The 71,597-nt window shown below is 34.0% G+C and overlaps 7 protein-coding genes and 2 non-coding genes across 11 annotated transcripts; 3 read left to right on the forward strand and 6 right to left on the reverse strand.

The window, feature by feature from the left end:
- Positions 1-12,928: 12,928 nt before the first annotated feature.
- Positions 12,929-13,842, reverse strand: LOC120207386 (histone H1-like). Its single transcript, XM_039206852.1, has 2 exons — positions 13,670-13,842; positions 12,929-13,589 (listed from the first exon to the last, which is right to left on the reverse strand). The coding sequence occupies exons 1-2, from the start codon at positions 13,769-13,771 to the stop codon at positions 13,062-13,064; spliced, it is 630 nt and encodes a 209-aa protein (XP_039062783.1). The 5' UTR covers positions 13,772-13,842; the 3' UTR covers positions 12,929-13,061.
- A 14,788-nt stretch (positions 13,843-28,630) lies between these two features.
- Positions 28,631-29,968, reverse strand: LOC120207387 (probable WRKY transcription factor 39). Its single transcript, XM_039206853.1, has 3 exons — positions 29,130-29,968; positions 28,911-29,036; positions 28,631-28,792 (listed from the first exon to the last, which is right to left on the reverse strand). Exons 1-3 carry the CDS (start codon positions 29,840-29,842, stop codon positions 28,654-28,656), a joined length of 978 nt encoding a protein of 325 aa, XP_039062784.1. The 5' UTR covers positions 29,843-29,968; the 3' UTR covers positions 28,631-28,653.
- A 3,964-nt stretch (positions 29,969-33,932) lies between these two features.
- TRNAD-GUC lies at positions 33,933-34,003 on the reverse strand. The gene has a single exon. It is a non-coding gene; the product is annotated as a tRNA-Asp (tRNA).
- Positions 34,004-39,411: 5,408 nt separating this feature from the next.
- Positions 39,412-39,499, reverse strand: LOC120207408. Its single transcript, XR_005524205.1, has one exon. It is a non-coding gene; the product is annotated as a small nucleolar RNA snoR114 (small nucleolar RNA).
- A 383-nt stretch (positions 39,500-39,882) lies between these two features.
- Positions 39,883-42,429, reverse strand: LOC120207400 (receptor-like protein kinase ANXUR1). Its single transcript, XM_039206861.1, has one exon. The coding sequence runs from the start codon at positions 42,427-42,429 to the stop codon at positions 39,883-39,885; it is 2,547 nt and encodes an 848-aa protein (XP_039062792.1).
- A 752-nt stretch (positions 42,430-43,181) lies between these two features.
- LOC120207385 lies at positions 43,182-44,362 on the forward strand. The gene is made up of 2 exons (XM_039206851.1): positions 43,182-43,689; positions 44,283-44,362. The coding sequence occupies exons 1-2, from the start codon at positions 43,182-43,184 to the stop codon at positions 44,360-44,362; spliced, it is 588 nt and encodes a 195-aa protein (XP_039062782.1).
- Positions 44,363-45,305: 943 nt separating this feature from the next.
- On the forward strand, positions 45,306-49,966 carry LOC120207401 (ankyrin-2-like). The gene is made up of 13 exons (XM_039206862.1): positions 45,306-45,477; positions 45,789-45,851; positions 45,958-46,128; positions 46,237-46,368; positions 46,595-46,734; positions 47,324-47,410; positions 47,560-47,685; positions 48,023-48,175; positions 48,575-48,646; positions 48,896-48,997; positions 49,291-49,461; positions 49,553-49,632; positions 49,803-49,966. The coding sequence occupies exons 1-13, from the start codon at positions 45,447-45,449 to the stop codon at positions 49,867-49,869; spliced, it is 1,395 nt and encodes a 464-aa protein (XP_039062793.1). The 5' UTR covers positions 45,306-45,446; the 3' UTR covers positions 49,870-49,966.
- Positions 49,967-60,737: 10,771 nt separating this feature from the next.
- LOC120207402 (PRA1 family protein E-like) lies at positions 60,738-61,624 on the forward strand. The gene has a single exon (XM_039206863.1). It carries the CDS (start codon positions 60,841-60,843, stop codon positions 61,402-61,404), a length of 564 nt encoding a protein of 187 aa, XP_039062794.1. The 5' UTR covers positions 60,738-60,840; the 3' UTR covers positions 61,405-61,624.
- A 5,039-nt stretch (positions 61,625-66,663) lies between these two features.
- Positions 66,664-70,655, reverse strand: LOC120207403 (E3 ubiquitin protein ligase DRIP2-like). Of its 3 annotated transcripts, XM_039206865.1 has the most exons (8): positions 70,243-70,653; positions 69,299-69,398; positions 68,414-68,747; positions 68,065-68,318; positions 67,837-68,001; positions 67,628-67,678; positions 67,427-67,499; positions 66,664-66,938 (listed from the first exon to the last, which is right to left on the reverse strand). In XM_039206865.1, the coding sequence occupies exons 1-8, from the start codon at positions 70,367-70,369 to the stop codon at positions 66,765-66,767; spliced, it is 1,278 nt and encodes a 425-aa protein (XP_039062796.1). In that variant the 5' UTR covers positions 70,370-70,653; the 3' UTR covers positions 66,664-66,764. The 3 variants fall into 3 exon arrangements, with proteins under 3 accessions (XP_039062796.1, XP_039062795.1, XP_039062797.1); XM_039206864.1 differs by having other exon boundaries at positions 66,665-66,938; positions 67,837-68,318; positions 70,243-70,652; XM_039206866.1 differs by having other exon boundaries at positions 66,804-66,938; positions 67,408-67,499; positions 67,837-68,318; positions 70,243-70,655.
- Positions 70,656-71,597: the final 942 nt, after the last annotated feature.

A 71,597-nucleotide genomic window follows, 5' to 3' on the forward strand; every position in this document is an offset into this window, starting at 1 on the left:
CTAAAAAAGAGGTGCTCGGGAAAATGGAAATACCGTTGTTAATTGGACCAGTCGTGTACAATATTGACTTTGTGGTGATGGACATCCACCCTACATATAATTGTTTATTAGGGAGGCCATGGATTCATTCAACAGGAGTCGTTCCTTCTTCATTACATCAAAAATTGAAATTTGTTGTTGATGGACAACTAATATGCGTCGGAGCTGAAGAAGAAATCATTGCGTCTGTAACAAGTGATGTTCCATATATCGAAACCAATGATGATGCTCTTGAATGCTCTTTCCGAGCTCTTGAATTTGTCAATGCAACCTTTATTGCAGAAGGAAGCAAAATTCCATATCCCAGATTATCTGATTGCACCAAGATGACGCTACGACAAACTTTAGGCATCGGAGCTAAAGCTGGGAAAGGTTTAGGAAAGAATCTTCAAGGGATTTCGGTTCCTGTAAATATATAGATGAAGAAAGATCGTTTTGGGCTTGGATTTAAGCCCAATTTTCAGCAAAAGAATAAAGAGATGAAAAGAAGATGTGAAGACAGAAAGGCAAGGTTGGAAGGGAAAGAAATCCTTTGGGAACACATGTTTTTCCCACAGTTGAAGACCACATTCAGATCAGAGGGAACAATTAATGTAGAGCAGCAGCTTGTTGAAGCCTTTAAAGAAGAAAAGTTGATGAAAGATCAAAACATAGTTGAAGAAGCTATGAATGGATTATTTATCAACATGATCATGAATGACAACAAGACTGGCAAATACTTGGATAGGATTCGCCCATGTTTTCCTGGAGAAATACTCAACAATTGGACCACTGAAGATCTTCCTATAGTTTTTAATATTAACGCAGAGTAATATTCAGAACTAATCTTTATGTTTAGCTCAAAAATATGAAAACTTTTTATTATCTTGTAAAGGAAATTATGTTAAATATAAGAAATTTTCTTTAAAAGTTTCAGATGGCAATCATTCTTTACATTTTCTTACATTTTTACATTTATTTATTTCATAAATTTACTATATTCTTTCGGAAATATGTCCGACTTAAATTTGCAGGTGTCACCATGTTAATAGCATGTTTATTCCTAAATTTAATCAAGAGATAAATTTAGAGCAACCCATATGTCTGGAAGAAATCAATGGGTGTGAGGATGAACTGGAATGTGATGTTCCTACTGAACTATTAAGATTGGTAGAAAAAGAAGACAAACAAATTCTACCCCACAAAGAAGAGATTGAGACTGTGAATTTGGGAACAGATGAAGAAATGAAAGAGGTGAAAATTGGTACTACTCTGACAGTCCAGATAAAACAAGAATTGATAAATCTCCTTCAAGAGTTCAAAGATATCTTTGCCTGGTCTTATCAAGATATGCCTGGTTTAAGCACAGATATAGTGATACACAAGCTTCCAATTAATCCAGAATATAAACCGGTCCAACAAAAGCTCAGACGAATAAGGCCAGAAATGTTGTTGCAAATCAAAGAGGAAGTGATGAAACAGATCAATGCAGGTTTCCTACAGGCAGCTAAATACCCAGAATGGGTAGCCAACATTGTTCCCGTACCGAAGAAAAATGGAAAAGTTCGAATGTGTGTGGATTACAGAGATCTCAACAAAGCTAGTCCGAAAGATAGCTTTCCATTACCCCACATAGACACATTAGTGGACAATACTGCAGGACACGCATGGTTTTCATTTATGGATGGCTTTTCAGGATATAATCAGATAAAAATGAATCCTGAAGACATGGAAAAAACAACATTTGTAACCATGTGGGGCATATTCTGTTATAAAGTGATGCCATTTGGATTGAAAAATGCAGGGGCAACGTATCAAAGAGCCATGGTAACTTTGTTTCATGACATGATGCACAAAGAGATTGAAGTATATGTAGATGACATGATTGCCAAATCCCGAATTGAAGAAGAACATATTCAAAATCTGAGAAAGCTTTTCCAGAGATTGAGGAAAAATCAATTAAAGCTCAACCCCGCAAAATGCACTTTCGGGGTAACCTCTGAAAACTTTTGGGATTTGTGGTCAGCAAAAAAGGAATCGAGATTGATCCAGATAAAGTAAAAGCAATTCAAGATCTTCCACCACCCAATACAAAAAAAGAAGTTCGAGGCTTTTTGGGAAGATTAAATTATATATCTCGGTTCATTTCTCAATTAACTGACAAATGTGATCCAGTGTTCAAATTACTTCGAAAGAATAATCCTGAAGTCTGGAATGAAGAATGTCAGGAAACTTTGGATATTATTAAGAAATATTTATCCAATGCCCCAATTTTAGTATCACCAATGCCTGATAGACCGTTAATTCTCTACTTGACGGTCTTCGAAAATTCGATGGGATGTGTACTAGGACAGCATGATGAATCTGGAAGGAAAGAAAAAGCTATTTATTATCTGAGTAAAAAAAATTTACTGATTGTGAAATTCGATATCCACCAATACAAAAATTATGTTGTGCCTTGGTGTGGACTACTCGAAGACTCAGACAATATATGTTATACCATACTACTTGGTTAATATCAAAACTTGATCCTTTAAAATTCTTAATGGAATCCCCAGCTTTGACAGGCAGAATGGCTAGATGACAGATGTTATTATCTGAGTTTGATATTGTATATGTCAACCAAAAAGCGATAAAAGGAAGTGTCATAGCTGATTTTCTGGCCAGTCGTGTATCAAATGATTATCAACCTTTGAGTTTCAATTTTCCCGATGAAGATTTGTTGTGCATATCCATGAATGAAGAAGTCAGAACAAATGATGAATTTGCAACTTGGAAGCTTTATTTTGACGGAGCATCTAATGCTTTGGGACGAGGAATCGGGGCAGTGTTAATTTCTCCAGAAAATATTTATTATCCCTTTACAAGTAGACTGGAGTTCTTTTGCACCAATAACATGGCGGAATATGAAGCTTGTGTCATGGGATTGAAAGCAGCTATAAAAAAGAAAAATCAAATGTCTCAAAATATATGGAGATTCATCGTTAGTGGTGTATCAATTGAGAGGAGAATGGGAAACAAAAGATCCCAAATTATTGGAATATCGAAATTTTACCCTCGAATTAGTGAAAGAATTTGAGAGAGTCACTTTCAATTATCTCCCTCGAGAAGAAAATCAAATGGCAGATGCTTTGGCTACATTAGCTGCTATGTTTCAAGCAACTAAGAAAGTTGATATGATGCCAATCAAAATGCAAGTATATGAAATTCCTGCACATTGTTATAGTGTGGAAGAAGAGGTAGATGGTAAACCATGGTATCATGATATTCTGCAATATATCAAAAATCAAAGTTATCCACCAAATGCATCAGAAATTGATAAAAGAACCTTGAGAAGAATGGCTGCTGGATATTTTCTTGATGGAGAGATTATGTATAGAAGAAGCAATGATCAAATGCTGTTGAGATGTTTAAATACCAGTGAAGCTAGAAGCATCATTGAAGAAGTACAGAGTGGAATATGTGGAACACATGCAAATGGTCTTTCCATGGCCAGAAAAATAATGAGATATGGATACTATTGGGCTACCATGCACACTGATTGCATTGATTATGCAAGGAAATGTCATAAATGCCAGATATATGCAGACAAGATTCATGTACCCCCATCTCCTTTACATGTAATGACAGCACCCTGGCCATTTTCTATGTGGGGAATAGATGTCATTGGTGCAATCACACCAAAAGCATCGAATGGACATTGTTTCATCCTTGTGGCAATTGATTATTTTACCAAATGGGTTGAAGCTGCTTCATATACCAATATTAAGAGATCCACAGTCTACAAATTCATAAAGAAAGAGATAGTTTGCCGGTATGGCCTACCAGAAAGGATCATTACAGATAATGCTCTGAACCTGAACAATAAAATGATGACCGAACTTTGTGCACAGTTTAAGATCAAACATGCAAACTCAGTGGCATATCGTCCAAAGATGAATGAGGCAGTTGAAGCAGCAAATAAGAACATCAAGAGAATCATTACAAAGACCACTGAAACTTACAAAGATTGGCACGAGAAGTTACCTTTTGGTCTATACGCATACCGAACTACTGTTCGAACATCTACTGGGGCAACACCTTTTTCTTTAGTCTATGGGATGGAAGCAGTCTTACCAATTGAAGTTGAGATTCCATCGCTTCGAATATTGAGAGAAATAAAATTGGATGAATCTGAATAGATCCAAGCTAGATTTGATCAATTGAACCTTATTGAGGAGAAAAGATTGAAAGCTATTTGCCATGGACAGATGTATCAGAAACGGATGATTAAATCTCATGACAAAAAAGTACATCCAAGAGAATTCCAAGAGGGTGATCTAGTACTAAAAAAGATTTTGCCTATACATAAAGATTTCCGTGGGAAATGGATGCCTAATTGGTAAGGGCCATACGTTGTGAAAAAGGCCTTTTCTGGAGGAGCATTGATCTTGGCAGAAATGGATGGAAAAATTCTGATAAATCCAATAAACTCAGATTCTATCAAGAAATATTATGCTTGAAGAGAAAAAGAAAAGAAAAAAAAGAGAGAAAAAGAAAAAAGAGAAAAAAGAAGAAAAAAGGGGGGTCAAGGTGAAAACCCGCAAAGGGCATCTTGTAACCAAAGGAAGTATTTGAGTTGAAAACCTGAAAAGGCGGCTCAAATGCAGGTTGATATTAGGCATCTGGCAAATGAACTCTCTTAAGATTTTGACAGTTTGGGAGAAACTTCACATCTACAAGCATTTTGACAACGTTTGAGATCTTCCAGACAAAAGCTTGTATCATTTCTCTAAATTGTGTCAATTTGATTAATTTAGAAATACTTATGCTAATAATTTGTTGAGACATTTGAATTTTTATCATTCTTATGCTTGCCATAACTTTGAATACAATTCTATCTATTTCAAGTTCAATTTATTTGAGATTCAATTTATTTTCGAAAATTCAATTTATTCTTCTATGAATTAACATAATTTTGAAATAAGTTAAAGATTTCTGAATATCACTTTATGTTAATACTTTTAAATACATGGAATACAAAGTAAGCAAATCATCGCCATCTTAAAGCCATGAACAATAAGGTTGTTATGCGAGATACAACCGACAACAAGGTTGAATTCGACAAATCTACTCATCAATTGCTCCAATCGATCATCATTCAGTTCTTGCACATCTGCTTTCAAAAGTATGCCAAGACAGTAAAAGGCAACTTCTGCATCATTGATCCCAGAGAAAAGAGACAGGACATTGATACCACCATGGAACATGTCTCTATAAAGATTATTGTGCATGGTTTTTAGAGAAACCTAGAAGCATTTCCACCTCATCAGATCCAAGTGGAGCAACTTTATTCCTTCCAACCCATACTAGATTCCATTTTCAGCACTCATCAAGAACATACTTCTGGACACTCGAATGTGGCTCTTTGTCATAAGCTTCAAGAGCCTTACAGATCCTTTTTGTCAATTTGGCACTCCCTATACATGTTTATAAACAGTTAAACTTTGTTCTTGGATCCCAGGAAGGCCATTATTTCTTTGTCAATGGAAAAACATCAGCACATGGAAGAAGCAGAATAAAGAGAAAATATGTTCTTAATTGGCAGAATTATGAATATAGCCCTTTTCAGTGTAGTAGCATGAAAATGCTTCGAATCTATAAATTCTGGCTTTACATCTAATAAGTCATGTGATATCCCAGTCTAAACATTAACTGGAACAAATGAATGTGCTCATAGCATCTTCTGGAAGTGTTCTTTGAGTTATCTGATCTGGTTTGGTAAAACCAATCATTAAATTTGAAAGATAAATGTGATCATAGCATCTTCTGGAAGTGTTCTTTGAGTTATCTGATCTGGTTTGGTAAAAACAGTCATTGAATTTGAAAGATGAATATGCTCATAGCATCTTCTGGAAGTGTTCTTTGAGTTATCTGATCTGGTTTGGTAAAACCAGTTATTGAATTTGAAAGATGAATGTGCTCATAGCATCTTCTGGAAGTGTTCTTTGAGTTATCTGATCTGGTTTGGTAAAACCAGTTATTGAATTTGGAAGAGGAATGTGCCAATAGCATCTTCTGGAAGTATTCTTTGAGTTATCTGATCTGGTTTGATATGAAACCACAGAACCAATCATTAAATTTGAAAGATGAATTTGCTCATAATAGAAATAAGGAGACCCAATAGCATCTTCTGGAAGTATTCTTTGAGTTATCTGATCTGGTTGGGTATGAACCACAGAACCAGTTATTGAATTTGGAAGAGGAATGTGCTAATAGCATCTTCTGAAAGTGTTCTTTGAGTTCTCTGATTTGATCTGGTATAAAACCCAGAAACAATCATTGGAATTAAAAGATGAATTGCATGATCGTCTTCATTAAGAAGTTTCTTTTCCAGTTTCTTTTGCTTATTTCTTTCCCAAAAATCATAGCACAAGTTTCGCCTTTTCTTGTAATTGGGATCATCGCATAATGGCTTCCCATCTTTTACTGGAAGAAGTGCGTCAGAAGCCTTAGTCATTTGAGCAGCATATATAAAATTTGTCAATTCTGTAATTGATGAATCTGAACCACATCTCTCAATGGCTATTGAAGTTTCAACCTCTGAGAATCCCATTTTTGTCAAGTATAACAGTTTATTCTCCTCATCAGAATCAGAATTCAAGATTTCTCGATATTAAAAGAACTATCGATATCTGTGAAATCATCTGAAAAGGTCACTTCATAATCAGATGAGTTGTTATCACAATCAACATGTTGTATGAATGCAAGCTTTTCAAGAGCCTATACTATTGAGTTTTATTCTCAAGAGGTTTTGTGACATTATATCTACATCTACATTTTTCAAAGATGATAGATTCTCTGATTTGAAGAAGAAAGATCTATTAGGTTTACAATTGAAGAAATACTCAATTCACCAATCTGAAATCAAATAACTTAACATTCATGTATCATATTTTAGGTGTTTGCAAAAATAGGTGCATTTTCATTCATTTTCATCCATGTTAAATTTTTAACAGGAATTTCAAAGATTTTAACAAAGATTTAAATCCATCATTCAATGGATCAACAATGTTAGTTAAGTTCATAATGAGAAGAACTCATCTGAAGAATGAAGAAGAAATTCATAATGAGAAGAATTTGTTCAACCTTTTGCTCAAATCCATCACTTGATGGATTAGCTTTGCCAGAGAAGTTCATAATTAGAAGAACTCATCTGAAGAAGGAAGAAAAAGTTCATAATGAGAAGAGCTTGTTCAACCTTTTGCTCAAATCCATCATTCGATGGATCAGCTTTTCCAGAGAAAGTTCATAATGAGAAGAACTCATCTGAAGAAGGAAGAAGAAGTTCATAATGAGAAGAACTTGTTCAACCTTTTGTTTAAATTCATCAATTGATGGATTAACATGGCCAGATAGAGTTCATAATCAGAAGAACTCGTCATCTGAAGAAGAAGAGTTCATAATGAGTAGAATTCGTCATCTGAAGAATGATGAAGAAGTTCATAATGAGAAGAATTTGTTCAACCTTTTGCTCAAATTTATCACTTGATGGATTATCTTTTCCAGTTCTAGTTCATAATGAGAAGAACTCATCTGAAGAAGGATGAAGAAGTTCATAATGAGAAGAATTTGTTCAACATTTTGCTCAAATCTATCACTTGATGGATTATCTTTTCCAGTTCGAGTTCATAATGAGAAGAACTCATCTGAAGAATGAGAAGAAGAAGTTCATAATGAGAAGAATTTGTTCAACCTTTTGCTCAAATCTATCACTTGATGGATTATCTTTTCCAGTTCGAGTTCATAATGAGAAGAACTCATCTGAAGAAGGAAGAAGAAGTTCATAATGAGAAGAATTTGTTCAACCTTTTGCTCAAATCCATCACTTGATGGATTAGCTTTTCCAGAAGAAGTTCATAATGAGAAGAACTCATTTAAAGAAGGAAGAAGAAGTTCATAATGAGAAGAATTTGTTCAGCTTTTTGCTCAAATCCATCACTTGATGGGTCAGTTTTTCCAGAGAAAGTTCATAATGAGAAGAACTCATCTGAAGAATGAAGAAGAAGTTCATAATGAGAAGAATTTGTTCAACCTTTTGTTTAAATTCATCAATTGATGGATTAACATTGCCAGGAAGAGTTCATAATGAGAAGAACTCGTCATCTGAAGAAGAATTTGTTCAACCTTTTGCTCAAATCCATCATTCGATGGATCAACTTTTACAGAGAAAGTTCATAATGAGAAGAACTCATCTGAAGAAGAGGAAGTTCATAAATAGAAGAGCTTATTCAACCTTTTGAATGACTCTGTCACAGAAGGAAATAGGTCAACATCATCCCCAGCGGAAAGTTCATAATGAGAAGAACTCATCTGAAGAAAGAAAAGAATTTATTCAACATCTCCATCATAATCAAGTGAAGCCAAATGGATAAAAAAAAATTTATTATCTTTTCGTCTTTGCCCTATTCTTGTTAACACACGAATGAGCAAAGAGGGGCAGCTGAAGATACTAATTTTTTTTACCCATTTTGATTTATTTATTATTATTATTACTATAATGATTATTATTATTATTATTACTATAATTATTATTATTATTATAATTATTATTATTATAAATATTATTATTATTATTATTATTAAATATATATATATATATACATAAATAATAAAAAAAATACAAGCCCAGTCAACCGGCCCAAACCAAACTAAAACCCTAAACATTTAGGGTTTCAGTTAGGGTTTTCTAACCCTAGCCCCATGCGCCGTCGCCTCAATGGTTTCCAGCCACCTCAGAAGTCCTCAACCACCGCCGTTGGTTCCAGAAGGCCACACGTCCGCTGCCTACGCTCCACCAATGCCACGAAGCCACCCCGAAGAAGCCTCCAGAAGCTCTGCTGCCACAACCACGACCGTCCACGTCGCCTCTATGGTGAGTCACCAGCATAGCTTTGGTGACTCACCGAACGTTTCACCCTTCAGACCGGTCCGATGGCCACACCGGTGATGGCTATAAAGCCCTCACCCCATCTGCGAACAAAAAAGGGAAGACAGAGACAGAGAGAGATAGAAAACAGAGAGCAACGTCCCACAACCAGCAAAAAACCAAAACAGAAAGGAAAGGAAAAGAAAGGAGCTTACCAAGGAAGCCACCGGACCCCTTCAAACGTCACCAAAACCTTCGGAAACCGAAGGTATTTCTTTAGATTCGCTCCGATCAGGAGCCATTTAGGAGAAAAGAGCACCGGAACCGTCCTTAGGACGGTCCGATCTATCTAATGGTGTAAAAAAAAAATTTCCGGCCACCGGATGCAGTGGCCGGCGGTGAGGGTCACGGCGGCAGACGGTTGACGTCCGGTGACCGGCTTCCCTCCGGTGAGGGAAGCTAGAGAGAAGGGAGAGCTTTTGTTCATTCTCTCTCAGTTAGAGAGAGAATGAAAACTGGAAAATGAAAGAGATGGCCCGAAGGGCCGGCCGTTTTGGGCATTAAATAGCCCTTCCCAAACGACGTCATTTTGGGGAGGGCTATTTGAGTAATTATTAATAGTTAAATCCTGTCTGCTATCCCTTTAATTTGTAAACTTTACATTTTAGTCACTAAATCGAATCTATAAACCTTTTAATTTGATCTCTAAATTTTAATTTTATTTATTTTAGTCCTTTGTATTAAAATAATATATTTAGGATAAATAACAGATTTAGTCCTATATTTTTAATAATTAATATTTTAATCTGAATAGTATGTTTTAATTTATTTTATTCTAATATCCGAATTTTATATAGTTTTATTTTAGTCACTAAATTAATAAAATAAGAAAATAGCATGTTTAATCCCTATAATTTTGATTAATTATGAATTAGGCTTTTAATTTTAATTTTACTATAATTTAGTCACTAATTTTAAATGTTTTCATTTATTTTACTGCTTTTAAATATATCGTTCTAATTGTATTTTTATTGTTTTATTTAAATATTTTTATTATTATTATATAGTCATAAATATATATAATAAATAATAATTTATATTTTTTTTCAATAAATTATTTTAATATTTTTCAATATTAAAGAAAAGTGCAGTCTTAATACAACTGGATGTCCTATTCTGGTATTTTAAAATTAAATATTATTAAAAATTATTATTTAATTTTATTTAAATTTAATTTTATTAATATCAAATAAAAGAGCTGTCTTAAGGCACCTAGAAGTCCTTTTCTGATATTTTTAAATAAATAAATATATTCTATATAATTTTGAAATAATAGGATTATAAATTAAATATATTTTGAATTTTTAAATTTCTAATAATAGAGACAATTTATAATTAAAAAGTACCAATTTTGGGCGTTGTAGGGGTGTTAATCCTTCCCTAAACGTAACCGACCACGAATCCTTTTTTATTATTAAAAAGAACGAATTTTTGGTTATAGACGTAGATCAGTTCATTTTTTAATTGATGTTTTCTTAAAACTCTTTTAAAAAAATAATTTTTAGGTATTCGACCTACCTGACCCAAAAGGCCGATGGCGACTCCCAAATTATTTTCAAAAACCATTTATTCACATCAATTTTCCCGCCAAATAAATATTTCGTGCCCGGACGAAAACCGGTTACGAGAGGTATACATCCACGATAATCGCATTCATTGCTTCTCTGTAGAGGCCTCTCCCTAATGTGGTGGTGATAATGTTTGATGGTGGTGTTAGTTTTTTGATCGAGTCACTATTTTGGTTGTAGTTGTATTAAGCGCTAATCGAGGTTAGGCGAAGAGAGCATGTTCTGGAAGCAAGGCTCTGATCGGCGGCATCTATTTGATTTTGTGCTCGTTAGAAGGGTGATTTGGTCAAATAGATTACGTCGGGTCATTTTTTTTATGGATGCTCGCTTGTATGTGCAAGCTTTGCAGCTCGAATCTGAAGATATCGTTCGGGTATAACTGAATTCGTTTGAATTTTTTTGACAATTTAACGTGTAAGAGCGCATTTCGACCGATAGTTTTCTAATAGGAGATGATCTAAACTCACCGTACTATTTTTAGGGTAAAGTATATAAATAATCACTGAACTTTTTAGATATTTCTATTTAGGTCCCTTAACTTTTAAAACTTACAATACAATCACCAAACACTTAGTTCGTTTGCATTATGGTCCACGATGTAACGGCCGTTTCACTACCGTTAGGGTAAATTATATAAATTGTCACTGAACTTTTTAGGTACTTGCATTTAGGTCCCCCAACTTTTAAAACTTGCAACAAAGCATCAATTATATTCTAAACCTTAAATTCCAAAATGCTTTAGTTACATTCTAAACCTCAAATTCCAAAAATACTTAAATTACATTACCAACTTCAAATTCATAATACATTCTCAAAATCTACCATAACAAACTGAACTTGAAACAGCAACCCTAAACCCTCAAAACATAACCCTAAATGCTAAATTTCTCCACCAATTTACCCAGCATAATCAACAACATTTAGTTAATTTTGGGTCCATAACAATAATTGGGTTTAGGATTTAAAAGTTAGATTTAACCAACTATAAGTTAACAATACTAGATTTAACCAACTATAAGTTAACAATACTCAATTTGATTCAAAAAAAGTATTTTTCGACTTGAATTGATTAAAAAAAATTGATATAAATTGACTTTTAGTTGTAATTTCATAAACTCAACTTAAAAAAATTCAAATTAAAATCGAATTGTAAAATACAACTCTAATATCTCAAAATTTTTAGTAATTAGTGGATTAATTTTTAAGTTTGAGTCAAGTCCTTGACTTTGTATGATATATGTATATCACATATGGAAAAAATATGAAGAAATATATGTATTGTATATGGTTAAAAAACTATTTAAATTAAAATCAAATAATATTATAGTATTATAAATATTTATAATTAAATTTAAACAGAAACTCAAAAATTCAATTCAATTCGACTTGATTTAAATTTTATAAACTCAAATAAAAAAATTCGAGTTAACTATTTTATAAACATAACTGAATTAGAATCAAATAATATTATAATATGATAAATATTTATAATTAAATTTAAAAAGAAACTCGAAAATTCAATTCAATTCGACTTTATTTAAATTTTATAAATTCAAATTGAAAAATTTCGAGCCAACTATTTTATAAATTAAATTGAGTATTTAGGTCCAACATGACCCTAATCCCAACATAATCACTTATTATTCACTTATAGTTGTTTAAAATTTTAAAACTGTTATGTTTTGAGGGTTTAGGATTGCTGTTTCAAGTTCAGTTTGTTATGATAAATTTTGAGAATGGATTGTGAATTTAGGGTTGGACATGTAATTGAAATATTTTGGAATTTGAAGTTTAAAATATAATTGAATCATTTTGGATTTTAGGGTTTAGAATGTACTTGGTGACTGTATTGTAAGTTTTAAAAATTAGGAGAGCTATGCAATTATCTAAAAAGTTCAGTGACCATTTATATATTTTATCCTTTTTTTTATTAGAGTCACCGAAATATTAATTGGTATCAATATATTATCTCCCTGAGGAGGTAAAGAAATAAGCGAGGATGAAGTGATTCTTTTTTAAAAATCATGTCCCGTCCCTCGATCCTCCGGTAACCGTGATGTGCAAAAAACCTTTAACTGGGCATATAACACTAATAGAATTAACTCAAAAAAACTTTTCGATTTGGTAATGTTACGACGTGTGAAGACCATAAAACTCATCCATATACGCCACGTTTAATAATATTTGCAAAATAAGCCATCAATTGAATTATGATAAAATGTTAAAATTCGTTTCTATTCTTTGAGTCATTAATATTGTCCACACCTCAAAACAAACCATCATTTCTCTGATCAACACATAGTTTTCATTTAACTACCAAATCAAAAGTTCACATTACAACCTAATATATGTAATCAATAGTAAAGGAAAAGTGGGAGGAAAACTCATAACCCTGTTTTATCTATAATAGAAACATAATATTGACATATATTAGCCTGCGATTCCAGAACTACCCCTACTTCACCATCAAAATTACGACTACTCTGCTAACTTCTTAAACATCCTACTCATTTCTTCGCCTTTTTCGCCGCTTTCTTAGCCGCCGATTTCGCACTCTTCGGCTTCTTTGTCACCACGATCTTCTTCTTGGCCGGAGATTTTACTTTATTCGCTGCTGTACTTGTTTTGGCCGTCTTCGCTGCCATAGTTGGCTTCACAACAGCTTCACTCTTAGCTTTAGCCTTAGGTTTCGCCGCAACTTTAGCCTTCGGTTTAACAGGCGCAGCAACTTTTCTTTTCGGTTTCGGTTTTGCCGCGGCTTTGACTGCCTTCGGTTTCGATTTCAAGACGGCAGAGGAAGCATCTTTCGGCTTCGCGGCGGCAGGCTTCTTCACAACGGCGGATGCAGGAGGAAGCTTGTAGGAGGCTTTGACCTTGACGAGCTTTCCCGAAGCAACAAACTTCTTTAACTGAACAAGCAAAACCTTTCGGAAATTCGGAGGCAACGGCTTATACTTTTCTTCGATGAACTTTGCAACCGCATATTGGCTCGATCCAGTTCTTTCTTTTAACGAAAGGATTGCTTCCGATATCATCTGCAAAATTCAATAAACAAATTGAATTAAAAACCGATCAAGAAACATAATTACTTATGGTTTCTGGAGCGAGACAATACAATAAGAAACGGAGGATGAGACGCAGCGGGTTTCGGCTTCTTAGCGCCAGCAGTTTTCTTCTTCGCGGCGGGAGACACGGCGGAGGCAGTAGCGACGGCCATGATTCTTCTAAAAGATCTTACGAGCCGTATGAAATCTGGATTTCTTTTTGTTTTTTTTTCCAAACTATGTTGGTTTTGTTAACGTGTTGTTAGGAGTGTGAAATTTATAGGGAAATTGGAGAAAGCTGATTGGTGGAAAGGGAAATGATGGAGATTGATAACGCAATTGACAATTTTAAATTTTGAGCGTTGGATTAGGATATTATCAACGGCTGATATCAGGAATTTGGATAAAAGGTGCGGATCGTGAAGGGTGAAAGGAAAGTGGTCTCTGAGGCTGATGTTTTAAAGGTAAAATGAGAGTTTGGGATTGTGTTTTTAAGATGATTTTAAATTAATGTAAATTGAGTTTTGCATAATGTATTTTTATGGTGATTTGTTCAATTTGTACATTAGGATGCAATGTTTCCAATGAAAGTCTAATTGGGAAGTTTAATTAACAAAATCGAGAGAATTTCCACTTTGAATTCGGAGTAATTTAATTTAAGGTTTTTTTTAATTGTGAGATGAAATCTTAACATATTTGAGGATATTTAGATCATAGGTGATTTTAGGATTGTATTATGTTATTTGGTCCAACAATTTCACAAATCTGATCATAAATAAATTTAAAATTACGATTAAATTATAACTTAAGTATAACGATTTTTTTTAAATGAAACAAAAGCTAAAGAAATACAATATCAATTGTGTTTTAAGAAAAGAGGACCATGAATATCCAATCCTTATGAAGAATTGGATGAAGATCATTCGACGGTGTACGAAAGAGGACTAACGAGCCATCTTTCCTGGAAGAAACAAATTGAAATAAATTTTAATTACTCATCAAATTGAAATAAATCCATTGGAAAAACATTTTGTTTGAATGCGTTCATTTTTTTTTTGGAGAAATTTAAAAATCATTGAATCTCAAGTGAAAATTTTAGTTAAGATAGCTATATTGTTACAAAACATGCTTGTAAAAAATCATAAAATAAAAAGAAACAAAATTATGTATTGTGTTACGATAGAATTGTTATATAAGAAATGATTTCATCCCGACCAATATAATAGTGAAATAAAATATATTTCACAAAGTTTAACACGATGTCTCTAAATTTATACACCTGATAAAGGAAGATATAACTCGATGATAAAATCATCCAAAAAGTGAGACGACAGTTTCACAATATCCTTAATCACTCCCTCCATATCAACATCGAACCAATTCAAAACTTATTTGTTAAAAAAAGGGGTAAACTACACAAATTAGAATTCACGAACCCCTAATTACTCTCATGTTATGAAGCTGAAGCTGCACATGCATCTTTACCAAGCTTAGAATCTCCTGTTCATTTCTTTTGAAAATTCTGCGATTGCTCTCCTCTCAAATGAAACAGACAAAAGCACTCTATGCTAACTTTAGAACCAGAGTGGGAAGCGACTGCCCTTTGAGGAAACTAACTGCCCTTTGAGGAAACCTACAGCCCATGAGCACTCAACATCCCACGGACCAACCGGTCTCCTACAGTTACAAAGCCTGAGAATCTCCTCTCAAATCCCTGCCGAGAATCGACATTCAAAGAAGAGATGCGACCTCGAATTGATCTGTACACCACAAAAACTACACCTATCCTCCGTAATGAAACCTATCTTCACAAAGCGGTCTTTAGTTGGCAGCCTGTTCAGAATCGTTAGCCAAGCAATTACAAAATATCTAGGATTATGTAATGGAAACCAAATGAGTTTATGCCACGAGACTTTATCCTTGTTACCCCAAAATTTCATTCAAAAATCTCCTTAGTTTTCATAGGCCCCTGAGCCAACATATCATATAAAAGGAACGACCTTGCCTCTTAAAGAGAACAACTTCCTAAGGCTCCAACTAATGTTTCCATTTACCTTCATGGACCAAATGGTCACTAATGTTTGCGTGAATTTTGTTTTTCGCACTAAAGTTTTAAAAGTAACAAATTGATCACTAACATTGTCGATTTATAACAAATCGATCACTCATTATTAACAATCGTTACTACAGTAATAGTGTCGTAACAGGTTTTCGCCCGGGTACGAAATTTTCTTGGCGGAAAAGTAATGTGAATGAAATAAATGGTTTTTATGAAATGTTTTGGGAGTCGCCATCGCCATTTTGGGTTAGGTAGGTCGAATACCTAAAAAAATATATTTTAAAAGAGTTTTTAATAAAAAACTATTTAAAAGATAAATTGGTCTGCGTATAACCAAAAATTCGTTCTTTTTTAGTAATAAAAATGGATTCGTGGTCGGTTACATTTGGGGAAGGATTAGCACCCATCAACGCCCAAAATTGGTCTCTGTCGATTATAAATTGTCTCTAATAATAGAATTTAAGAATTCAAATATAAATTTAATTTATGATCCTGTTATTTCTAATTCAATCGGATAATTCTAAAAAAATATTAAAATAATTTTTATAAAACTAAAGTAAATAAGTATATATATATATATATATATATATACTTAGAGTTTTATAAATAGGATATTTATTTATTTAAAAATATCATAAAAGGATATCTAGTTACTTTAAGACAACTCCTTTCTTTAATATTAAAAAATAAATAAATACTAATAATAATATGATAATATTTCCTAAAATAATGTAAATAAAACTAAAGTAAAAATATATATATTTTTATAAGAATGATATTTATTTATTTAAAAATATCAGAAAATGACATCTAGTTGTTTTAAGACAACCCCTTTCTGAATATTAAAAAATAAATAAATATTGTTATTTAATATATATATTTATGACTAATAAAAAAATAAAATAATTATTAAATTAATTATATTGAACATAAAAAGGTAATAATAAAAATAAATTACAATTGAATAACGATCAAAACAAATAAAATTAAAACTATAGCATCATATTCATAAATAAAATAATAACAAAATTAATTAATGACTAAAATAAAATAAAATGGAAATTAACATGCCAAAATCGAAATAAAATAAAGAAAGAATATCGGTGACAAAAATAAAAAAAATGCATAAACTAGAATGGCTTATGGCTGATTAACCCACTAATTAGTGATTTAAATATAAAAACACGCTAAAAGTATAGAGACTTTAGCGTGATTTATCCCAAAAATAAACTAAATCCTTCAGCGACCAAAACGCGAAACACAACAAACATATGAGGATTTAAACGTGATTTAACCATAAAAACAGTGGCTGAAATGTAAAAATGCGGATAAAACAAGAGGTCCTATAGATAATTTACCCAAAACCAAAAAAAAATAAAAATATAACTAAAAAACCCTAAAATTAAAATCTAAATAATCTAAACCTTCCTTCCCTTCCCTTCCCCGTTCATCTCTTCTCCACTCTACACAATGGTGGTCGAAACTCACAAAGGCTTAAAGCCTTTTCAACGTCGGCCACCTCCATGGTGGCCGCTCCTACTCCAACCGACGACTCCTTCAACCGAGGAAGCCTGAAACACTTCTTAAACGAGCCTAAACCCAAGGTTTATCTCCCTTTTCATCTCTTACTCTCTTCCTTTTATGTGATCGATGCCCTTAAAAAGCTCGGCCACTATGGAAGCTCACCTCCCGACGCTATACCTGACTTCTAAGGTGACGTGATACCCGAAGCCCCAAGGTAAAAATCCTTTATTTTTCCCTTATATTTGCTGTTTGATTTCGAATATATATATAAAGCTGAAAAATAAACGAAAAACCAAATAGAAAATAACCTTTGCTGTGTTTTTATTTCCAATCCTCTGTTTTGTATCTGCTGTTTTTTTTATTTGAAAGGCTCTGGTCTATTACAATGAGTTTTATGGGTTATATATTAACTCATTTACATGATTAAAACAAAAATGATTATTGTTGTTTGTTTTGCTTGTGAAATGTAATCGAGACGTGGAGGGACAGCTAGGGGAGCTGGGATGTTGGCAGCTATTGTGTGGAGCAGAGAACCAGAAGGGACAGTTGGTGAAGTTGTCGTTGTTGGAAGCTGCTGAAGCTGAAACGTGGAGCTACCGATATGAATGTAAAAATTGTGATGACATATGCCCCTCTTTGCTCGTTGTTGTGGAACAAGAATGGAGCAAAGACATAAAACACTATTTTTAGCTTGAAATGTTCAAACTTCTAAGCTATAAGTTCTTCTCATTATGAATTTTTTGCTCACTTCGGACGAGTTCTTCTTATTATGAACTTTTCCGCTAGGAATGATGATCTATCTCATTCTGTGATGGATTTGGCAAAAGGTTGAACAATGTTGATGTTGATCTATTTCCCTCTGTGATGAGTCGAGCTAAGGTTGAACAAGTTCTTCAGATTATGAATTTTTTCTTCCTCTTCAGATGAGTTCTTCAGATTATGAACTCATGTTTGGAAATGTTGATGATGTTTTATCTCTTTCTGCGATAAAGTCAAGCAAAAGGTTGAATAAGTTCTTCAGACTATGAACTTCTTCTTCTTCTTCAGATGAGTTCTTCAGATTATGAACTCATTCTTCCTCTTCATATGAGTTCTTCAGACTATGAACTCATTCTTCCTCTTTAGACTATGAACTCCTTCTTCATCTTCAGACGAGTTCTTCAGACTATGAACTCCTTCTTTCTCTTCAGACGAGTTCTTATGAACTCCTTCTCGCTCTTTGTGAACTTTGTCACATGACTCACTTTAAGAACTTGGTATTTTAACCAGATGCGTACAAAATGACGCAACTTGTATAACCAATTACTAGATACTTCTATTTCAATTCTCTGAAATTTTTTATTTGTGTAAGCTTTGTAAACTCTAGCAAAAGTAGTGCGAAAATATCGGTCTAAAAATGAAATTTCTGAGTGCTCGTGTGAGGTTAACTATAACAGGTGTTCCTTAACCCCCTTTGTCCATCTTTATGTAGTAACCTTTTGCCATTTTGGCTAGCTGAATTTAAATTTATTGTATATAATAATATAATCACCTTTATCAGGCTAGTTGAAACTTATCCATAAAGCCGGGGCAATTAACCAATTGCTCTAGAGGGACAGTTTTATTGCATATAATAGTATAACAAGTTAGCTGAATATTATCTATAAAGCCGGGGCGACTAACCAATTGCTTTAGAGGGACAAATCTAACTTAACAGGCTAGCTGGATATTATCCATAAAGCCAGGGTGATTAACCAATTGCTTTAGGAGGATAACTCAAGCTTTATTGTATATACAATATAATATGAGTATAAGACATCAGCTTGTTAAGGAGAACCTGTTATAGTATAAGTGTTTTGGTGGAAATCAGAAAAAAATCTCTTCGTTAGAGTTCAATTCTCAAGCAACTGACTTAAACTAGACATACCTTTGTGAAGATTATGTTCATCATCGAACGTCATCAATAGAAAAGTACTTTAGTCGGTTTTGCAATGTAATACACAACGATGCCCCATGTTGTACACTCCTATATATAAATACCAAGCTTTTTTTTAATTCCTTTCAACAGGAGAAGGTTATCTCATATTTGTAATAAGATAGTGTTTGGGTATATTTCTTCTGAGGTAAGGTCAAGGGTCCTTGTTTTTCTGGTTTTCGATCATGATATTTTGTCAAAGATTATAAATCTAATCATTTAAAGAGTTTTTTAATCCAGTTGATATTCAAAGAACTGCAAGATTGAAAAATTGATTCAATGTTCATAACCTTAAAAAGCAACACAAATTTATTTATTGCACAAAAGGCGGATAAAGGAACAAAAAACATGTTCAAACAAGATGTTGAAAATAAAAAGTACTACAGTGGTAGATAACAACTTCCACTTGTTTATTTTAACTTGCCACACCATTCCTCGAATGTCCATGCCCTGATTCAATTAAATTTTGAACCTTGCGCTTTAATGCCCCACAATTCTCAATAGTATGCCCCGAGCTTCCTATGTGGTAGCTACATATTGTATTAATATCATACCCTTCAGGAAATAGGGGTTTTTTCGGTTTATACTGAACTGGAGTCACGAGATTCTGCTGAACTAGTAATGGGAGCAGTTCATCGTATATCATTGGAATTTCACCAATAGGAGTCTTCTCTCGGGTCATTCTATAAGGTTTGGTCTCATGATTAGCTGAATAAGACCTCAATGTATTAATCTCAGCTTATTTCTCGACGTCAATACTGTCATAGCCTCTTATCATGTCATTCTTGATAGTTGTTTCAATCATTTATTCACATATGACGATGTCAGAAAAATTATTAGTGGCAGCCCCTATCATATGATTATGATAGGGAAATTTCAATGTACTAATGAATAGAGTAGTAAAATCTCTTTCAGTTAATGGTGGATGCACTTGAGAAGCAACGTTCCTCCATCCTTGTGAATATTGTTGAAAGCTTTCATTGCACTTCATATTCATGTTTTGCAACATTGTTCGATCAGGGGCCATATAAGCCATGTGCTTGTATTGACCCAAACAGGCTTGAGCTAAGTCTTTCCAAGAATGTATTTGAGTACATTTTAGCTGATTATACCATTTGGAAGCATGTCCAAATAAACTATCTTGAAAATGGTGGATCAACAACTCCTCATTCTTTACATAGCCAGTCATGTGACGACAATACATGGTGATATGAGATGAAGGGCATGTGGTCCCATTATACTTCTCGAAATCTGGAACCTTGAACTTTGGTGGGATAACCAGGTCGGGGACCAAACTTAGCTCTTTGGCGTCAAACCCATAAAATGACTCAACAATCTCTATAGATTTTATCACCTCTTCTATATTTTTCAATCGTTGGATGAGTTTTTTCTTCTCAACTAATTCATTTCAGTAAGGGACCTCATTATCAGTACAAAAAATCATCTTGCTTCAACCCAGAAGTAGTAGAACAGTCAGTGGGAAACGAATCTCCAGTCTGATATTGTGGGTTTTTTACAGTTAAGTGGAATGTTGGTTAGATTTCCTGATGCGCAGAAGTGTGCCCTGGAATGTGAACAGGTGTAACACCAAGAGGATATGTTCAACAAGACTTTCCCCAGTGGTCAAATTCTTCCCAATCATTTCTTCATTCTTGTTCAGTATATCGATATGAGAGTTTGCAATATTAGCTTCAATTTGTACCAACTTGCTCCTCAATTCTTCTTGAGTCTTTTTCTGCTCTATCTCAAATTTGGCTAGCCTATCCTTAGTTTCTTTAGACATTTTTCTTGTTTCATGTGGATGCTAAGCGTTCTTGCTACAAGTAAGAACCAAGATCACTTCGGTCGAAATCCTTATTTTAATGAATGAATGTTTTAATGCATGATTTGGAAATGTATTGAGCAATACAAATGTAATGCAAACAAAAGAGATTGATATAAACAAGTTAGAGCAAAATAAATGTAAAAATAAATAAATAAATAAAATAGTTAGTACCAATTAATGAAAAGAAAAGATTCTATCTATCATGGTATCCTAACCTCATGCTTTCTAGTTCCATGTTTTCTTGGGAAAAAATAACCTAACCGCATGATTACTAGTTCGCAGGCATTTATTTAGAAGAAAAAAATAAAATTAAATAAATGAAAAGCTAGAGCTTATTTCTTCTTTGTGTACACCTACGGACAGGGTTTCAACATTATCTTATATCGTGTGAATTTCAAGGGTTCATTATATGCAGGGTTTCAGTTCTATGAGTAAATGTACTCGAACTGTCCTTGTTGGTGCCCCCTTGGGCTGCCAAACCCTCAATCCTAGTCCATTACAGACTTAAGCGGATTTAGTTCAATTCGAGGGGATACATTTATCTATGTCTGACACGGAGAATAAATTCACACGAAGACATAGAGCATATGAACCCCAAAAGTTACTTATTAGGTCTGACACAGAGAATAAATTCACACGAAGACGTCGCTTTCACTCCCACTTAAAAGGGAAAGAGCTCAATTATAGAGTTTATGTTTATGCAATACAAGTATTGTGTGTGAGGATAAATGTTTCACACAAAAATTAATATAAAAAATAATTAAATATTAATATACAAGAATATAAAATAAATTGAAAGAAATCAAAATAATCATAAATTAAATAAAATTGAATTCTCAATTTTTAATTATAGAGACAATATATAATCGACTTAGGTTGACCAGGGTCCCCAGCGGAGTCGCCAAGCTGTCGTAACCAATTTTCGCCCGGGTACGAAATTTTCTTGGCGGAAAAGTAATGTGAATGAAATAAATGGTTTTTATGAAATGTTTTGGGAGTCGCCATCGACCTTTTGGGTTAGGTAAATTGAATACCTAAAATATCATCTTTTAAAAGAGTTTTTAAGAAAAAATTATTTAAAAGATAAATTGGTCTGCGTATAACCAAAAATTCGTTCTTTTTTAGTAATAAAAAAGGATTCGTGGTCAGTTACATTTGGGGAAGGATTAACACCCCACAACGCCCAAAATTGGTCCCTGTCGATTATAAATTGTCTCTAATAATAGAATTTAAGAATTCAAATATAAATTTAATTTATAATTCTGTTATTTCTAATTCAATCGGATAATTCTAAAAAAAGTATATTAAAATAATTTTATAAAACTAAAGTAAATAAGTATATATATACTTAGAGTTTTATAAATAGGGTATTTATTTATTTAAAAATATCAGAAAATGATATCTAGTTATTTTAAGACAACCCCTTTCTTTAATATTAAAAATAAATAAATACTAATAATAATATTATAATATTTCCTAAAATAATGTAAATAAAACTAAAGTAAAAATATATATTTTTTTATAATCATGATATTTATTTATTTAAAAATATTATAAAAGGGCATCTAGTTGCTTTAAGACAACCCCTTTCTTAATATTAAAAAATAAATAAATATTATTATTTAATATATATATATATTTATGAGTAATAAAAAATAAAATAAAATAATAATTTAATTATTAATTTAATTATATTGAACATAAAAAGGTAATAATAAAAATAAATTACAATTGAATAATGATCAAAACAAATAGAATTAAAACTATAGCATCATATTCATAAATAAAATAATAACAAAATTAATTAATGACTAAAATAAAATAGAAATTAACATACCAAAATCGAAATAAAATAAAGAAAGAATATCGGTGACTAAAATAAAAAAAATGCATAAACTAGAATGTCTTATGGCTGATTAACTCACTAATTAGTGATTTAAATAAAAACACGCTAAAAGTATATAGACTTTAGCGTGATTTACCCCAAAATTAAACTAGATCCTTCAGCGACCAAAACGCGAAACACATCAAACATATGAGGATTTAAACGTGATTTAACCATAAAAATAATGGCTGAAATGTAAAAATGCGGATAAAACAAGAGGTCCTATAGATAATTTACCCAAAACTAAAAAAATATATCTAAAAAAACCATAAAATTAAAACCTAAAAAATCTAAACCTTCCTTCCCTTCCCCGCTCATCTCTTCACCACTCTACACAACGGCGGCCGAAACTCACAAAGGCTTAAAGCCTTTTCAACGTCGGCCACCTCCATGGTGGCCGCTCCTACTCCAACCGATGACTCCTTCAACTGAGGAAGCCTGAAACAATTCTTAAACGAGCCTAAACCCAAGGCTTATCTCCCTTTTCATCTCTTACTCTCTTCCTTTTATGCGACTGATGCCCCTAAAAAGCTCAGACACCGCAGAAGCTCACCTCCCGACGCTATACCTGACTTCTACGGTGACGTGATACCCAAAACCCCAAGGTAAAAATCCTTTATTTTCACCTTATATTTGCTGTTTGATTTCGAATATATATATATAAAGCTGAAAAATAAACGAAAAACCAAATAGAAGAGAACATTTGCTGTGTTTTTATTTCCAATCCTCTGTTTTGTATCTGCTGTTTTTTTTTATTTGAAAGGCTCTGGTCTATTACAATGAGTTTTATGGGTTATATATTAACCCATTTACATGATTAAAACAAAAATGATGATTGTTGTTTGTTTTGCTTGTGAGCTGTAACCGGGACGTGGAGGGACAGCTGGGATGTTGGCAGCTATTGTGTGGAGCAGAGAACCAGGAGGGACAGCTGGTGAGGTTGTCGTTGTTGGAGTTGTTGGCAACTGCTGGAATGGGGCTGTTGGCAGCTGCTGGAATGGGGCTGTTGGCAGCTGCTGGAATGGGGAGCTACAGATATGGAGGTAAAAATGGTTATGACAAATAGAATGTTGATATGGCATGTTAAACCAATTAACTCAACACATTTGATTGACCGTTTGATTTTTTTTCTCGCAACAACTATTTGATCCCACCCCGAAAATGACCTCTAACTCCCTTTTCAGAGCATTTACCAAGGATAGGTTTGATACATGTTTTTCAAGAGACCAGATTTGGTTGAGTACCTTGAGCAACTCCGCTGATGTCTTAAAGCTATAACTTTATCTTACATCGGTAATGTCGAACTGTGCTTCCTTAAGCTATAGACACTTGTTTTCATCTGGTTTTTAATTTGAACTTTTATTCAAATTTTCTAGATTATCTGATTTCATCATTTAATTATTTTCTTTAATTGGTTTCTTTAATCAATTTGCATTACTTTTAAATGTATCTTAATATTAATATATATTAAATAAATAAATTAGATTATATTATTAATTATATTAAATTATTAAATACATATTAAAATATTAAAATAAATATTAATTTTCATTTTGTTAGATGGCAGGTCCAAAAATAACATATTACAGCCCATATTACAAGACCCAGCAACCAAGGCCGACATGAAGATCCAACTCAACTAGGGTTTCCTCATGTTGCTCCAGCCACCGCCGCCGTTTTGTGATAATATAGGCTGGGTATTGCTTCTTCTTCTTCTTCTTCTTTTGTCAATGGGCTAATTGCATGGGGGCCTTTGTTTTGAGCCTTTTATTTTCCTCGTATTATATTGTAGTCCTTTATGCATGCTTGCCTTTGTTTTATGTTTCTTGTACATGTAGCATCCCATTTTTATATCATTCATTTTAGTACTAAAAATCAATATACTCTTAATTACTAGGTATTTAGATTCGAGCCTGTTAGTTTTTAAATATTTTATTTTAGTTCCGAACTATTAAGAAAGCCTATTTTCATGTTCTTTATATTAGGCCTATTAAATTCTAATTATTTTATTTTAGTCTCTAGCTAAGTTTCAATTTTGTTAGCATAGTGTTCTTTTTTTTCAATTTGGTCACTGTTTATTATTATTATTATTATTATTATTATTATTATTATTATTATTATATATATATATATATATATATTATTTTGTATGTGTTATGTGTATATGTGTATAGGTAAATATTTCTTTTATACCTTGTATTTATTTCTAACTTATATATATATGTCATATTGTTCGTATATATTATTTATATTTCTTTTATATTAAATGTTGATTTATAAATATTATGTATACATTTATATTAGATACGTTTTAATTATTATATATCAATTATATATTACATGTTTCATTCGAATATTTTTTATTATAAATAATAATATTGTTTTAATAAATGACGATAGCTTTTGTGAGGAAAATCTATGAAAACATCTTCCAATTATAAGGAAAGTGTGTTTTTAGGGTTTTCACACAAAAGTTCACATTTTTCTCGATTTATTTTTATAATATTATATTTCCATATTTTTAATATTAAGAAAAAAATCAAGGCAATATTCTTTTGTGAGGGAATTCATGGAAAAGCCTCCCAATTAAGGGAAGTGTGTTTTCGAAGAATTGTTCGTACAAAGTTGTCACCATTTAATCGATTAACTTTATTTGATAATATAATATTACATTATTTTGAATAAAATTGAGACAATATTCTTTTGTGCGAGGAATCCATGAAAAAGTCTCCCGATTATATGGGAAATATATTTTCGAGGATTGTTCGTACGAAATGACACCCCTTTTAAATAATATTCCTTTAAAAGTAAATAAATAAGTAAATATTTTAATCTTGAATTTATTATTTAATTCCTTAAATTCATTCATAATTCTAACTGTTGCATCCATCGCATTTATTATTTGTCATCATGTTTTAATTCTAACAAATTTTCAGGCAATTTTGTTTTAATTTGGAAAATCAATGAGATAGTGTCCCAACTAATAAGGATTGTGATCTTCGTGATTTTTTTAAATTAAAAGGATATCCTTTTCAAAATGAAATTGAGTGAATCGTGTCATTTTTTAAGTCAAAACCCTTTTAATTAATCTCCCTCCTTTCAAAATAAATTCGAATGAACATAAGAATCATAATTTAAATATATGCGAGTCTACAATTCCTAATATTTAGACAACGTGTAATCGCTTAGGTACTAAATTTGGGCGTTGTGAGGGTGCTCACACTTCCCACGCGTAATCGACTCCCGAACTCTTAAAAGTGAATTTTTTGTAAAACACATACCGGTTTTTACCTTTCAAATGATTTTTAAAAAAAATCATTAAAAATGGTATTTTTGGGTATTCGACCTACCTAACTCAAAGGTCGATGAGGACTCCAAATCAAATTGCTTCAAATTCCAAAATTTACCCATTTTCTCAAATTAAAATTTTATGTCTAATCGATACCTCCTTACATAAGCTGCTTGTACTTGCTGGCTGACATTATAGTCAAGGCAAATATCAATTCAAGGTTGTGCATCCATTTTTACCAAACAAAGGGAAACATGGTAGACATGAATAACCAGTTTTCCCTTATGTGGACAAGACAAATTTCAGAGAAGAGAAACCGATAATCGGTCTTCAACTAAATGGCAATGTATGTAAATCAGACAATAAAATAAGCAAAAGAATCACATAAAATACAAAATCTAAGCAAATGAAGTCACTAATCAAGCTAGTACATAACTTGGAAGACAATACAAAGACATGGATTTTCAGTTCAAACTAGCCATAAATGAGCAGCAATGATGACTAAGGTAACTGGAAGTGAAACTTAAAAGAGAACAAATACAAATCCACACCCACACCCACACAAGCAACAGGAAAATCCAGACATGAGACAACTAAGAATCACGACAATTAGTGTAGGCAAAATTTCCACATTCACAACAAAGAACAAGCAAAAGAAAGAAAAAAAGAAAAAAATTAAGACAAAAGAAAAAGAAGAAAAAGAAAAAGAGTCAAATGTGCTGAGTCAGTTGATTTAACATATCACGTCAGGATTATGTTACTGCAGTAACGACTGTTAACGGCGAGTGGGCGATTTGTTATAAATCAATAACGTTAGTGACTATTGTTACTTATGAAATTTAGTGGAAAAAACGAAAACTTACTCGAACATTAGTGATCATTTGTGTAGTTTATCCTAGAAATAAAACAAAGAATACCAAAAAGATATAGAATGACTAGCATGTATAGTATAGGTAATGTATTTAAGTATCAGGAAGAAAAAAATTGAATTTGAAGATGGGTATTGATCCATACTCGCGCCTTAATGGATCCGCTATTATATATATGTATACTTGTTACATTGTTGGGCAATCTGGTCTTATGTTGGTTTAAACAACCTCTTGTTAAGAATTTTAACTTAGAGTCTAGTATCGATCCACATTAAAAATGTACATAAAAATTATAAGGTTATAAATAAAAAAAGATTACAAAATATAAATAAACAATGCCAAATGTAAGATGCTGAGGTTTCAAGAATCTATTATTGGTATCAATTTTTGATTCATTTTATTACTCGATTCAAGTCCATGAATCAAAATCCAAAGTTCATCGAACAATATTTAAAGTGCATTGTCCACAATCAAGTCCAAAGTTTACTAAACAATGTTCATAATCCAAAGTTCAACAAACAATGTTTAACACGAAATTTGTAAAGATATTTAAATGTTTATTATTAAATAATTATAAGTCTTTCAAATGTATATTATTTTGTAATTACTTAAAATAATAAAAAACCGAAAAATATAAAATATACTATTATATGAATTTAAACATATTTTAATTTTAAGTTGATAATTTCAAACTAACTTTAATTTGTATAAAGAGCTTCGTTTTGCTTCGATGATATGAACTTATAAGGACATAATAAACATAAAGACAAAAAATTAAAATTACAAATCGTAAAAAAAAATAAGGGTGTTTTATTGAGTCTCATGACTATTAAAAGTTATAAAATGATCCTTCGATTATAAGACATTATTGTTTTGAGTCTCCGACTATTAAAAGTTACAAAATGATCACTTGACTATTCATATGTTCTAAAATCATCATTTTCCTTTAAACAATTGGCACTCGTTTGAACTAAACGTTAACCTGTTGACTAAGGTATGATATAATCATATTTTAATGATGTCTATTGGTACCGTCGTTGCTTTCAAGCACTGACTCACCAGCATAATGTTTTAAGCACTGACTCAATGACATAATGTAAACAGAAATTCGATCCACAAAATACAACTAAAATGATTATGAGATTAAATTTTATTATATCTTAGTCAAAAGGTTAACGTCTATCTCAGACGACCATCAACTTTTTAACGAAAAAGAACGAGTTTGGAACATATCAATAGTTGGTTTACCATTTTGTAACTTTAAATAGTCAGATGACTCAACAAAACAGAGCCCTACAATTGGGGATCATTTTGTAACTTTTAATAGTCAAGGGACTTAACAAAGTAATACCCAATAGTCAAGGGACCATTTGTAAACCAAAAAATAAAGAACACAGAGAATAAAAGAAAATTACAAAGCAAATAGGAAATCAGTTCATAGCAGCATAGCTTTTTGGCACTGCTCGAGTTCTTGTTACATGACTTGGTTAACCTTTGTAGTTCTCCTTCTACAGGTTACCATTCATTCATACATGACCATTGCAGTTCCAAAACAGCAATCTATTCCACATTTAGACGACAACCGGCTATCGATTTTCGGATTTTAACAATCGGAGGCCAGTTTTCGAAGATCAAAAAGTGCATTTTTCTTCATGTGTGTGTTGAGGGTAACCTTGAATGGTTATGCTCGCCTTCGTACGTGACGATCAACATCGAAGAGTTTTCGAGGCATCTCTCAACATGCTTCCTTGCCGGGCAGCCTCTCACACTGCTGCACTTATAGTATCCCCTGCATTATAAAAGCTTGTTCGTTAACGGAGTTATTTCGACGGCAGATTAAGAGACGACATAGCCGAAACTCGAAACTAGTTGCCATGACATCAAGTTGAAGGATTGAGGAGGGTTACCTAGGGTGTGGAGAACCCTTAATTGGCTTTTGGCCATATTTCCTCCATGAATATTCATCAGGAGGAATATCAGCAACTTTGTTACTAATAGCAGGGACTCTAACAGATCTCTTAATCCTCAGTTTCCTACAAACAAGAAGCAGAAATAATAAGCAATTAGAGTTAACAAACAGCACTTAGTTAATCTCAAACACATGGGATTAGAGATCAAAATCTGACCTCATCTTTGAACAATGACATTTACCACTGGTACCACATTTCATAATCCCATCTTGTCCCTTACCTGAACACTTCCTCCTAGATTGTTGAGAGATTCGATCGAAACGGTGCGGCATACCGACTAAACGGAACGAATTCGCAACACTACCATCCAAACTCAAAGATGACACAAATGATCTGGTTGATGACATGGTTGGTGTGCAATTAGATCCATCAAATTCAAGGTTTATGCCACTGTAACTCTTGTCAAACACCATATGATCTGCATGATATTTAATTTGCTGTTGTTGCTGAAATTGCAGGCTTTGCATCTGCTGCTGCTGCTGATGATGATGGTGGTGGACAAAGCTGAAATCTTGTGAAGGGTTCTGATCAAAGAACACCTTGTTGGTCATCTGCAAGTGCTTTCTGGGATCAAACAAGTTTGAAGGGTATACTTGAAGGGGTTTCGGTGATAAAATTGTCCTGCAAATGGGACTTTCCAGGAAAATTTTATGGGGAAAACTTGATCCAAACATCTTAGACTTTCTTACTCTTGAATGACTTAAATCATTGTTGAGAAGGGACACTACCTTTTTGAACTTAAACACAGCTTCACCAGTTTCCACCATTAAGTTGCTGTACTGAACTTGATCCTTTGGCAAAGAGAACAGATTAAGAACTCTATTACAGCTCTCGATGGCTTCCTTGTTTGCTTCTTCAACCTTCTCCATGCTCAAACCAAGATTTCTAAAGTAACTTAAAACCCAGATGAACAAAACATTTCAAACGACAACAAAACTAGAGCTTTACACAAAGGCCATTGATACCCAAAGCTAAAGATCAAAGCTTTATCAAAGGATGGAGATTTGTTAAAATCACTATAAAGAAAACAAAGCTTGTCTTTTTTGATTCAGCTAAGAAAAATGAAAAACTCAAAGCCCAAAAACACTCACTGTTTTTCCTGTGGATTTTCAGAGGGAAAACATTAAAGAAGGTAACAGAACTGAAGTCTCTGTCCAAAAGCTGAAGCAATATTAAAAGGCCACGTGTACAGAGAATGTTGACTAGGCAGGGAATTATTGTCTGTTAGTGCGTAATGTGGGATCCATTATGAAGACCTAGTTGACTGACAGAGATTCTCTTTGTCTTTCTTTTTGTTGGATTTGTTACTAAAACTATATTATTTTCAGATTATCTTATTTGATTTTTATTATCGATTTTAATTCGTTAAGTTGTTTCAATGGTAAAAAGATATTAAGTTTTAGAGGTTTTAAATTTAAATATTTTTATTTGTAAGATATATACATTATTAAATTAAAAATTTATAAACATATATTACATTTTAATCGTATCATAAATATGCATTAAATAATAGTTCGACGAAACAAAAATAATATTGTCTTGCAATCATCTTTGCTAATTTTTTTTATATTTTTGTCGCGATGAATTATAGATATAAAATTTAAAATTATCTTTTGTTTTATAATATGTAATATTAGAATTATGTTTATCTCTTTATTAGTAAGAGTTTTGAGATCCATCCATCGTGACTCATTTTATATAATATATTTATAAGCAGATATGTCTCAAAAGATAAATAAGTATGTTACTTTTTAAAATGAGGCTCCTAAAGTATTTTATAATAAAAATTAATTTGTCAGTTTTTAAATTATGAGGAATCTTCGAGGTCCTTTTACAAAAATTTATTATGGAAAACGATTAAAGATAATGTCAAAGCTTTCATTTGTAATTTTCTCTGTCACTTTCTCAAGAATCAAGTCAAAAATTTATTTTCTCTTCTAATAAAAGTGTCATTAGGACACAAATATTATAAATGAACGGCCCTGAATAACATTCATGTGTGGGGCTCTAAATTTTAAGACCATGTGACGTCACATGTCACACATATAAATGGACATGTGTGTTTACAAGTAACAATTAAATCAAGGTAGACAACATTTATAGCCTTTTTCTATTTTCAGATCATTGATTTAAAAAAAGTTATATTTTGATCATTTTCCTTTTTATCTGTCTTTTTTTAGTCACTGACTCCTATTAGTTTCTTGACATGTCATGTTAGTAAATTTGTAAAACTTTAATATAACCCTAAGATTTTAGACAAAATATTAATTTTATCTTAAACTTTAGATAAAATACTAATTTAACAGCTAGATTTTAGATAAAAAAATCAATTGACTCATGAATCCAGTCAAAGTTTTGTCGCCACTCATCATCATCGGTTGTCGTCACCGATCAACTCTAACAACTATTTAACACCAAAATTTTCAATCCAAACCTTTTTAATATCCTAAATACAAATATAATGTCTATTTCACTGAAAAATATCTCGAACTCCACAAACATAATCTAGAACCTTTCAAATTCATTTAAAAATAAATAATAATAATAAACTACTTATCATTATATTCCTTTTAAAAACAAAAACAATAAAAATCTAAATCTATATCATAATACATTCATATTACAACGGTAATAATTTAATAAATTATATATTTACGTGTAATTTTTGTCTTTATTTTTTAGTATGTCATGTACCATATAAAATACTTTCAGATATTGTATTATTAAATGAACTTTTTAAATATGGTAAAATAATTTAAAATAAGATTTAGTTCATTATTTTGTAAATAGTTAAATAAATTTTACCAATATTGAAGCAAAAAAATAACAAACGACAAATGGATCATTGTTTGGTTAAGTAAAATTTAAATTTAAATTAAAATCTTCCTTATCATTCCATCATGGATGTAATTGGATATATTAATAAAAATATTTTGTGGATTGACATTATATTTTTATCCAATTAAATTTCATTTAGTTGGAAACCTATACAGCCTCTAATAATATCCCACTAAGGAAAGACAAAAAGAGAGGATAATAAGTCCACTTTCTTTTAGTTAAAGCCTTCATAAAGCAATATAACACAAATATCCTATGGAATTCTAATGTATCTTGTAACTTATATTATAATATTTTTTTTTTTTGGTATCCCAAAGGTATCCCCGGCTTTCGCCAGAGACTAATCCCCCGAGGTACTGTCGGGTACAATTGTGGGGACCTCTCCCAAGAAAGTTTGCTGCATCCACAAGGGTTCGAACTCGAGACCTCTTGTTTAAGCGACCAGAGCCCCTTCCACTCAGGCCAACCATCGTTGGTACTTATATTATAATATATATATATATATATATTGTTAAAAAACATATTATGGAAATGAAAATATATAATGAGGAAAATTACTTATTTTATAATATATATATTTGATTTAACTACTAGTATTGATTATTCTGGATCAAATTTTACCGAGCCTTATTGTGGGGATAACCCTCCTAACCTAATTTTTTTCGTTCATAAATATCATGATTCAAACTTCTAACTTTACTTACTAGACCAACTTGTTATTGATTGTAACTTATATTATATTTAATATATGGAGTTTCTTGACATGCATATTGGTAATTTAATACAAGTTGTGGATGACTAGGGCGCCAAATTAAAATTAGATTTTTTTTAAATATAGGATAAGTATAAGATAACATCTGTTCAAAGATAATTCTCAACATTCTGACATTAAACGCTCGTACCCTGACCTTTATGGTACTTGAACCTGAGAACTCAAGTAATAACAACAATTTCTTTACCACTGAATTCACTGGAGTTCGTACATCAATTTTGTAATTTTAATGATTATATTCGATCTTATAAGATTAAAATATAATTTATAATCATTTATTTACCTTCTTAAAAAGCATCTAAGGAGTATTAATCATTGTTATGACAACAAATACTCTCTATTTTCTTTTAGAAAAAAGACATTCTATTTTTTTCAATTCCTTTATAGAATATATTATATTATATATATATATATATATATATATTTTTTTAAAAAGAAACCAATTTAACGAGTAATCTAGGCATGCACGCAACATTGACTTTGGTGGTTGTCTTGGTTATTGATTTTCAAAAGAGAATCTGCAACCAAAAACATCATTTTCTTTTGATTAATATACAGAATTGAACTGGGTTAGACTTAAACCAATAAGATTAATGATGAAATTATAAAGAGATATATAAGAAGAAAACTCACCAATATCCTCTATAGTGATATTATAATTCTAGTTTTTATCAAATTTATCTCAAAGTTATATATGACAGAAAAAAAATGGAGATTAGATGCAAGGGTATTCCTCCTTGCTCCACTTGATGCACCAGTCAGGAATCAAACCCAGACTTATACCGTGACAGGATATTATTCTATCACTACACCACTGGTGCTTCGTTGATTATGGAATTTAACAAATTTTATTGGTCCGTTTGAGCTAAAATTTAACAAATAATTCCAGAAGAAGAAAAAAAGTACTAAAACTTTAAGTCAGTTGATAGCTAGGAAGCAAAGTTGATTCAATATCCAGAACCAAAACCTGCCAATTCCTCATCAGACATAACGCGGCCGCAGGCGGATACTCATCGTTTCTTCATGTTTATCGGTTTTCTGGCCTCCTCGGCGGCGATAGACAACAACCGGAGGTTCTCAGTTTTGTAGTGATAAGTTTATGGTATTTTGTATTACTTGTTTCATCATTATTAAAAAATCTGTTGTTTTTGGACTCTCTTAAGAAAATTGAAATAAGAGAAAGAATGGTTTTTGCTTTCTTTTCCAATTTCCTTTTGATTTTCCCCTTCTACTTTTCTTGGTTTTTTCTTTCCCGGAAAATCGATTATGGCTTGGCCTATGCCCAGGGCTCGCCAACTTAACATTCTTCAAGTTCAAATTCAATAGTGCAAAAACGACAAAAGAAAAAATGCACCAGCCGGGAATCGAACCCGGGTCTGTACCGTGACAGGGTACTATTCTTCCACTAGACCACTGGTGCTTTGTTGAAAACTCGGCTTCAAAAAAGGGAAACGTAGTTTACCCATTCAATAGTTCAATCTTCTTTTAATCGTGGGAGTAAATTGTAACCCTGACTTGCTCAATGCATACAATATAATTGTTAAAAGAAATCAATTAAATTCTTAAAATGGATGAACTAACATAAATGTAAGTTGGTTTTAGGAAGAAAAAAATATTATGTTTGAAAAATTAGTTTGAACAAAAAAATCAAACTCGTTTAAAATGAATTAGATTTAAATTTTAATATTTGAGGTTAAAGTTTGTTTCAACATGTTTTCAAGTTTATATAATAAAATTATATTATAAAGATGTTTTTAAGTTTGTTTCAAGATGTTAAGTTATTATGGTACTGTCGCGGCCTTCTTTCGGGTGGGCCCGGAATTGGGCTTCGACTTGAAATAATTGGTTAGAGTCGCCACTGATCATTTAAAAAAATATTTAGGCTGATCGGACATCATCTTATCTGATTTGCGTTTTACCATAAATGTGTCGGGTTCGGGAGTCGGTTACAGTCAAAGAAGGATTAGCACCCTTGTACTGTCCTTTCGGTACCAATTAATTTGTCGGTTGTCTTAATTGCGAAAAATTGAAATTAAAAAAAAACTCGATTCAAATTACTTACCTTTGATTGGTTGAAATTCCTCTAAAAAAGGTCAAAAAGAATGTTAGATTGCAAAAATAAAAATAAATAAATATGAAAAAAAGTTTTTTTTCAATTAAATATAAAATCAAGTTTAAAGAAAAAAATAATGAAGAAATAATGAAGAAAATAAATTTTTAAGGAAATAAATAAAATAAAAAATAAATAATAAAAAGAGTAAAAATGTTAAATTTCAAAGAAAAAAAAGAAAAAAATAAAAAGGAAAGAAAAACATTTAGGGGAAAAATAATAATAATTTTTTATTCCAAAAAGGGAAAAAAGTCAAAAAAATTGAAAAAAAAAAGTTGAAAAAGTAAAAGGTTGAGCCATGGCCCATGAAAATATATTTACTACTACATATATATATATAATAATAATAATAAAAACAGAAAAAATAATAAAATATATATAAATATATTAGATTAAATAAAATAAATAAAAGGAAAAAAAGGAAATTAATTGCAAGATTACAAGTTTCAAATAACATGAAGTTAACCTAAAATAGGACCAAAATAAAATCATTCAAAACTAGAATGGCTTAATGTAGAAATGATCCATGCGTTAAGAAATGCACTACATATTTAAAATCCAAACAAAAATTAAAAGGGAGCCCACCCTTTTTCTTTTACCAGATTAACACGAGAAGGAGAGAAAGCTTTGCCACTTTATTGGCGGGAAGGGATAATTGCTTGTCGCCGGTCTCCGGTGGTCGTTCAACACCAAACTTCAAGGGAAGGTTCGTCTCGACGCTAGGGGTTTGGATCCGACCTTGGTTTTGTCAAGAAAACGATTATATCTTCACGAATCGAACGAAAACCGTTCGGTCTTGTCACTCTCCGATCTTCTCATCCGACCGTTTGATCGGCTCCGTTTTGTAGTATGTTGGTCTCTTCACCGTTCGAATCTCTTCACCACTTGGATCTCTTGTCTAATCACCGGAGCTACTGCCGTTGAGGACCCAACGATAAGCTTCTCTTTTTTCTTTTTCTTTGTTTTTATTTCGAATCTGTTGCTCCCCGTTTTCGTTCCCCGGATCCCTGAATATATAGTTGCATGCATGTGTGTTTAGTAACTTGAATCCCAGATTTTCCGGGATTAATGAGTTTAGTGGGTTCGATGTATTAAAGGCGTTGAGATTTTCGTGGGATCATGGTGAGTGTCATCTGAGTTGAGGACGAAAATCAGTGTCAAACAGGTACAAATAGTTAAAAATGAATTTGTTTAAAAAAATATATGAAATTATTTAATATTATTTAAAAAAATAAAAATTGATATGGATGGATAAAAATATATCTTGATTAATTATTTATAAATAGAAATAAACTTAAATAAAATATAAGACAAATTTCAAACTGAATCAAACATAAACTAGTAGCGGAAATTGGTGATAGAGTTTGAGGGGCCAACTTAAAACTTTAAATTTTTTAGAGGTTTGAATAAAAATTTTCAAAAATTTTGAAGAGTTCATTTTACATTTTTTTAGGGTAAAGTATAGTAATGGTCACTGAACTTTTCTAAAACTTTCATTTAGGTTCCAAACTTTTAAAACTTACAATACAGTCCCCCAACATTTAGTCCGTTTGCAATATGGTCCCTCAACATTTAGTCCGTTTGCAATATGGTCCCCGATGTAACTGTTGGGGATCATATTGCAAATGGATTAAATGTTGGGGGACTGTATTGTAAGTTTTAAAAGTTTGGGACCTAAATGAAAGCTTTAGAAAAATTCAGTGATCATTACTATACTTTACCCTTAAACTAAAGACCAGTGTTGGTGGTATAGTGTAAAATTCCGGACGTACTAAGTCCACGGGAGGAAGACTGGGCAGTGATATAATATTGACCAACGTTTTGGTTGGCACTGAGCAAAATGTCGAGCGTCTGCCCCGGGACTAATGTAAGGGAACTCAAGAATGAGCGTCGGGTATATGCCGCGTTTCGTCCGACGACGGTGAAGCTGTGTTGCGCGATGGCGAACACCATTGTTTCATTGGCGACAACATTTATTATACGGAGGAGGTAGAGACCCTGGTAGTCCACTTGTAGCTGATATGGTGTATCTGTGCAACAAATAAAAAAAAATTATGAATAGCTTAACGACGAAATTATGTTAGTCGGATTCGAATGCGAGGGTCGGATACATACCGTTACATCCATATTCTTATGAAAAATGACCATTGATTGTGTACCCAACTGCTTGGCCGGGAACGCTGCCTTCTGTCAACTCTTGTCTAAACCATTCTCCTGAAAGGAGTTTACCAAATAATTGTTAAGATTCATAATCTTCAAATGTGTATATATTTATACATAACAAAAATAAACAGCATAATCACAACATGATGTAACAGTTGTTGTTTTAGAGCATATATATTACCAAGTATAATTGTTTGATCTGAAGTGGGTGCAGGAAAAGGATATCGTTCACCGGTGGCCGGCAAAATGACAAAGGCGCCATAGACGGTAGCTTTAGCCCAAGCACTGCAAGCGTGCCACCATAAAGTTCCGATTTCGTCGTCTAATTCAATCTCGTAAGTGAAGTTTCTACCAGGCCGAATCAACTCATTTGCTCCATTAATTGAATCCTCAATGCCCTCCCTATTAATTTTCCCAGAAAAAAAAAAACAATAACCCATGAACAAGATTTCAAATAAATATTAGCTCAAGGATCGAAATGGAAAAAATGATATTTGTACCAGTCAATGGAAACAGAAAATCTTGCTTGATTGTGGACATTGACATAAACGATATCGTCTCTTCGGACTCGAATCTCAGGCCCTGGAAAGCTGCAATTGACGGTCAAGATAGTTTTTGTCGCGCAAAGCTTGGTAAACTCTGCTTCTCGCAACTGCAAATTATAACCATATCGATCAGATAAAGAAAACAAAATAAAGAAAGAAAATTATTAAAGAAAAACTTACTATGAATTCGTAATAAACGTCATCAGCAGTGGAGAAGATGAGGAAATTGAAAAACAAAAGCACTGCCAACAAAATAAAGGCCTATTTTTGGGAAGCCATTTGAATTACGTTTGATTTTTCTTCCCTTCCTACTCTCTTGCTTTTGCCTTTTCTTATTTGTATAAATGTAGCCAACTTGATTCTTGAAAATTCAAAGCCATATTATATCATGTTCAAATCGTTAATCCTGCTCAAACTTCAAGATGTTTCAATAATAACAACAATTTAATAAAACTTTAATCTCACGAAATTCGTCATTGAAATTAAAGTTTGATTAAGAAAATAAGACCAGTTAGGTGCGAGAAGACTTTGTTTTCGCAAAAGTACCAAATTCTTCCTTCAAACTCAATATATGAATTTTGATTTTGTCAAAACTTCTTTTAATATATTAGATATATTCATTTAAAAAAATGGCAGCCAAGATTGTAGCAGCCTTCTCTTTTTGTTTATGGAACTCCAAGCTTATCATTTGTCAAGGTGGATGAAGTTCCATAATTTATATTGACATTATAGTATAAAATATTAAAATTAGGGTAAAGTATAGTAATGGTCACTGAACTTTTCTAAAGCTTTCATTTAGGTCCCCCAACTTTTAAAACTTGCAATATAATCCCCCAACATTTATTCCATTTGCAATATGGTCCCTCAACATTTAGTCCGTTCGCAATATGGTCCCCGACGTAACTGTTAGGGGACCATATTGCAAACGGACTAAATGTTGGGGGACTGTATTGCAATTTTAAAAGTTTGGGGACCTAAATGAAAGCTTTAGAAAAGTTCAGTGACCATTACTATACTTTACCCTTTTTTAAAAAATGGGGCCTGACTAAAATTTTTAAAAATTCGAGAGACTTAATGAGAATTTTTGAAAATTATGGGAGGGGCTTAATTAAAAACATTCAAAAATTTTTAAGCTTAATATGAATTTTTAAAAATTCTACGGGGGGTCAATTTATTTTTTATTTAAAGGTTTAAAACTGAAATTTTAAAATTTTTGGGGGCCATGGCCCTCACATATCCCCTTAGTTCCGCCTCTAACATAAACAAATATAATATTTGATTCCTTAGTTGAGATTTAGGGGTTTGAATTTTGTCGATTGTGAATAAAATAAATTGGATTGGGAGGATCGCTCTCGTAATAGATCTTTATAAAACTTGATCTGAATTAATCAATCGATAGATTAGATAAAAGTCGTTAATTCAAATAAAAAGAGCAACACACGTATGGTACCTTTTAACTTTACTAAGGTTTTCAAAATGACCCTAAGCTTCTAAAAATTACAATATTCATCCAAGATTTCTACAAAATTCTAATTTTGACCATTAAAATTTTCAAGAAATACCAAAATGACCCCAAACTTTTAAAATTTATATTTTCATCCTGAATTTCTAAAAACTTATGATTTAGTCCAAATTCAAATTAAATTTCCGTATATAAGGTATTGTTTCTATCCAAGATTTTATTACCGTTGATGTAATTAGGAATATAAATTTTACATGTTTCTAATCTTATTGCACTGAATTTTATTATAAACGTTAGAAATACAATATTTTTGATACAATTTAAGTATTTAAATTTTAGTCCATATCAAATATTACATCTAAATCGATTAAATCCGACGTGAAAAAGGAATGGTAGATATAAATTTATTACAGATAAGAAGATTGAATTAGAAAAAAAAGAAACGTTAATGATTAGCCTAAATTAATTTTTAAAAAAATAGATGATCAAATATATTGTGATCCTTTTCAAAATTTCAGTAAAATAGTTTTATTTAACAAAATAGAAAGGAGCTCAGGTGCGCTCATAATCTAATCAAATTTGTCAGACACCGTGATGGACCCACCATCACCGAGAGCTGCGTTTTCCTCATAGCTCCGCCGGAAATGCACCAGCAGGGAATCGAACCTGGGTCTGTATCGTGGCAGGGTACTAGTCAACCACTAGACCACTGGTGCTTCGTTGTAAATTTTGCTTTAAATAAAAACACAATAGTTAGATAAATGGGCAGTTCAATTAAATTATAAAAACTATAGAATTGCTCAACACATTCAATATACATGTTGCATATTACAAGGAATCAATGATTAAATTTAAGATAGTTTAGGTCAAAATATTAGGTGAGATTCTTACAGTAAAGCACAACTTTTAACCAAAGTATCACTATAGCTTAGAAATTGTACAATACCAACACTGCTTTGTGCTTCCTATAATGCTTCAGTTCCATCCATGGCAGCCTTTTTTTAATCCTTCTGTTTCCTTTATCTGCCTTGTGGATGGACAAGTTGAGAGAATATGTCATCCTGATTGTTAAGCTCTTCATTCAATTCAATGTCACTGCCTTGGCTTCTGTTTCCTTGTCTTTGGCTTGTTACATCGGAATCTCTCGATGCGGGAGTGTCTCCGTCGGTCGAACTGCCGGCGGTATCCGAGTTTTCTTGCAGCTGAAGAGCAAACTCGAGGTTCCACAGGACGTCTCCCATGTTAGGCCGCTCGATTCCTTGATCAGATAAGCATTTCACTGCTGTGTATGTAAACTTCTGTAGACATTCTGTATCTATTTTCCCTTTCAAATGAGGGTCGATGATCTCTTCTAGTGTTCCGTTCTTGTGACAAAGGAGTGCCCAATCTGCAAGACTAACTTGTTCCTTTGGAAGGCTGGGATTCAGGACCGGTCGAGCGCATAAAGCCTCGAATAGGACGACACCAAAGGAGTACACGTCGGATTTTTCGGTAAGTTGTTGTCTTCGGAAGTATTCGGGGTCCAGGTAACCGAAGCTACCCTTCACCACTGTACTTACATGGCCTTGATTCATTTCGGAACCGGTTTTTGACAGCCCGAAATCCGAAACTTTAGCAGCCCATTTTTCATCCAAGAGAATGTTTGTTGTTTTGACATCTCTGTGAATGATGGTGTACTTTGCTCCTGTGTGAAGATAGTGAAGTCCCCTGGCTGCTCCAATGCAGATTTTCAATCTTTGTTTCCAAGAAAGAAAAGGTTTCTTGTTGTTGTAAAGGTGTTCCCTAAATGTCCCAAGAGCCATGTAGTCATAAACCAAGCACATTTCACCACCATCCTCACAGAAACCAATCAATGAGACCAAATGCTTGTGTCTCAACTTCGAGAGCATCTCGACTTCGGTTTCGAACTCGTTAATCCCTTGTTCGGATGACGGATTGGATCGCTTGACAGCCACTTTGGTGCCTCTGTCGATAACTCCTTTGTACACCTTACCGAAGCCTCGGACTCCTATGACATAAGAGTCATCGAAATTCTTTGTGGCTTGTCTGATTTCTGATATAGAGAAACGGCGAGAAAGGCCTTGAGCCAACGCCGAAGCTTGGTTAATACTGCTCTTGCTTTTGCTTCCGGTTGTATTGGAGTTCCCGAGCGGAAGCCAGCTCGACGTATGCGAGTCAAACCCGGATCGTTTCCTCTTTCTGTAGGCGAGAAACGCCAGTGCAACTACAACAAAAGCTGCTGCAGCACCTCCTGCAGCCCCTGCAATAACAAAACTATGGCTGGACTTGGATTCGAAAGACTTCTTGGGCTCATTCCCCGATTGAAGAAGCATGGAAGATGGTTGCGGATTGCTGCCAGCCAAATTCTTGTTCACATCATTCAACTTAAATATTTCAACTCCATTGAGCAGAGAATCGTAGTACTGCGGTTTCGATTTGGTGGCCGGACTCATTTGTATCCGAATCATTTCATCATTTGGACCATCATTAACACTGATTGCATAATCTTTGCAAGTTGGAACACCTTTTCCTCCTGTCATTGCAATTACATCTGTCGGATCAGCTTGTGCAGATTGATTGTTGATGTAAACATTGAAAACTCTCTGGTTCACCATGTCATATTTGAAATCACAAAAATGTAATCTCACAAGGTATGTGAAATTGGCATCAACCTGAAACAACCATGTCAGGTTGAACTTCATGTTCAAATCATAATCTAGTCCCATTTCTCTAGCTGTCCTATAAACATCTTCGGGAGCCGAAGAACGAGACAAGTTTTTGTAATTGACCCGAACATGTTTGTTTGCCTGAGTATCGATACCATTTGCAGAACCAAAAATGTAAGGATCATCATTATACCAACTCCTCAAAAGGCCTCCGGAATCGTTGCTAGGAGGAATAAACTGTCCACCAACATTCAACCGGAACATCGTCTGAAAATTCTCGGACGAAACATTGAGGTCTGATGAATCATATCCCACCACAGTTGTCTCGCCGAATAGATTCGGCATGGCGATCAATTCGATCCCGTTTACAAAAGCGAAGGATTTGGTGTACTTAGTACTAGGTGTGAAGGTGATGTTTAAAAACTCGGAATCCGAATGTGCCAACAAATACTCTCGTACGAGATAAGCCTGCGTGAGGGCTTTACATGTGATTTCAGCACTGAAATTGTTCATCAGAGTGACTCCCCCAGCAGTCACCGAGAAAAATGAATTGCTGATGTTGAAGTTGGGGTAAGCTGAAGGATAAAAATGAAACCTGACCAGGTACCGTTCCTTCGGCCTTATCGGAAACCGATACGTAGCTGGCGACGTGAAGATCCGAGCATTCATGTATGGGATTACCGAAAGAAGTGAAGGGTCTTGATCCGCAGCTTGAAGCTGAGTTGAACTACCGGATGTTTTAAGGAACTTCGCATCTGGTTCCCAGTTCCTTCCATCTTCATCTTTACCACCATTGGAACCACAGGCAACAGACAAAGGCTTGCTCGAAACAAGAACAAAGACATGGAGATTGAGAGAAAACCAGACAATAGAAAGCAATAAACGTTGTCTGTTTTTCATGGTGTTAGAAAATGGAAACAAAACACTAAGGAGCATATTCAATGGCGTACAGGAAAAACAAAGCAATAAAACAAAAACAATTCTTTGTTTGGGTTTTGAAGTTTATGAGATTAGTCTAAATAATCATCCTCTTTCTTCCATGGTTTGCACCAACTTCCCTTTATTAAGGGGATCAAACCAGAAAGATCAACAAAGAGGATAATGTTGAGAAAAAAAAAAGGTTGTTGGAAACTGAGAGAGAAAATTTGCTAAATTTAGCATTGTTCATGTTGAGACTGTTACTTTCTCAATTCTCACAAAAACTAGAACTCTCAGAGTTGTTTCCAACTCTTCAACAGACAAAAACAACTCCTTGTTTTGCTTACAGATTACCAGAATGTATTAAGTTAGTAAGTTTTCTTAATACTGTTCTTGATATTAACAGACAAAAACTTGTACCAAAATACAATGCAACTTGCAACTAACAGTTACAAAGGGATGGTTGAATAACAACCAGAATCTTCCTTAATGAATTCCATTCCTTTTCTTTCTCCATTAAAGACTTATTAAATCTTCTCTGGGGTTAAACTGGTAGGGCTTGTCTTGTTTCATATATCTTGTATTGAAAATTTTAAAAGAAACAGATACATAGAACTTGCAATATATAGCTTATTTCCATCATAGTCCTCCTCCCTCACCACTTCACTTCTTTGTTTACCGCTGCTCAGCCGCCGGCAGCATTAGCTCGCGTTCTGTTGATTACGAATAAGGAAATGGTGAGGGACAGAGAGCCAAGAAGAGAGGCCATCGCACCTTCGTCGTCTTCATTGTCGACGTCATTGTGCGACTCGGAAATGGAAGATTTGGAACGCATGTCCTTGGTGCCGTTGCCATTGATGAAGAACAACAAGAGATATTTATCGAAGCAGTTATCGATGGTCGAGACGTACCGGGACATGGCTTGGGAAAGAAGGCGTCGCCAGATTCTTCGTCAAGGGAGAGGAAAGATTGGGATTAGTGGGAATGAATTGACTGATGAAGACCTGCATGAACTTAAAGGGTGCATAGAGCTCGGATTCGGATTCAACGAAGAAGAAGGCCAAAAACTAACAAGCACATTGCCTGCATTAGACCTTTATTTCGCCGTAAACCGCCAGCTTTCTCCGAGTCCGGTCTCGACCCCTCAAAGCCAATGCTCATCGTCGACATTATCGATCAGTGATCGGTCATCTTCTTTAGGAAGTCCTACAAGTGAGTCAGATTGGAAGATTTGTATCGCAGGTAAGTTTCAATGCCAAAGATGCATAATCACAAAATTAGCCCCTAACATTTGCACAAATGGTCAAGTTGCCCCTTATTCCTTTTCTTTTTTTGAGTTTTTAACCCTAAACTTTTCAATTTTGATCAAAATAGCCCATATTGGATTAGAACCGTTAGTTGACTAATGATCAACACATGTTGGTGACATGATATTATCACATGTATTTAAATAATGGTGTGCCATTTGTCACATCATCACGTTGATGATGTGACACATGTCATGTAATCACTTTAGCTAACATGGTACATGACACATAATCACCTTGGGCGACGTGATAGATTTCACGACATCACTTTGACGACATGGTACATGTCACATCAATTACATGTGTTGACCATTGGTTATCTAACTGTTTTTATTTATCAGAGATTATTTTAACTAAAAATTAAAATGTTAGGAGCTAAAATGCTCTAAAAAAGAATAAAAGGTAAATCAACAATTTATACAAACATTAGGTACTAATTTCATCATTATATCATGCCAAAACACACACATAAACTAACTATACATACATACATAAATGTGGTGCCATTTGGCGATTTGTGTTTAGCAGGGGAAGATCCAGAGCTAGTGAAGACAAGGCTAAGGCATTGGGCGCAGGCTGTGGCATGTTCTGTGATGCAATCATTTTAAGAAGAATAAAGAAAATATGTACCAGAAAGGAAGATTGTGAAGCATTTCGAGGTGTTGCTGTCGTTTAAAAAGAAAAAGACCAGTGGCCTTTGAAAGTTTTAATGAATTTTAGAGATGTTTTACTTTTCAGACATGGAAATCATTCCATTTCTTTTGAGCAAAACACCAAGATTTGTCGCCAAAATTTGGTGTTACAATCTAAAACAACATCCGACCAAATCTTTCTCGATATGGTATGAATAATATCAATATTACAATCTAAGAAACTCAAAAATTAAGTTTAAACTTATTTAAACTCTCTTTAAAAGATTTTTTTATTATCTTTCCCGATATGGTATGAATAATATCAATATTATAATCTAAGAAACTCAAAAATTAAGTTTAAACTTATTTAAATTCTATTCAAAAGATTTTTTTATTATCTTTTAAGTTTTAAGGTTTCGTCTCGACTAAACTTATAAAATACATAAAATATATAAAATATTTTTTGAGCATAAATTGTATTATCTTAGTGCAAATCGCAAATGGTATTTCTTTTACTTACTTTCCTCGATTTTTCTCATTCAACCTTGTATTAAAGATTCATCAATTTCTTTCATTAGTCATTCAAACATAAAATGAATTACTAACGTAAATAAAAATCCAAAGAGAACGAAAAACGAACTATATCAGATATGATATACAACAAACTTAAATAAATTTCATAAATTGAATGTTCATGATTTTTTTGTTACACAATTTAATGTTCATGATTAATCAGATATAATATACTAATAAAATTGTATTACATCTTGAGAAATAAATTTAAATAAGGAATGATAGTATGGTAATAAATAATTTGAAATTTAATTTGAATACTAACTATTTAAATAAATTATAAAATAGGCAAATTACATTCCATCTCTAGAACTCTTGTAAATGAAAATCGTTTACCCTAAAAGACCCAGAAACCTCTTTTGAGTAAATAACAGCCCACTATTTCATGTCAAGTTCGCATCTTTTTCTACTTTAAGAGCAAACCCTCCAAAAAGCAATAAAAAAGTGAAAGAATTCTGCTTAGGGTTTTACTTGGGAAACAGTAACCATGGCTCCCGATGCTTCAGCTGCCCTTGCAGGTTCCCACTTTCTTCAGATATCTGTGTTTTATGCTTATAGTTTTGCATTGTTTTTTATTGGGTTCTTTGTTTTTGAAGTTTGAATTCATTCAGGATAGAACTTTGATTCCTTTGGAGCAAGAAAAGTTGAATATTTTAGTGGTATTCTTTACTTCTTGTTGTGTGTATTATAGTTATAGGCGGAAGTTTATGATTTTTGGGTTTATATGTATTTTAGCTGAAGATTTTTTTTCTTTTTTGCTGTTCTCTGAATGCAAATATTCGGTGGTGTTGAATTTGAATTTGGGAACTTGTTTGTATTTTTATTGCAGTGAGGCAGAAAGTTCAAAACTTTTTGAATGCAGCTTGTACCGGGAATCCTGATCTTCTCAAGAGTAAGGCAACTCATGTTTCATCTTTAATTTAGTATTCCAATGGTTAAATGTTAATCTGAAATGCTTTTTTTTTTCATTTTTATCTTTGGATAATTGTTTTGAGTAGTGATTGCGGCTCAACTTGACGATGGGAAGGGACTGGCAAAAACAGTGGCCGATATTAAGGATGCAAACAAACGAGGTGCAATTCATTTTGCAGCAAGAGAAGGCAAGACTGAAGTGTGCAAATTCTTATTGGAAGAATTGAAGCTTGATGTTGACACAAGAGATGAAGATGGTATGCATTTGATTTTTACATCATACACGGCCAAAGTATTCTTAGTACTCTGTTCTTTGTGTACTAAAGATGCTTTGACTTACATTCTTAAATTACTTAAAAATGCAGGTGAGACTCCTCTTCTTCATGCTGCCCGACAAGGTCATACTCTCACTGCAAAATACCTTCTAGAATGCGGTGCCAATCCTACTATACCCAGTGACTTAGGTGCCACAGCGTTGAATCATTCAGCTGGAATAGGTGTGTTCTTTTTAGCTTGTGTGTTACTTTTCTGAGCATGGGGATTGTTTCTATTTTTCTTCAATTCTGATTTGGTAGCGCGCTAATCTTATTTCATTACGATATTAACATGGTCCATGGATCATTGTAACTTGATATTGTCTGTGGTCATTGGGCTTCCTTAATAATTTTCTTCTTAAGCAATCTTTTTTGAATTCTTACTTCAAATTCACTACTTTACTTGCAGGGAATATTGAGTTGCTGAAGCATTTACTGGCCAAGGGTGTTGAGGTTGATTCGCAAAGTGATGCTGGCACCCCTTTAGTTTGGGCTGCTGGTCATGGTCAACACGATGCTGTAAAAGTTTTGTTAGAGGATAATGCTAATGTATGTTCCCTTTCCATGTTGTAATACTTTAATGCGAAAATTCTGAGGAGTAGAGAATTTCTGTGTTTTATTTAGACGCTTCTGTTTTTAATATATATTTTTTTTGATAGAATTTGGAGGTCTCATTAAAAACTCCCTTCGTATTCGTCCACAAACTAAGAAGTATGTTAACGAACATAGGAAGGAAGAAAAGAGTACCTCATATTTCATTGAATAAAACACCTCATTACATATGAAAACACGAAATACCCTCAAACGAGGATAAACGCCATTACAAAAAACATGATCACCTAAAACCTCTCGCCTTCTCGACCACAAAAATCAAGAGGCAATCACCCTATACCTAAGATAAACCTCCATCAATAGGAAACAACCCAACATTTAATGACATAACATACATGAAAACAACACCTAAAACCATTAAACCAAAAAACATCCGCCTCTGATAAGAACTCCACAAAATACCAACATGTATCAAAATCACCAAAAAAGTCAACTCGATAAATTATCTTCAATGAACCAAAACCACACTTAATATTTTCTTTGATGCGATTTAATCTTTTACTGCCTTTTATGATTACTTCTGCAGCCTAATGCTGAGACTGAGGATAATGTCACTCCATTATTGTCGGCTGTAGCAGCAGGATCACTTGCATGCTTGGACTTGCTGGTTCAGGTTTTGTATTTTCTTGGTACTCTAGTATGCTGGATACATTTTTCGGTTCTAATATAATTCTTTAAAGATGGAAGTTTTTTATTTGACTTTATGCCATCTCACAAACATTTTCATCGTTGTCACTGAGTTTTGCATTTTCTTGCATGCAGGCTGGTGCCAAAGTTAATGTTACAGCTGGGGGAGCAACTCCATTGCATATTGCGGCAGACCATGGTAATCCAGAATTAATAAACAGCTTACTGAAAGCTGGAGCTGATCCTAATGTCATTGATGAGGTGAGATCACTAATGCGTTCATTTATCAGACAATAATCATCATCATCTTGCTTTGAAGGATACTTTTTTGATCTGTATGAATTTATTAATTATTAGTAAGGAAGTGGGAAGTTTCTTACATTTACGTGTTAGATGGTGCAGTATCAAGCTGTTATTTAAAGCACTCTCATCTCTTTTTGAACTTGAACCTTGAGCATACATTTGATAAGAATAAGATTAGTCAAACTCACTTCTCTATTTTTGAGAAGTATAATTCCCATGGAAGTATAAAGTGTTGGTTTTATAGATTTATTAGTTGACTTTATTCTCCATTTTTTATTTTTTCATCTCATCACAGGACGGCCAGAAGCCCATACAGGTTGCAGCAGCCAGAGGCCAACGCAAGGCTGTTGAGATTCTTTTTCCTTTAACATCGAGAATCGATGCCATTCCAGAGTGGACAGTAGATGGTATTCTTGAATACATGCAATCCGAAACTAGCAAGCAACTGGTACAATTGTTTATTTCTTACTCCTATTTTCATTTGGCATTGTGATTTTTTTATTAAAAATGTGGTGAAGTGGTTGTACTCTTTTCTTCTCATGTCCCTTTCAAGTCTAACATGGATGTCATAAAAAATTTCAACTAATTACATCTTCGTATGGTGAACTTGAGATTGCTTTTTAGCTAATATGTACATGTGCTAAGAAATTGATTACATAACTTACGAGGTAGAAGAGGAAATCCGTTACTAAAGAAAATATCTTGACTAGCATTGCTTAGAGTTATCAATCGGATTTAAGTGGATTGCCGTGGATTTTCTACTTTGTGCAACTTTCTTGTTGTTCTTGGAATGGAAATGTCTATATACACCGGTTATCCACATTTATTTCTGAGGTGAATTTGGCAGGAGGAAATGAAAAATGTGAAGGAAGCTAAGGGAACAAGGGACACCGCGTTGCCAACTAGTGATCTCCCTGAGGTCTCCTCTTTTTTCTATTCAGTGATTTATCTTGTTGATTTTTTCATTCTAGGTAGGTTACTTCTCTTCCCTTTGACTTTGAGTGGGTCATCTTTAAATGATTTGATTCCCACAGATTTTTGTTTATGGTTAGCCGTTGCTTTGTAATTTCCATGGTTGGAGTCTATATTTGATATATTACCCGGGAGTTGAAGTAATGAAAGAACATATATATTATTCTCCTCGTATAACCTTAAACAATTTATCTAGGTGGCACCCGAAGCAAAGAAGAAAGCTGCAGAAGCCAAGTCAAGAGGAGATGAGGCTTTCAAAAGAAAAGATTTTCTTACAGCTGTAGACGCATATACACAAGTAAGATGTTAATCTCATCCCGTGCTAAAGCATTAACGATGTTTCCGCTATTCTATTGTGAGATTGGACTTGGATCCTATTGCTCCCAGACTTGAAATTCTGTCTAAAATTTGAACCTTCACTTTGCATTTTGGCTCGTTTTTCCGCCTCTTTTCCTATGAAGTGATCCAAAACCACATGTGCTAGCACTTGATTTCCAAGCCTAGTACATTACATGAAGGAAAATGAGTTTTCTGACATTTGGTTGATTGAGTGTTTATGTGCCTTAATCACGTGGTTTAATGCATTTACAGGCAATTGATTTTGATCCAACTGATGCTACGTTGCTTTCAAATAGAAGCCTTTGTTGGATCCGTATTGGACAACCTGAGCAGGCTTTAGCCGATGCAAAGGCTTGCAGAGCATTAAGACCAGACTGGCCAAAAGCTTGCTATCGGGAAGGTGCCGCTCTGCGATTGTTGCAGGCATGTTACTATCTATTACCCTATTTATCGAAGTTTCTAGTATTGTCATTCTTGTTACCTGACCAATGTTCGGTCGATCCGTCTACTGCAGAAATATGATGAAGCGGCCAATGCCTTCTATGAGGGTGTGCAGCTCGACCCCGAAAATAAGGAACTCGTAAATGCTTTCAGGTTTGTAATCTCACCTCCTTGTCCTCTCTACTTAGGTTATCCATGTTTTTTGCTGCCTGTGAATTGATTTTCCCTATTGCTGGAGGTAACATGCATGTCTTGACGATCACACTTGAATCCAAGTAATATACATGATTCTAGCTTTGTTTTCGGGTTCGCTAAATTTACAGGGAAGCTGTGGAAGCAGGGAGGAAGTTCCATAGTGAAGAAAAGGAAAAATCTAAAGTTTCTGCTTAGCTGCTGATAACACCACAAGCAATTGAGAAGATGAGGAAGATTTACGAACATGAGAATGTACATTAGAAGCATGTTTTGAAAGCAAATCTATGTATCACAATTGCATGCTTTTTTTTTTCAATACATTTGTTCATCAATGATTACACACTTTCTTATTACCATTACACATTATTATCACAATTGAAAGAGGTTTGCATGCTTTAGGGTTTATGAGTAAATTGTTTTTTAGTCCTTTAAAAGTGGCTTAATCATTTCAAAGTCCTTTGACTTGTTCGATTGGTGATATTAGAAGAGTGGTTCATGTGTCTAGATATGCTAGATATATAGACCAATGGCAAAGTGGAAATACAAGTTTAAAAAGCATATTGAACATTTTAAAACTACAAGTATCATATTGAAAGATCTGTTAAAAAATAATGGATACCGATGCCATTATCCATTTTTTTCTTTTAATTTGTTAATTTTTTTAAAAAAAACTAAAATTGATATTTATATATATTTTAAATAAATACTTAAATTTAATTGTTATACACATTTCAATGCCAAAATCTAGCTTTTTATCAGACATATTAGCACATTTGGTTGACGACGGAGAAGTTAAATTCATGTTAGGTTTCAAAATGCACGTAAAAAGTTAAATTTAAGAATTAATTTAGATAATATAAAATATATCCAACAATTTGATTCATATAAAAAAAATGCAAATATAAAATAATATATTAATTTAAAATTGAAATCTTAATTTAAATTATTTATTGATAAGATTATTAAATACTTTTGCTTAGGTTATTATCCATGAATATATTCTCTCTTTTAAACATAGATGTAATTTTTATTTCAGACTCTTGTTGTAAGCTTTATAATAAGCAATAATAAAAAGAGAAAATCGCCTCAGTGACCAAAAAAAAGTTATAATATACGATTTTAACCAACTTTTTTTGGATTTGCCAAAATGACCAACAAAATCGCAACGCGAAATAAAAATCGCAACGCGATCCCCAGAATCGCAAATCAGTTTCCAAAATCGCAACGCGATTCTTGAAAATCGCGATGCGATAGTACAAATTCGCATTGCGATTTTCCATAATCGCAACGCGAATATGAAAATCGCAACGCGAACACATAAATCGCAACGCGTATCCGTAAATCGCAACGTGTATCCGTAAATCGCAACGCGTATGGGTAAATCGCAATGCGTATCCGTATATCGCAACGCGTATCCGTAAATCGCAACGATAATACATAAAATCGCAACGCGTATCCGTAAATCGCAACGCGATATTTAAAGCGCCATTATAATCGCTACGCGTATTTTATTTTCAAATTACAAAAAGAATATTAAGACAAAATCCCGTAATCGCAACTCATAACCTAAAACCTAAAATCACAACTCAGTCCCATCTCCATCTCTCACTCTCTACGGCGAAGAAATCCGTCCCCATCTCCGAAGATTTCCGTCCCCATCTCCGGCGAAATCCCTCACAACCATTCACGGTCAGAAATCCCTCACAATATTCAGAAATGGAAAATCAACCTCCGAGGGTTAGTTTTTTTAATTATTTTTATTTTGAAATGTTTGCATTATTGTAGGTTTTTCATATTGAAACTGATGATAAGTTTACTGGTCATTTCAATAATAGATTAACCATTTCACTTAGATTTCATTTCGCGTTACGATTCTGTCGTTGCGATTTTCATTTCGCGTTGCTATTCTCTCGTTGCGATTTTCAAGTTAGTATTTGTCTTTGTCTTTGTTCTGTCTTTTGGTTGAAGTAATGCAATCCATTCAAGTTTCAATTTGCAGAAGAGTCGCAACGAGATAAATGAAAATCGCAACGAGAGAATGACAATCGCAACGAGAGAATCGCAACGCGAAATGAAAATCGCAACGAGAGAATCGCAACGCGAAACCAAAATCGCATTGCGATTTTCATTTCGCGTTGCGATTCTCTCGTTGCGATTTTCATTTCGCGTTGCGATTCTCTCGTTGCGATTGTCATCTCGCGTTGTGATTCTCTCGTTGCGATTTTCATTTCAACCAAAAGACAAAACAGTGTTGCAAATTTTAGTTTCAAGAATAAACTACTACTTTTTATGTTTATTGTTTTTGGTATATCTTCACAGTGTAGTTTTTGGTATATCTAACTTGGTATGTTTATTGTTTTTGTAGAAATTTTTTTCGGCTCAATTGACCTTGAGAAATAAAGTCAGCCTGGCCACTACAATTGCAAAGAAGCTTTCACCTGCTCAAAGACAATTGTTTGAGGAAACCTGCTTCGGGCCATGGCTGAGAGTACAGCATCCGGGTGGAGATGCTAATTTGACCCATTTGTGGCTTCAGACCATGACATCAAATCTACCCGACAGTATACAACGTGGTGAGGAAGAGATATGGTTTCATTTTCCACCAGCGTATACTTGCTTTGGGCGGAAGGAGTTCTGCTTAATCACTGGTCTACGATTCGGACACGATGATGTAGGCCGGTACACTCGTCATATCGCCCGCCCATCATGGTTATCCCGGGTTTTTCCGGATGAGTCAATGGAGAAGCCGAACCTACATGTCGACGACCTGAAGAAATTATTTAATAAGAAAGCTGGTTTCACTCGGATGGAAGACGTCGATGTTGTCCGAGTATGCCTTCTACTACTTGTGTATGCCGGCTTTTTAGGCAGAGAGGCCAGACAACCTATTCATCGGGAGCTAATAATATTGGTAGAGGACCTGAATGCATGGAATCTGTTTCCGTGGGGTTCGTATATATGGAAAGCTACCTGGACTAAGTTGTCGTCTGCCTTTGATGACCGCAAAAGTTTGCGGGGCGATGGGTCCAAATACACTTTGTCAGGCTTTGTTTGGGCCTTTAAGGTAAGAATTTCTATATAATGTTTCTAAAATTATAATTAATTATTTAACAATTACTAATTTTGTTATTATATTGTTTGTAGATTTGGATATTCGAGGCTTTCCCCAGCATGCGTACATATGCAATAAAAACGTCAAATGATATTCCCAGGGCTATTTCCTGGAAGAGGAAAACTCTGTTGGATTGGGAAGACTTAATACCATATGCCACAATAAATAATGTAAGTTAACACAAATACTTTCATATAATATATAAACAAGTTATTAATAGTAGACGTTTAACTTTGTTTGAGTTTTTATATTTTAGGAGGCCAACATTCCATTACAAAGACTGTCACCCACGGAGGAAGAGCTTGCCACTGATTGGTGGCAAGCTAGTCAGAGTTTTTTTGATGGCACGGATGATGAGCAGCATCCACTTCCTCCAATTCGAGAGCCATCACCTCACCTAGAGCCATCACCCGATCGTGACGACTATACACCTCTAGAATGAGAGCCATCACCTATCCCGTCACATCATCGAGCCTCTTCTCCACCATCACCTCATGATAGGCGACCGACAAAGATGCCACGACTCCTATCTCCCTGTTCTCCACCTCCACCTCAACGGGATGAGTCAAGGGAGTTACGTGATGAGGTCAATGCCTTGCGTGAGGAGATCGGTACTCTACGCGATAACGATGGTGCATGGCGTGTGGAGGTGTCAACTTTACGTGGTGAGGTTGCCGCTCTACGTGAGATGATAGTATCGTTGCAGAATGAGGTTCATACTCTACGCAACGAGGTAAGTTTAAGATTTTCCATATTTAACTTAATGATAAATTTACTCGTAATTTCACTTAGATTAGCCATTTCACTTAGATTGCTTAGTAAATTTATTCGGTTGCTGCCAATTCTGCTAAACTGTGTATTCTTTAACACTGTGAAATAGTATTTCTTTGTTTTGTCTTTTGGTTGAAAGTAAATTTGTTCGGTTGCTGCCAATTCTGCTAAACTGTGTATTCTTTAACACTGTGAAATAGTATTTGTCTTTGTTTTGTCTTTTGGTTGAAAGTAAATTTGTTCGGTTGCTGCCAATTCTGCTAAACTGTGTATTCTTTAACACTGTGAAATAGTATTTGTCTTTGTTTGTCTTTTGGTTGAAAGTAAATTTGTTCGGTTGCTGCCAATTCTGCTAAACTGTGTATTCTTAACACTGTGAAATAGTATTTGTCTTTGTTTTGTCTTTGGTTGAAAGTAAATTTGTTCGGTTGCTGCCAATTCTGCTAAACTGTGTATTCTTTAACACTGTGAAATAGTATTTGTCTTTGTTTTGTCTTTTGGTTGAAAGTAAATTTATCCATTCAAGTTTCAATTTGCAGAAGAAGAAATAGTTTACTTTCGCAACACGAAACTTAAAATCGCAACGCGAAACCAAAATCGCAACGCGAAATGAAAATCGCAACGACAGAATCGCAACGCGAAACCAAAATCGCAACGACAAGATCGCAACGCGAAACCAAAATCGCATTGCGATTTTCATTTCGCGTTGCGATTCTTTCGTTGCGATTTTCATTTCGCATTGCGATTCTGTCGTTGCGATTTTCATTTCGCGTTGCGATTTTGGTTTCGCGTTGCGATTTTAAGTTTCGTGTTGCGAAAGTAAACTATTTCTTCTTCTGCAAATTGAAACTTGAATGGATAAATTTACTTCAACCAATAGACAAAACAAAGACAAATACTAACTTCAGGGTATTAGTTTGAAACATATTTTTCTTTGTTATCTGATGCATTTTGTGAACTATGATAGAATAATGACTTGGGTGAATACAATGCAAGTTTGAAACATATTTGTCTTTGTTTTCACTGTTTAAATATCATGTCTGTTTATTTACTGATTTTTGTATTTAATTATTTAGCGGCCCGATAGAGTGGATGCTTTACGTCGGGTTATGCTTGCACGACGGAGTTCACGCATCAGACAGCGTGCACGTGCTATTAAGTCTCCGTACACCCCAATAGTGCGAAGACACCGCAAGAAGAAGCCCGACTCGCCTGTCATCCCTCAAGAGTCCACTCCTATCGTTGAATAGGCCCCCCATATCATTCCTCGAGAGTCCCCTCCCACCGTTCAAGAGGCCACTGTCATCATTGAAGAGGTCCCTCCCACCATTCAAGAGCCCGATTCACATGGCGTCATATGTAGGCTTCTTGAGAAACCCTCTGACGTGCCGGACATGATGGATTCAAGTTGGCTCTCGTATGAGTTACCGGCCAGTACCATACCGGTATCTGAAGAGGAGAGGGAACAACTACCGGACACAATTTTGGATAACACCCTTTGGGCTAAGACCGCAGTTGATTTTTATCTACATGAGCGGAGCAAGGGGTGTTTCACTGACATATGCAAGCTCACCGATGATATCTTTTTGTTGCTTGAACGGCCTTGGTGGGGCGTATTATTAGGGGTCGAAGACAATGGCTATTTCGATGGGGGGGTAAGTCTTATATTTTTCTTATATTTCAATTTGATTAATTTTTTTTTTAAATTTATGTAAGTCACTAATATGTCTTTTTTTGTAAAACAGCATATCGATGCGTGGGTGACACGTCTTCTAATAATAAGAAAACTTAAGAAAAATAAAAATATACGATATACAATAATGCCGACGTCTTTTCACGCCGTTCACTTGAAGAATGCACGAGATGAATCATTTGATTTGGGCAATGGACAAGCTAAACTTTATCCTGCATGGTGGGAGGTCGATAAGGTTAGTATTTATTTTAGATTGAGTTTAAAGGTTTTATGAAATAAGTGCGCAAATGAATGAATTATTACTTATGATTGCAGGTGTTTATCCCTGTTTTAGAACGTAAACATTGGATTCTCGTCGAGCTTCAGCTCCCATCCCTTAAGACAATAGTGTATGACAGCATGATAAATTACATATCATTGGCTGATTTAAGAGATGTTATTAAGGATGGAGCTCTCATTTGGCTAAATTCTTGGATGCGATCAATTATTGGACTCGTTCTGGAAACAAGAAGCCAAAGAAGTTCAATATTACAGTTATTAGAGACGAGACCGCGCCACAACAAACGAGCGGAGCCAGAGGAGATTGTGGTCCTCTCGTATGCTTGGCGTTGGAGCGTTTGACGACGGGAAGCATCAAGTATCTACCTCCCACGATAGAGATAAAGCTGCAGTAGGCTTGTGGTTTCGGCATTATATGGCTAAATCGATATATACGAGACGCTGCCTACCTGCATCCGCGTTATAAAAATGTCCATAAACAATTGGTAAGTTTATACTTTTGGTTTGAAAATGTTTGGTTAAGTAACTAGAATTCAATAATTTGCTGTTTGTAGGTTTTAGATGTGTAGAAAGTGTTGTTTGAACAAATGTTTGGTTTCTGCAGGTTAATCTCAGAAGTGAACTGCGTGAAAATGATGTCGAGCTGCAAAAGTTGATTCAATAGTTTAATTGATTGTTTTTTGATTGTTTAATTGATTTGTAAAAGTTGATTCAATAGTAGATGATCGGAAATAAGAATTATTGCTTATTTTTGATTGTTTAATTGATTTGTAAAAGATGATTTGTAAAAGTTGATTTGTGTAATTGATGCGAACATAATTCTTATTTGTGCTTGTTTAATTGATTGAAATGTAATGGTGATTTTGTTGATTTCAATCTGCATTATGTTGAAGGCAAAAATGACTATCGCAATGCGAAATGAAAATCGCAACGAGAGAATCGCAATGCGAAATGAAAATCGCAATGCGGAAATGAAAATCGCAATGCGTTTATAATTTCGCATTGCGATTATCTCGTTGCGATTTTCATTTCGCATTGCGATTCTGTCGTTGCGATTTTCATTTCGCATTGCGATTTTCATTTCGCATTGCGATTCTCTCGTTGCGATTTTCATTTCGCATTGCGATTTTCATTTCGCATTGCGATTCTCTCGTTGCGATTTTCATTTCCGCATTGCGATTTTCATGTTGGGATTTCATTTCGCGTTGCGATTGTATTTTCCGTGTTGCGATAGTCAAATGCATGCCTAATAGTGATAACAACTGAATAACAAGAGTTGGTTAAGTCAAAATGGTTGGCCTGAGTCATTAATTCAACTGAAAATGTTAAAAGTTCACACATAAAATCCATAATACAACGTTTGCATTTAAAAATCACCTAAGTTAACAGTCTCAAAAGGTGAAGCCAATCGTGATTGGGATTTTAAAGATGATTGCCTTTTGCTTGACACCATATGAGCTTTGGATTTTGATGAGGATCCATATTTTGGTAGAGGAAAAGATGATTTTGATGGCACTGGTGATCCACATGTCAACCTTGTATGACCACTTTCCTTGCACCGACTACATGTCGATCTCTTCTTCTCTTCACCCTTAGACGGTATACGATCGTGACTTTTTGGTCGGCAGGTAGCCTTCTGTCCATGGCTGGTGGCAAAACTGTTTGTAAGTCATCTGGTATGTCCCACTCAGAAGGATGTGGAATAGGGTAGACAATCTCGGCATAAGTCTGTCGATAAACTTCTGTAGTGTAGCAATCCATAGCGTATGCGCTTGAATCATCTTGGTTTAAATGAAGAGCAACTTTTATAACATGGCCACACGGATAACCAGATGTTTGCCATTTCATACAACTACACGTCTTTGCATTTAGATCGACTAGCCCATTTAAGTTATTATCCAGTACTTGAAACAAAGTGTTTGAACATGGTTCAACTCTCCATGACGTTGACTTCACAACACGTTTCGTTATCTTTTTTTCAGTCCATGGTGTAACACGATGTTCCAATGTTCCTGTAAATTTAAATAAACAATACTTAGTAAAATATATAAATATGATAAGTTACGAATTCAAAGAAATAATACCTGCATGGTTTCTTTCTTGTAGTACCACTGTTGAATAGAGGCTCGAAAAAACTCCATTAACATAGTAATGGGTAATTTCCGGGAATGACGACTTAGAGCGTTGATTGATTCTGCACTATTAGACGTCATGAAACCATATCTTGCTCCAAGTTGATGTACTCTTGACCATCTTTCAAACCCGACATCTTCTAGTGTTTGAGCACACTGAGGCAAAACACGTCTTAAACAATTTATATGCTTATTGAAATCCACTTCCCGATAAGCTTTTACAGCCTTCCAGTATGTCCATTTGTGTTTTTTTATACCAGCAGACCTTGATTTTAGATTCTATACAAATGAACACCACAAAGTCCATGAAAAGCATCTGGGAAACACCTTCTAACAGCGTTGTCAATTGAGTTTGCCCTATCGGATATGATTGTCAGATTGCTAATAGGACCTATGCAATCCCTAAGATGCCCCATAAACCATATCCATGAATCAGAGGTTTCAGATTTGCCAACCCCGTAAGCTATTGGCAATATCCCATTGTTAGCATCCATGGCTACTGCTAATAAGTTACTCCAAGGTATCGACCTTTCAAATGTGCTCCGTCAACTATAATAACTGGGCGCATGCAAGTAATAAACGAACGAATCTACAAAATAATATACACAAGAAATATAATCATTTAAATGTGAAATGCATGTAACTAACAAAAATGAGTCAACAAAATTATATTGATTTACTAACCGTAGCACCAATGGCGATAAACAGCAACTCAAAGCGTCCATCTCTATCTGTTTTGATATGAGTTACGACCCAGGATTTTTCAGCTTTAAATTGTGACAATAAGCCGGCAGTTGGGCAAACGATGCTTCTGGAGACCCCTCAACAATTCCAAGGCATAACATTTGGCTCTCCAAGCTTGAGAATATGATATACTAATCTTGAACCGAGCATTCATGTCAGTCATAATTTCATGTCCCCGATATACCCTGCCATTCAAAAACATAACTCAGCCAGAAAACCACCCAACACCTTTTTGTTTGCCTGTCTATGGTGAGGAAAAACTTGGGTTCTTTAACATGTATGTTTATCAATAAAAGTCCTAACTTGAAACATTTGCAATCTTTTATTCTCTTTGCAATCATACGCCACGTACAGTTTTTGTCAATCATACACCTTGTTTCGAAACGATCTTTGCTTGATTTGTTAACTTTTAGTTGATAGCCATCTTCCACACATTTCGTATATAAAGCTATCTTCAAGTCTTCCTTTGTATCAAAACAATCATCTTTCTGATACGAATAACTTTTGTGTAACAATCAACTGCTTTCTTTATCAACTCTTCTTCCGGTATCTGAAGTAATTCTGGCATATTCCAGTTATACGCCGTGGCATTTTCTTTTCTTCGGGGACTTTTCTTCTTCTTTTTCTTCTTCAGGATTATATGAATTACAGAATGGATGTTCAACATGTTCATTCACAGTCGTAACTTCCTCCTCATTATCATCAACATTACATTCTTCGGCAACGGCTGTTTCATCATCAAAATTGGGTATTGACCAATATCAATATCATTACACGCATGGTCTGTTTCTTCTTCTGAAACATCATCAAAATCCGTGTATTGACCAATATCAAAGTCCGGATATTGACCAAGACCAAATTTCGAATACTGACTAGTACTCACAATTTTTTCTGTTGGCTCATCATCGTCTAACTGGTCAATACGAAAACCGGAATTTGGTGCTGAAAGTTGATTGGGATTTGGATTAGAGAAAGGTTGTGGGTTTTGAGAAAAACTTAGTTGATTACTACCCGCTACTGACCAACAATACTACTTCTAGGTTCAACAACATACAATGTAACATCATCTTGTGAAACACTAATGTAAGCAATGAATCGTTCAACATCTTCATTGTCGGTTAACAAATAAACTTTACCATTTCTCTGATAAGATAGCCTAAATCCACTTAGGGGCTCTAAATTCAATTTATTTGAAACACGTAGCATTAGAGTTTCATAAGTTAACTTTTGTAAAGACAATTTAGTTGAAGATTCATGGGTAAAGGCATATATTGTAAAACACCATGAACATTATCCCATGACCCTCCAAAACACAAATCTATCCAAACATGATCAACATTAGATGATTTCATGGTTGTAAATTAATTTACTAACAGACGAGCTGCGAAACTAAAACCTGTTGCCGGATGGGAAGGATGTCGTTGGATATAGGAACGGATGTCGCCGGAGAGAGTGATAGTGGAGATGGAATGAGTTGCGATTTAGGGATTTAGTTATGATTTCAGTGTTATATACCCAAAATTTCAGTGTTGTGATTTACAGATTCTCGTTGCGATTTACGGATTATCGTTGCGATTTACAGATTCTCGTTGCGATTTACGGATTATCGTTGCGATTTACGGATACGCGTTGCGATTTACGGATTATCGTTGCGATTTACGGATACGCGTTGCGATTTACGGATACGCATTGCGATTTACGGATACGCGTTGCGATTTACGGATACACGTTGCGGTTTACGGATACGCGTTGCGATTTTATGTATTATCGTTGCGATTTACGGATACGCGTTGCGATATACGGATACGCATTGCGATTTACCCATACGCGTTGCGATTTACGGATACACGTTGCGATTTACGGATACGCGTTGCGATTTATGTGTTCGCGTTGCGATTTTCATATTCGCGTTGCGATTATGGAAAATCGCAATGCGAATTTGTACTATCGCATCGCGATTTTCAAGAATCGCGTTGCGATTTTGGAAACTGATTTGCGATTCTGGGGATCGCGTTGCGATTTTTATTTCGCGTTGCGATTTTGTTGGTCATTTTGGCAAATCCAAAAAAAGTTGGTTAAAATCGTATATTATAACTTTTTTTTGGTCACTGAGGCGATTTTCTCTAATAAAAATACTAATAAAAAGATGACTTGGGTCTCAATCTTGCCATCTTAGCTCAGCTGGTAGAGCGCGTGGTTTTTAACTGGTTCGTGGGTTCTATTCATTCATACGGCGAATCTTCAATTATTTATATACAATTCCTTTTAGGAATTTCAGTAAATTAGAAATCTTGGAACTTTTCTTTTGAGATTTCTTTCACAAAGAAGAATCCCTTTAAAAGAATTCCACAAAATCCAAACTTTAGGGATTAATCTCCCTTCCACTCTCTCCATTCTTTCCCCAAATCATTCGAAGATTCAATCTTTCTCCGAAAATGCCGTCAACAACCACAACATACGACACCATCATGTCCGCCCAAACCCTCATTTCCTCACACGCCAAACACACGCGCCGCCCATGGTCGGAACTCTTCTCCCTCTCCTCTTTCTCCCTCCCTATCTCCGCCGCCGATGCCAAAGACCGTATAAAGCTTAATGTCTCCTACTTCCGGGTGAATTACGTAATTACAGCGCTAACGATCCTCTTCTTGACTCTCCTTTGGCACCCTACTTCGATGATAGTTTTTCTGATAACTTTCATTTTCTGGTGGTTTTTGTACCTCTTTAATGATAACCCAGTAGTTATTTTCAACAGAACAGTGGATGATACTGTTGTGTTGGGGGCTTTGAGTTTCGCTACTGTGCTTTTATTGGTTTTGACGCATGTGGGTGTTAATGTGCTAGTTGGGTTGATTATTGCTGTGGTTGTTATTGGTGTTCATGCTGCCTTTAGAGGAACTGAAGATTTGGGTTCCCCTGGTGAAGAGGAGGAAAATGGGTTGCTTTCTGTTGTTGGAAGTCAGCCTTTGAGGCCAACTTCTGGATATAATAGGATTTGATTCGATCTTTTTGGTGTCGAATTGTTGCGAAAGTGTTTTATGGGTGTTGATTTCAAGTGGGGTTTAGCTTTAAGGTTGTGGAAATTGGAGTGGAGGAATTGGTTGTTTCATTTTTGTTAAATGATCCTTTTAGTGGTTAGGCTTTTGGTTGATGTCTGGCTTGTGGTTTAGGTGCTATTAGTTTAATCTTCGAGGTCGATAGTTTTCGAGTTCTTACTTGTTCCATGCATGAATTCATCCTTGTGGTTTAGGTGTTTTTAGGTTTGGCATTGGTGTGAAAGTTGGTGGTTTCTTGGGGTTTTTGTAACATCCCGAAATTCAGAGTCAGTGACTAAATTGCAAATTTTGAAAACTATGTGCTTGATTTCGAAATAAGTTAAAAGTTCATGGATTTAGTAGTAAAGCTGGAAAATAACAAGGGTATTATGGTCTTTTCTAAGAGAAGATTTTTATTTTCCCTTTTTAAGGAAACCACGTGGGAAAGGAGAGAATTATCCAGAGTCTTCTTCTCCAGCTTCTTCTTCTCCCCGTAAGCCTCATTTAAAGGTGAGTTTAATTTCAGCTGTTTAATTCTTGGATTTATAAGTTGATTTTGATTCTTGGAGTATTATATAAGCATAAGGAAAGCTTATATAAGCTTTAAACATCAAGAATAGAGAATTAGAAAGGAAATGATATGAAGGGTGTAGAAATGAAATTTTGTTATAGAAAGATTTTTGAAGTTCTAAAGATGGATTTGACTTGTCAAGGGTATAATTAAGAAGCTAGAAGCAATAGAATTGAATTTGGAATATGTTGAAAATTTAGTGTAATTCTTGAATTACATATGGAGAATAGGATTTTGATGTTAAAGAGGTGATTAATGAATAGGAATGAGTTTGAATATGAGTATGTAAGTTAAAAATAAGAAAGGGGATGATATATGAAGTATTAAGCTGAAAAGAGTGGATTTTCGGGCATAAAAGAGGATTCTGGGCAGAGTGTATCGATGCACATTCATAGTGCATCGATGCATCAAGGTTAAAACCCAGAAATTGTTTGAAGGTGTATCGATGCACAGGTAGTGCATCGATGCACTCTTTTAAAATAAAAACATCGAATGCAATTAGTGCATCGATGCATAAGGCATGCATCGATGCATCCCAGTAATAATACAACATCGAATGCATTTTATGCACCGATGCATCAGTAGTGCATCGATGCATACCTTCATTAAAAGATGAAATTGGCTTTTCTCTGAGCCTAAGGAGTGATAGTTTCGAATATATCAATCAGTATACTGATAAGTATTAATGTATTATTATGTAGATATAGAATGAAAGCTTGCTCTGGAACAAACTAAGGATTAGGATTGATTCAAAACAACGAGGCCCAGGTGAGTACATCTTATTGTATAAGATTATATGGAAATTGGACTTGTGATAAGTCTATTCTTATAGTAATAGCTCATTAAGTCTTGATTATAAGTATGTTAACGATATGAAGTGTATGTATGTTTGATTATATGAATTGATATGTTTTGTTTTGTATGTGCTATGTGGTTTATGTAAAAATACGGTTAAGTGTTGATGAGAGAATATAAAATAAGTTATGAAATTATATGGATATAGAAGATAAGTCAAGAGATGTAGGGAAATGGAAATATATGTTTATAAAGAGTCATAGGAGAACAAATATAAGTAATATGATAATGAAATATAAGACTATGTGAATACATGGTTATGAGATAAAATATGTAAGAATAGGAAAAGATGATGAGAGTGAGTTCATGAGAAGTGATATGAACTAGGTAAACATGAGTTGGACAAGTACATAGTGGTATGATCCATTATGGGAATTAGTATAATAGAGCTTTTTGATTTAATGAGAGTTAAGGGAACTAAATAAGATTGAATTATAGAATGAAATGGGAATAGTATATCAATTAGGAAACTTGAATATAAAGGGACGATACGAATATGCAAGATAAGTTATATGCTAAATATCTATGGAGCTATATGAAAGATTATAATGAAATTATGAAATTGAATTAAGTAAATAGATTAAATTATTACCTAAATAAAAATACTATTAAATGATATATTTAGAAATACGATATAAGCTATGTGAAAGTGTTCTAGGTGTTTCTATATGTTATATGAAGTATATCATATGTTAACAAGATATGATAAATAGTTACATGAATAAATGTGATTGGGTGAGAAATGATAGAATTATATGAAAACATGTATATGTGAATTAGCTTTTTAATTAGGTAAATATATGAAATCATAACTATGAATTATGTGATGTGAAAGTAATCTATGTGATTATATGTTATATGAATACAAGAACATGAAATATGTGACATGTGAATTATATGGAAATGATCTACGTGTAAGTGAACTATGTGACTATGTGATAATATGAAAAGAAGCTATGTGATACGTGATATGTGAAAGTGAATTACATGTTTATGTGAATATTTGAAATGAAATAAATGATAATTCCCATGTTATGTGTCATGAGAGCTAGGGGTATAGTTGGCATGCCAAGAGTCGAGGGTCTACGCGGTCCTTCGGGACATATGTATATTCTTTGGAACATTTATGAGGTCTTTGAGGCACATACTTGGTCCTTAGTATATGTATATGATTCTTAAGGAATGATATGTGGTCCTTATGGACATTATTATATGGCACTACGGTGCAATTCTACGCGGTCCTTCGGGATATATATATATTCTGTGGAACATGTGTGAAGTCTTGTAAGACACATACTTGATCCCTAGTATATGTATATGATTCTTAAGGAATGATATGTGGTCCTTATGGACATTATTATAGGGCACTACGGTGCAATTCTACGTGGCACTTCGGTGCAATTATACGAGCTGTGGTGACAGTATTAGTGCACAACCTTTATAGACTCACATATCTATAGTTCTCACAAGTGTACCATGGGCTAATCAAAGAGATAACATAAATACAATATATATAATGTATATGCTTTTGGTGAAATGATATATGAGTGATATGATATACAGAAATGATAAGTACAAGATCATGTGATAAATAATTTGATGATAATGATAGAGATAATGATAATAATATATATGATAATGCTAAGAAAATAGATGATGATATGTCATGAGTGTATTTGTTATATAAAAGGTGTGTGATTTTGTATGAAATTGTTATATGATTTTGTATGATAAGTTAGTATTAAATGTTCATGTGTTTTGTTATATGGAATGTTTTATGATTTCTATTATATGTTTTATTTGCCTCACTAAGTCATCGACTTAGCGTCTGATTGTTTCACACGTAGGTTCGAGAAGAATATAGAGAACAATGTGGAGCAAGACAGGTCAGTTACTTCTTACCGAAGATCAGATCAGAAAAGATGTTTTGAATTAGATGTATTCTGTACATTGAAAATGGTTGGCATGTAAATAAATGTCTGAATTGTATATGCACTGAACGGTTTTGCAAAAACATTTAAGTTCTGAATAGTTCTGGAAATCTTTTGAATAAGCTCGAACGCGAATCCAGGTCGGGTACGGGTTGGGGGTGTTACAGTTTTGCTTTGAATTGTGTCATGGGGATCGAAGGGTGTCTTTTGGTCCTGGTGTTTCTCATTTCTCCTTTTAGTAGTTAGTATTTGAGGCATGAGTTGTTTCATTCATGAAATGATCCCTTTGATCATTCTTCATTCGGAGTTTTCAGTTGGCACTCGGGTTAGAAGTGGATATAACAACTTCTGTACTTTTGATTGAAGCTTGAAAGAGGTGAGATCTTGCGGCTTAATAGTTTGTATATCCTGGAAATATAGGAGAAGGTGTGGCTGCCTGCTTATTTGATGGTAATGTTGGTTGTGTCTTCTGGCCAATTAACATGACTGTTAAATGAAATCTCGTCCGTCGGTGTGGATAGGGATGATGATGATGATGATGAAGCTGTGTCACAATTGCTGACAAGTATGACACCATGGGAGCTTTGAGGTGATTAGTTTGTTATGGTATTGTTCCGATTCCGAAGTTACTGTTTTAGCCACTCAAGTGTAATCACTGATTTTCTTCAACAAAAAAAAAAGTGTAATCACTGGTTTCGTTGCTTTTTGGTGTAGTACAGTCTGGATGAATCTAAAGATCAATCAACTCTTTGCTTGCAAACTCGGTGTCTTAGAACATGTCTCGTAATGGTTGTTTGATAACCTTGAAGCATTGACAGGTTTGTTTCAGCTTATAAGCTTTGGCTGTTTTACTATTTGCCAAAGAGGGTTGTAAATGAGATGAGATATATCACATATTATTCGAGTTTGATTCGGACAAAATTCGATCAATGCTTGACTCGAGCTCGGTTAACATGAACTTGGTTTTTTTACAATTTGCTAAAGCCGAATGGTTTTATCGAACATATATATTGGTGTTTCAAAGCATGATGCTATGCTAGGAGTTTGTTTTGGCATACAAGCATGGATGGACAAAAGGGGTGGGTAGGTCGGGTAAGTCGTTTCCTAAAATTTCAAATTAGTATATAAGTTAGATATTTTCTTTGTATTTTTAATTGATAATCTATTTTTGTCCTTAAAATTTTATAACTTCGTCCTATAACATAAGATCCCGCGTCCATTCATGCATATAAACATTTTATAACATGATTCATTAGTTTTTTTATTAAATAAAAAATGCCATTCCAATATTTAAAATTTATTTAACTTGAAAATTATAAAATTATTTAAATGATATGATAGATTTATAATTTTTTGTATTGAAAGATAATAAATATATTACAATCATATATATTATATAAAGTAAGGTGCAAAAGCCTATATTATCGAATAAATAAATAAATAAAATTATAAAATTTCAATTGTCAAATTAGAAATCGGTGATATTGTGTTTCTAAATTAATTAAACAAACAATTATATTTTTATATTAACAAGAAGCTGATACGTCAATTAAAAAGTTATCAATGTGCCAAAATCATATGATTGTATTCATTTACTTTGCCATTCTAAATTAATTTGTTTTAAAATTCTCATATATGTTCTTATAATTAATTTAAATTTTATTTACTTACCAAATCTTATATATTCAGGAAATTAATTTAAACGATTCATTTCTTACAATTTACCCTAAATATGTTTCAATCCAAATTTTCTAAAAGGTAATAAAATATTAAAAGATATTACTTTTTAGTTATAAATATTCAAGAATGAAATAAAAAAAATTCAGTAACTTAATGTGTATTACATGCATGTCCTGTGAAACCAGTTAAAACTATGATGATCCTACCTAAGATGACATATATGTTTAGATGATTGGAGTTGCGAATGAATACGGACAGAACATGAAAAAAAAGATTAAACGGGCGTCTCAGGGAGCTTGGACTTTTCGGCAATACGATAGAACCATAACGAAGTCCTTCGCTGATGAGCCGACGGTTGCTGGGATCTTCTTCGCTGTAGATGCAGTACGAAACCAATAGTCTACCAAGCTATGAAGTTGTAATGATGGTACGACCGGTTGACCTTGGCACATGATCTCCACCTGCAAAAATGAATTCACTTAAACCATAATGAAGAAAGATCATTGATAGGATAAGAGTTTCATCAATGCCATCAAAACATGCTTATACCATGAACAGTTTAGATTTTGCTAACTTCCATGTGCTTTACAAAAGTAGAAAAACCGGTTCGAAACTTACGGAAAGAGGTAATAAGTTGTGAAAAGAAATGCAAGAAATGAGAATAAACATGGATATACTGAACCAAGAAAAGGGTCAAAGAATCTTCTGGAACCAGAGCTGAAACATTCTATCCGACAAGATGCAAACCGATATGAAACCAAGGAATTAAAACTGAAGTGCTACCGATGTTTTTGCCTTCAGTTTCATTTCAACATTCAGCTCCAGAAAACAAGAAAAGGAGAACAGCAAACGAAAAATTATGGCAAAATAGCATCACTATTTTAGAATGATGTAAAATGTAGGCACTGCTTTCTGGGAAAAACAGAAAACCTGGTAAAGGTCATCTCACCTCGGCTTCACTTGTAAGATCAAGTTTCTTTACAAGGTACTTTAGGATGAATGAGACTGGCATTTTACCATCCCTGTTAACATAAGAAAAGAAGTCAAATCATACGGACACTATAGCAATTTTTATGATTTCACAAACTCAGCAGAAGCAAATGAGGGGAAAAAGCAGATTCCGAGTGGCTAGTACGGACAGACTACTCACCCTATCCTCAAGTAGCATGCAGAAAGCTGTGGAAGGGAAATATGTCCTATCCTGAAACCATTTCATAAAATCGATAGTAAATCAGAGATACTCAAGTTGAAAGTCTATCAGAAAATGAAGCATGCCATTGAGAATTCGCTCATCAAGAAAATAACATACTGTAAAAGGCAAATCATTACTGTGTATATAGTGTGAAATCAGTATCGTACCGGTCTTCACAAGCAACTAATGAGAACCAAATTGGATTGTTTTTTGTATTCCACTTAGACCCCAAAGTGTCTAGCATGATCCTATTGGAGGCAGCTGCCTTCTTTTGTGCTTCTGCATGCAACCTTCTACGTTTCACAGGTTTTGTAATCAAATTTGCCCCATTCTTTTCATCCAGGACTTTTGAATTCAGCCGATGCTCCTTACTTTTATATTTATGAATACTCAATTTTCCATCAGGAACAGTTGGGGATTCAAGGCCAGCTTTTATTTCAGGCGCATATAAGTGACGATCAGGGCCATTATGTGGCTCAGATACAGAAGCTGGTGATGCCTGTGAATTTAACTTGGATGACTTTCTGTTAGCTGCTTCGACAAGACAGTTTAAGGATGTCCACAGATCTGCTTTCCCTTCCATAATTTCAACATCATCTGTATCTTCATTAGACCTGTGTTCACTAGAAGGTTTTGCACCGGAACAATCCTGCATCGATTTAAGGAAGATGGACAAGTTTTCAAAAACTAAGTTTGAAGTTTACATAACATAATCGTAAACAATATTTCTTCAGCCTCCTTTACCTGCCTTTTACGTTGACTAATTTTGTTTGAGGAATCAGGTGAGGTTGAGCCTGAGGAATGATCTTCTGCGGAATCTTCTTTCTTAGGGGACCCCTCAACAGAGAAACTACACCATCGAAAATCAGCAATCCTTTTTCGTGCAGTAGCTTTCGTTCTCCTTCCAGTCAAACCACGCTGCATTGGCACTTTGGGAGTACTGACCACCAATGATGACAGTGATCTTTCTTTTCTTTTTGCTGGTGGTGAAGCTGAAGGCATAACCTCGGGAGCACTTATCTTTCTTCTTTTGTAAGGGAAAATTTTTGCCCTTACTTCTTGTAAACTGTGGTCTGGTCTGCATATATTTATAGGAAAAATAATTCTGTGCGAGCTTATAACAACACAAAACTTCATAATAAACACACCGACTGTAAGTTTTCATATATACAGATTCTTCGGAAACTTGCATAGTATCACAAAAATGGAGTGCATCTAGCTAGCATATATTTTAAAAGCAATATGCTAAAAGCAACATCTGCTGACACAGACTTGTAAAAAGTCCTTAAGAAGCAAAGGTGCAGCACGGGACGTGAATCAGAGCATGCTGACGAGCGACTCAATGCATAAAAACATTCATTTACGACGTTGAAATTGATATAACAGCACAGTTATACAATTTCTGCCCAGCGACAGTGGTTACAGAGATAAAAACATACAATACCAGACACAATCTTTCCAGCTATAATTCAGAAAAAAAACCAAATTTGACATCAGTGGGACTTGATCAGAGCTTTTGAATTCTACTGCTAACAATTTGCACTGTTTACAGGGTAACAGTTATAGTTCTTATATTTGAAAAAGGATGACACAAGATTCATATATTTCTGAATACCCAGAATCAATAACCTGAGTTTGTCAACTGGCAGACATCCCAGCTCAATGTCGCATATGGGACAACAATCCATCCCTTCATCCGAGAGCTTCCCATATATGCACTTCCTACAGACTGAATCGATTTCAAGATAAAGTGCATCGGAAGTGAGCCACAAAAGCATACATCAAACATTCCAAGGAAAAACAGCAGCAACCTTGACTTCGCAGTTCAACACATTATATGAATCAAAAGCACAACACAAAGCAGTACAATGTTCAAGTAGAAGTTGTACAATGTAGAAGCATTTAGTAGATTATCTCTCTTTGAAGATGACAACATTGATATTCAACTTAAAAGTGGGTTAATTAAAGCAACCTATATACCAACTTGTTCAAAAGGCAGTCCTTAATACACGAGAAAGAAAAGTTGGTGTCCTTGTTGTCTTGCATACCAGAATCATTCATGGTGGCAAATTATGGCATACTCTAAATCTCCTACATAAGTCTGCCATATCCTTTGGCTATTATACAATCATATAATTCAAACCACCACTATGTACATACAACATACGTATATGCATGAGACCAACAAAGGTAAAGAAGTGAAAACAGAACATGAAGGAGTATTGACAAGAACAACCAGGTAGCAAGAAAAATGAAATCACATTTAGAAGAATTATAAATCGGATGACAAAAAAAATCTGAAATTTGGCATTCAATAGAAATCAAATACAAAACATCTGGAACGTATAGTTTAATGAATGTAAGACATCGAGAAAGACATATCTCGACACAACAGAACTAATCAAATAAATTGCAAAATAGTGAACCTCAGATGAAAAAACCCAGAAAGGAAAAACAACCCAGAATAAAATAATCATCCAAATACAACAAGAAAAAGAAGAAAACCCAGATCAGCAATTATCAAGGAAAGAAAAAGCACATGAAAAATAACATAAAAGAAAAGAGAAACTAACACGTATGGAGACACAGGGAAATAGTTGTAGCTTCCTTTAAAAGCTTATTACAAAGAGGGCATGTCATGCATGACTCTAAAGTTTCTCTCTTTACTTCGACAACACGATGATGACTACCACCAACCATCTTTTTCTCCCTTCACATTCAAAGGCTGAAACTGGTTCGATGAAGAAGAAAATTCATCAGCAAACAATGGGTAAGTCCAATAAACTAAGAAGAAAAGAAGTTTAGAAGAAGATTGAGGTTTTCGTTGGGTTCTGACAAGTGTGTGTTTGGTTCCAAGTATTGGTGTAAAAAAGGATGGGAAGCTTCTTTATTATTACATGAAGGATATCGTGAAAGCCTGATCTAAACTGGAACAGATATGAATGGAAGGGGCGGGTTTTGGAGGTGGAATTTTTAGAACTTAACTACGTGAGATTTGGTTGGATTTTTTGACAAAAAATAGAAAAGAAAACAAAAACAGCGGCTTGTAAAAGTCTTTTGGCTTTGGCTCTTGGTGGTTAACTGGTTTGAGTTTTATTTTTGGGGTAAACTAAGTATTTAGTCACTCTATTTTGTTATCTAATTATTTTTTTAATATCATACTTAAAATTACGTTTTTATTTTGTTTTTGATCGTCTTCTATTTAAATATAAAGGCTTAGTGGTATGTAAGGCTCTCAAACTTCTTTTAAAAAAATTAAATAATCATCAAACCATTTTTACACTTAATACTACCTTCAAACTCAGAAAAATTTAATGTGGTCATTTGACTAATAATTTTCGTCATTAATCGTTACGATGTTGATGTAACAGTTTACGATGCTGACGTGATGGTATACTGTATTGATATGACAGTCTATGATAGTTGATGATGTGGATGATGATGCGATAGACTAAATTGATTTTTTCTAGTCATCATCACATCATCAATCACAGTGGACCATCACGTCAGCATCGTATACTGTCATGTCAGTACCATGAACTGTCACATCAACATCGTATCGATCAATGACAAAAATCATTGGTCAAAGAGTTACATTAAATTTCTTTTGACTTTGAGGACCACATTGACTTTTAGGAATGTTTAAAGGCCTCACATACTATTAACCCCAAAATAAACAAAACTATTGACGTTTCATTTTTTATTTTTCAGTAATGAGATGACATTAGTTTATGACATGTCAATATCGTAGTTAACCTTTAACAATGAGTGACCAAATAGAACAAAAACGTAAGATTATGTAAAATTTTGAAAAACAATATTTTAGTGACAAAAAATTATGAAAATAATTGAGTGACTAAATATATAATTTACCCTTTATTTATTTTTCTTGGGTTTTCGAGTTCTCCATGTAAAAACGATTACAAAA

This window comes from Hibiscus syriacus, unplaced genomic scaffold (genome assembly GCF_006381635.1).
Source record: "Hibiscus syriacus cultivar Baekdansim isolate YM2019G1 unplaced genomic scaffold, ASM638163v2 tig00014728_pilon, whole genome shotgun sequence".
In the NCBI taxonomy this organism is placed as follows: domain Eukaryota; kingdom Viridiplantae; phylum Streptophyta; class Magnoliopsida; order Malvales; family Malvaceae; genus Hibiscus; species Hibiscus syriacus.

Excerpts from the sequence above, each read along its gene's own strand:
- LOC120207386 (XM_039206852.1), bottom strand. The coding sequence starts at position 13,771 with ATGGCCGTCGCTACTGCCTCCGCCGTGTCTCCCGCCGCGAAGAAGAAA. Across the intron at positions 13,590-13,669 it reads CTCATCCTCCGTTTCTTATT|ATGATATCGGAAGCAATCCT; the intron begins GTATTGTCTCGC and ends TGAATTTTGCAG.
- LOC120207387 (XM_039206853.1), bottom strand. The coding sequence starts at position 29,842 with ATGGAGAAGGTTGAAGAAGCAAACAAGGAAGCCATCGAGAGCTGTAAT. Across the intron at positions 29,037-29,129 it reads TGTCATTGTTCAAAGATGAG|GAAACTGAGGATTAAGAGAT; the intron begins GTCAGATTTTGA and ends TCTTGTTTGTAG. Across the intron at positions 28,793-28,910 it reads AAGGGTTCTCCACACCCTAG|GGGATACTATAAGTGCAGCA; the intron begins GTAACCCTCCTC and ends TTTATAATGCAG.
- LOC120207401 (XM_039206862.1), top strand. The coding sequence starts at position 45,447 with ATGGCTCCCGATGCTTCAGCTGCCCTTGCAG. Across the intron at positions 47,411-47,559 it reads GCTTGGACTTGCTGGTTCAG|GCTGGTGCCAAAGTTAATGT; the intron begins GTTTTGTATTTT and ends TCTTGCATGCAG. Across the intron at positions 47,686-48,022 it reads ATCCTAATGTCATTGATGAG|GACGGCCAGAAGCCCATACA; the intron begins GTGAGATCACTA and ends ATCTCATCACAG.
- LOC120207403 (XM_039206864.1), bottom strand. The coding sequence starts at position 70,369 with ATGGTTGGTGGTAGTCATCATCGTGTTGTCGAAGTAAAGAGAGAAACT. Across the intron at positions 68,319-68,413 it reads TTAGTCAACGTAAAAGGCAG|GATTGTTCCGGTGCAAAACC; the intron begins GTAAAGGAGGCT and ends AAATCGATGCAG. Across the intron at positions 66,939-67,426 it reads ATCTTACAAGTGAAGCCGAG|GTGGAGATCATGTGCCAAGG; the intron begins GTGAGATGACCT and ends TCATTTTTGCAG.
- LOC120207402 (XM_039206863.1), top strand. The coding sequence starts at position 60,841 with ATGCCGTCAACAACCACAACATACGACACCATCATGTCCGCCCAAACC.
- LOC120207385 (XM_039206851.1), top strand. The coding sequence starts at position 43,182 with ATGGTGAGGGACAGAGAGCCAAGAAGAGAGGCCATCGCACCTTCGTCG. Across the intron at positions 43,690-44,282 it reads TTGGAAGATTTGTATCGCAG|GGGAAGATCCAGAGCTAGTG; the intron begins GTAAGTTTCAAT and ends TGTGTTTAGCAG.
- LOC120207400 (XM_039206861.1), bottom strand. The coding sequence starts at position 42,429 with ATGAAAAACAGACAACGTTTATTGCTTTCTATTGTCTGGTTTTCTCTC.